This window comes from Hyperoodon ampullatus (genome assembly GCF_949752795.1).
Source record: "Hyperoodon ampullatus genome assembly, chromosome: 4".
Classification (NCBI taxonomy): Eukaryota; Metazoa; Chordata; class Mammalia; order Artiodactyla; family Ziphiidae; genus Hyperoodon; species Hyperoodon ampullatus.
In genome coordinates, this window is record NC_136917.1 from 110045729 (window position 1) to 110117817 (window position 72089).

Below are 72089 nucleotides of genomic sequence, written 5' to 3' on the forward strand. Positions count from 1 at the left end.
GGTTCAATGTCTGTTACTCTTTTATTTCCCCCACCCCTTGAAATCGTCAAGCATAGTTGGAGGAGGTGTTTGATTGCTGACTTCAAGCTCTTTGGGTGTAGCTTTTGCCATCCAGTCTGCGCTTCTCCTTCTGGTCTCTTTCTTTCCTGGCTGCTCTATGACTATTTCTGCATCATTAGATATCCTTTCCTGTTTTCCCAAAGGATGAACATATTTGCAGTCAGTGCTGGAAACCTGAGATGAATCATGTGGACAGTCTTATTTTATTAAGAAAATGTGTAATACATACTAAAAAGAGCAAGGCTTGCTTTGTCAATTTCATCAATGTTTCTTAATCTGGACCTCATAGAACATGCATTTTTTTTGCTTTTTGATTTCCTTTATTCTTCGGTCAGTGTCTAGGACCTTAAAATTCATAATCTTAATTCAGTTGTTTGCCTAGGCTAGAGGTATCAATGATGAAATATTTCTATCTTCCAAAGCTGACCAGTGTTTCTCAGAATCTGGAAGATAACCCACTCTGGCAGCTTTAATTGGGTGCCTAGGAACCACAGTCTACACATTTATATATTCATGTCTCTCTTCTAAATGGTACAGAAAAGTTCATGTGAAATTCCTCATTTTAATGAAAAGTAAGAATATAAAATAATATGAAGTACTTTGGGAATTAATCTCAGCTGTGGCTTAAGGCTCCATTCTCATAAATTTATAGTTCCATTAGGTCTCCTCATCTTCCCTTTCTTTTCTTTCCATCACGTATGATTTAGCTGTTCTTCATACTTAGAGTAAACATGTGACTTCAATAGAAGAAATTTAAAGGAGTATGGTAGGAAACGTTTTCTCCTGATGACTGTCCACTGCTAGCTTCAAGGCTGGAATTCTTATGCAGGGGATGCAGCTCCTATGGGGTCAGGAATAGAAAACTCACGTTGGAGGGAAGAGTCCCAGAGGCTACCACTAGCACCTTGAGAATGGAAGAAGGTGGGGGAAGATAATGTGGCTGAAGCTCAGCAGGGGAGAGAGTACCAGGAGGTGAGGTCAGAGAGGTAAACAGGATATGAGATAAGGGGGTAGATTTTGCAGGGCCTTGGAGGCTCTGAGAGACTTTGAAGGATCTTTACTTTGGGAGAAATGGGAGAATATTGAAAAGTTTTAAGCAGAAGAATGTGAGATTTTAGAGGATCACTCTGGCTGCTCTTTTGAGAGTAGACTATATGGAAGAAGAGTGAAGCAGGAAAGCTGAAAGAAGGATAAGGCTACGGCAATAAACAGTAGATGATGTTGCTTAGACCAGGAAGGTGATGATGAAGGACATGAGGAGTGATTGATTGGATTCTGGATCTATTGTGAAGATAGAATCAATAGAATATGCTGATCACTTGAACGTTGGGATATAAAAAAGAGAGAAGTCAGGGGTGACTTCAAGATCGTGGCCTGAACAACTGGAAGGATGGAGTCGCCATTTACTGAGCTGGACATGTATGTATTCAGGTAGATCAGGCTGGTGGAGGGAGATCAGGAGTTCCGTGTAAGAAATACCAAATTTGAGAAATCTGTCACAACTACAAATGGAAAGTTGATATGAATAATCAAGAAATAAACTTCTAACTTTTCTATATTTATTTTCAAAATTGAGTTGGCATAGACTAAATATCACAAGATAAATTTATAGCTTGATAATTTTTCATATAAAAATTCTATAGCAGATCTACTTTTTGTTGTTTTTATTGAATAACAATCATAAACATTTCTAAAAAGACCCCAATATAAAGCGTAACAGCAAAGCTTGAAGATTAAATCTTTTACCCTTGTTCCCCAAATTGACACCAATGAGCTTCAAAAGCCCGAGGGTCCTTTACTCTCAGATCATTCATTATTATAATGAAGCATATCATGTCATAATTCATCAGGCATTTTCACAAAGCATATTTTACACTTGACTTGCCCCTAAGCATTTAGATATTTATTCCTCCCTGTAGCCACCTGTAAAGTTAGATTAGGTAATTCTTAGGAGTTTGATTTTACTCAGGTGTGCTGACAAGCACAAACAATAAGTCCTTGGGAAGTTTCCAGATTTCAGTTGTTCTTTGTGCAAGTTAAATGAACCACACACACAAAGAAGGGTAGAATTTAATTTATTCATCTTTCTCTTTACTGAAAATTTTGTAGCCAGTTTATATGATTCAGAGGAGGCCATATTAGCTCTCTGATCTAGGGTAAATCCACAGTGGAGTAGATATGAGTCTACTGGGAGAGACCCAGAAGGACCTGAGGCTTGAGAATTTTCCACGGCAGTTCTCACATGTCCTGGGTCCCTGCAGCTGTTCCTCCCCACCCCTATATCCCCTTGCAAATGACTGTATCCCCTAACTCATCCTCCCCACAGCTCTTGATATCAAAACTCCAGACTGTCCAAACACCCAGACTCCAAGATCAGTCCCTCTATTCCCACTTCTGAAAGTAGCATATGCTGACTGTCATCCTACTGCTCAAGCCCCATAAAATTTTTGCCCGTTTTCCCTCCCTGAATTACAATACTTCTTCGTAGCTTTTCATGCCTGGCATTTTCAAACAAAGGTTTATATTAACTGGTCCATGAAGTCACAGTTATCCTATGCCCTGTGGAATCCCGTTACTCCCATGTTAGGGCCTCTCCTCCTGGCAGAGTTCAATTGTTGGTCACAAGGAGAGAGACATGAAGGGACGGACTGGGAGATGTGTGTTCCAGGACAAAGGAAAAGCATGCGTGACGAGGCTCTTCAATGTGGCTGTGAAGGAACAGTGAACAATGCACAGAAAAATCGAAGGCAGATAAGTATGAAAAATAGACAGGGGGTAGATCTTATAGGGCCTCAAATGTCCAGTCCAAGAGTTTAGAATTTGAGAAGTGTAGATAGCTGTTGAAAACTCCTCAGCTGAGTAGTAACATGATAACGAACATGGAAAAGAACTAACATGGTACACTTTTGTAATTTACTAAGTTCTTTCCTATATGTGATCAGAGTTAATGATTGGTTTTTCATCATGAATTTTCCTCTGACATCAAAATTTAATCTGGATCAAAGAAAGAGGAAATATTGGGAGCCAAAGACCTGTTAAACCCACTGCAATGACGTTTGGGATTTTAAGTCTGAGTGATGGGGTGGGAATAATGGGACTGAAATGATCAGAAGTGGAGGAAGGAGGACACTGAAGGCAGATGGCGATGATTCATTTTTCAGGACATATTGAATTTGAGGTGGTAACCAGAAATACAGACAAGTTTTACGTGCCATTAGATCTATGGGACTCTATTTAACACACAAAGCTATAGATTCGGAAGTTATACAACTGGAACATTACGTGTGATGATCAAAGGAGATCAAGTAAAAAGAGAAATTCAAGGACGGAACTTTGATGGCAGGAGGAAGAAGAGAAACTGCAGAATATTATGCACTTTATGAAGATTGGTCCTTATCCTGATTGTTCAGTGCTGTAACCCAGCACCTAGTACTGTCGCTGGCACCGAGTAGGCTTTCAATAAGTGTCTGTAGATTGCATGGCTGAAGTATTGCCAAACTGCCCTCTGGTGGAAAATGTCCTTCTGCCTATCATGACAGACCCTTTCTGCAAGTATGCATTCAAAGATGGATTCTGGGAAAAGGGAAGCAAGAAGTGTATTCAGAGATAACTGGTTTGTTCAATTTCCAACAGTGCATTTTGCTCTAAAGCCATCTAAATAAGAGCAAAAGGGGAAGAAAATGGGAAAAAAATCTTACTAGTGAGGCCAATGCTCAAAGCCAGGGTGGCTTTGGTTTCTTTTTGTTTGTATTTTTAATGAGTAATCATTTGTTAAATTTATCCATTGACTGTCAAAAATTCCATCCTTTCTATTAATTTACAACCAGAGGAAATTCCTGGGAGATTTCTGAAGTTTTCCTTTGTCCAATATTTGGATGAGCCATGAGCTGCACAATGCTTACATAACCTTTAAAGTCAGAAAAAAATAAAAAGTAACTCAAATGGCAGTTTTATGAGACTTCTAAAGGGTGGTTTTCTGGATGACTCTTTGATTCTGCGATTGAAATCATAGTTTATTTTCAGCACTGGCTGTGTGGAAAATTTGTTTTACTTTCGGCATATCACACACAATGGAAGGAGTCTGAATGTGTTTCCTTTAACCCACTTCAAACTCCTTTGTGGATGCAGAATCAACCAATCAGCTGACAAATTCATGAAGTAAAAAGTTGAATTTAATCGGATAACTTATCCCACAATACAAAAAAGATCTTAATTATTGTTAAGTACATACAAATAAGCCTATTTTCCCCACATACTGCAAAGGGGGAAAAACTAATCTTGGGAGTGAATGTGGGGCAGTGACAAATAAACATACGTCAGCTTACTCCAATAAGGAAAAGGAATAACCTTGTGTCCATACAGCTATACCACATTTCTCAAATGGGCATATACTGTTTCCTTTCTGTGGATACCATGCACCCTTACTCCCCTTCTTTCTGGGGGACTTGTTCCTCCTCCTTCCTTCCCTCCCCATCTAACCCGTGGTTCCCATGGAAACCACCAAATTCTTACAAAGCAGTACTGTTGATTAGTCCTTTGATTAGTCCAGGGGTGGGCACCTTCCCAGCTAAGCCATTCCGAACTCTTCCCTGAGCAATGCTAACCACCAAGAAGAGACTCAGTACCCCTCTCTGGTATATAGGAACCACACAGGGAAATGAAAAGCCATCAGTGGTTTCTTGCCCCATGGAGAAGACTTCCATGAAAGAGAATGAAGGCAACTCCCTGAGAAGAGCCAAGGAGAGTCATGGAGAGGGAAAGTGGGAGAGAGAGAATGAGAATGAGAGAGACCTTGCAAAATCCAGATGGAGGTTTCCTGTTGACTTAAGACCCAGATGCATTTGTATCCTTTCTGTTTCTTCAGTCTTTAGTCTCCATGAACCAATAAATCCCCTTTCCTATTTTGGTTGCCTGGCTTAGTTCAAGTTGATTTTCTGTTAGTTGCAACCAAAAAACAAAAACAAAAAACAGACCTTCCTAGCCCTCCAAAACAAAATAAAACAAAAATAAAAACTAATATAATTGATGTTGTATAGCTGTGCACGATTGAGTTATGTTCAATAATTGTAACTTCATGTAGACTTCTGAAAGGCAAACTGACTTTAGCTCCAAAGAGTCCATGAGACTTAAGAGTGTAGAAGTCACAAAATCAGGATGAGCTGAGAACAATCTAAGAAGTTGACCAAGGCCGGTGTTCCCCTGTCAGAGGGTGCATAGCAAATACCCATTTAAAGGAGTAGAGGTGAACAACTCAGCTCTAGATTATTCTTTCAAAGTAGGCTTATATTTGACTCATGTAAAGAATAAATGAACTGAAAACTGATATTCTCCACAGCTTTGAGCCAATCAGCCTTCCTAAGTTGCTACCTAAACTAAAAAGAGAATAGGATCTCTTCTGGGAGAGGTGAAGGGCAAGCAGAAGAACTACCCTGGTCTGGAAAAGCTACAGACATTACAAGGCCAATTCCCAGCCTGACCCAAGCTATACTCCTTTTATATGACTGGACTTGAAAATTGTGCACCTCCCAAATGGAGAGGAATTCTCCCCAATTATCAATCTGCAGAGAGTTCCTTGGGGAGTTTACATACTCTTTATCTGCTTTACAGAGGAAAACAAAAGATACCAAAAAAAAAAAAAAAAAAAACCTCCAAAATTCAAGTAAAAGCAAGAATGGAAGTGGGGAAGCAAATTTTAGCTGCAAACCACCAAACCCATAATTTTACACTCTATACAAGCATCTAAATAAACAAAATCATGCAGTATAAACACTGCTGATAAAGGACTAGCACACAGTGTTTAATAGCCCTAGGGGAAATAAAAAGACAGCATAAATACTTTTTTTCACAAAAGACACATTCTCTATAGTTTCAGAAAAATTATTATTTTTAAAGAAACTAAGTGATGTCTCTCTAATTTCCCATTTAAAATAAGTATCATATACAAGAACATGAATTTAGGGAGATAACGATGTTTATGAATCAAGAGTGCCTATAATTCGCAGTAAAGAGTTTAGTTTGAGTAACTTTCTAAAACTTTAAAGTAGGATATAGTCAGTAAGTATAGTGTACACTTACTCAATATTATACAGAAAACTAATACTGTGTCCAACACTAAACATGAGGATGGATTTCCCTGCAGAGTCCCAAATTTATTAATGCTCAAAGTGAATGTATTTAATAGTCCACAAGAATGTCTTGATGAACACAGAAGTAGAGCAAATACTTGAATAATCTTGAAGAAGTATTGATATTTTGATATTTTACTCAGGCTATGAAGAAGAAGATATTTTTATGCTAAAATAGACTATGCATTCGTAATGATTGGGATATCTTTGTCTGCCAGATTCAGTGTCTTCTTCCTCTGAAAGATGTTGAATAAGTGCAAAAATTCTGCATCTTGGTCTTCCCATTTCTGTAATGCAGGGAGACCACCTTCCTTCTCTTTCTTTCTTTAGACTGGGAAGAATACAGCTGATGAAATTCGAATTCTTGTTCACATCAATCATATATGTTAAGATATCCCCTAATCTCCTTAAACACATGCTTATAGACTATATCGTTTAGTCTGGGTGATCTCTAAATTACTTAATCACACAACAAGGTATAGATAATTCCCCTGAAGTGGCTAATTACTCTGCAGCTTGTGGGCTGCCTGAGGCCGATCGTACTCCTATACACATGAGGCACCAAGAAGTTTGTGGGAAAGAACTCATCCCAAAGCAATGAGGAGATGGAGAGGAGCCAGTGAGCTGATACTGGAAGGGAGGGATGATTCTGGACACAATTTGTCACCTAGATTATGCCCTGGCCCAGCTCCTATGGACTCATGGCCAAGTTTATGGAGGACAAAATTTGAATGTAAAAGTAAAAGTTACTTTTACTTAACAAGTAAAAGTTAAAAAGCTATTTTTTCTTACATCTCTCTGGGACATTAAGAGTGCAAGGCATCTGGCCCATAGACACCAAGAGTGGCACTGGTGGTGGTGACAACATTGCTGGCAATGAAAGCAGCAACATTAGTGGAAGTGGAGTTTGCTGCAGCTGTGGCTGTTTGTCATGTCTTTACAGTGGGCAGAGTTACACTTGGTGTGGATGTAGTGACATCTTTTTCTGCAGGCAGGAGCAGTTTCTGTTTGGAAGGCAGCGGCAGCAGCAGAAGCAGCTGCAATGGTGTTTTTGGCAGGCGGCACAGCTGCTACTCTTGGCATCAGCTGCAGTTAGGGTCTTCATCACAAGGAGTCACGACAAAAGAGGGATAGAATTCAAATACGCCACAGTAGTCCAGAGGCTTATTTCTGCTAGCACATGGGAGAAACCCTCCAGGAAATGCAAGCTCCATTGGTGAAAAAAAAACAGTTCCTTCTGAGCACAAAACGATGGACTCTGACAAATGCTATTTGGCTGCTGCTGTTGATGTCCTTTCCCCAGGCTGGTATGATTGGGGAAATCTAGATCACATACCATACTCCCCATCAGCTACGCCTTTCTGGCTGGAATCACTCACTGCTGTATTTGAGTGGTAAAGGCCAAGAAATCTTTGCTGCCAACATGTGCTACTTTGAGCTGCATTCGTGGTGCTCTATCATTTCAATGACCAATGTCAAGACCTGTATTTGTGGCCGTATAAGTGTTGACCCCTTTAGTGAGCATGAATAGAAATCTAAAATTTTCCCATACTAACCAGGCCCTTCCACTCTGAAGGCCTGTCATATGCATTATGTCTTTCAGAGAAAAGCAGCTGCAGGGGGATTCCCTGGCATGGAGACTCATGCTTTCTGCCAGGTGACCCTGCCCTGGTCACAGTTAACTGGGCCAGGGACTGATGCCTGATACAAAAGCAGTCCGTTTAGAGGCTACTACAAAAGCTTTTTAGTAAGGATTGTGACAGGCTGAACTAATCAGATTCTCCCTCCGGGTGAATTTGAACGCCAGATATCCAGAGAGACTTGGCAGAGTAGAGTAGCGTGGGTTGAGGGAGACAGAGAAAGGAGGCAATAGGGAGATGCCATGTACCAGGAGTAAGAAGGTGCTCATAAGCAAAGAGGATAAGAGTAGAGAGCGCTGGGCTTCCCTCGTGGCACAGTGGTTGAGAGTCCGCCTGCCGATGCAGGGGACACGGGTTCGTGCCCCGGTCCAGGAAGATCCCATATGCCGCGGAGCGGCTGGGCCCGTGAGCCACGGCCACTGAGCCTGCGCGTCCGGAGCCTGCGCTCCTCAACGGGAGAGGCCACAACAGTGAGAGGCCCGCGTACCACAAAAAAAAAAAAAAAAAAAAAAAAAAAGAGTAGAGAGCGCTGGTCAGAAGTGAATTCTCAGAAGAAGTGAAAGCAGAGATAACTTGAGACCTATTAGAAGGATGTATGAGAGTAGGAAGCATTATATTCTGATGCCATTTTAGAACATGTTCTAGTTCCTTGAGGCCTGAATGGGCAGCTGCTATTAGTAAACATTCAAACAATTTATTAGTTGAGTAAAAATGAATAAAACCATGGTAAAGTCAAGAGAGAAATCAAAGTATTTGAGAGGCAGATCATTTAATAAACAAATGAATTCTCAGAAAATTCATGTTTTCGTTTGTTTGCTTGCTTTGCTTATGCAGCAAAATATTCATAGGTAGGACAGCTAACACACACTTCAAAATATGTCATACATGCCAATATAAAACTCTTTTTTTTTCCCGTTATTCTTACTTCAGTGGGCATCCTTATATTTAACCGCCATCGCAAGGTTCTCTGTTCCTTGTAACCTGAAAGAGCTTAAAGAGTCCTCATTTTCCCATATATCTTTAAAATAAAATCCCATAACCTGAGTATTTTGAGTGGGTCTCTGCTCATCACAACCTACAAGAACATAAGATAAAGGAGAAGAGGAAGGGGAATGGGTGAAACGTTTGTGTTGCCACCTAGAAACTGTGTGTATAGATACATTTGAATAAATTTTCTGAAGTTACAAAGAGCAACCTGCAGGAAAAACAAAATTAGCCTTCAAGAGACCACTTCCCACTTTGTAATGTGAAGTTTCTTCCTCTTTTCCCCACCAAGTTTATACCCTACGATTCCTGTTAAGAGAGCTGCAGAGCTGCACTTAGGTGCCAATAAAGTGCTAATTGATCAGGACAACATGCTCACTTCTTTGAAACATTCCCCGGGGGAAAAACAGTGTAAAAATAGAATGAACCACCAACTGTGTTCACAAATTCTAATTTATCATGAGGACAAATGTTAAGCATTAAAGGTCAAGATAGTTTCTGGTGATGCTCACAGAAACAAAATGCCTATAGCCTATAATAGAGTTGCATTGAAAGACTAGGACTTTAGATATCGTCATGTCTCTTAGCTGCTAAAAATGCTGTTTCTGTAAGGTCAAAGTTTAATTCAATTCTTAGCCAAATGATTCTTAAGTGAACAATAAACAAGTAAGAGTCATCACTAAAATCCTGAGGGCAGGGGGATGGGGGGGGAGAGTAATTAGTGGGTCTTTGACCTGCTACAATTGAATCGTATTATAAAGCTACAGCAATGAAAACTGTGTGGTTTTGGTGTAGACCTTCAATCTGAAATATTCTTGCATAATCACACCAAGATGATCCTACAAAAGTGATCCTACTTTTTTTCTTTTATTTCCAAGAAATCTGTACCAAAGACACATTTTACCCTTATTCTATCTCTAACCCTTACACCAAAAATGAAGAACTTTTACTTTACTCAGTGCTACACTGTTGGGATTTAAAAAATTACATATGCATTAATTTTACAGTCAGATGAATTCAATAAAATATTTCAAAAGCTTGTTATAAGCCAGCCTCCCCAAATATATTAATCCTATTCTTCTAACCCCATTTATAAATTTCATATAATTCACATATATCATTGAGGCGTTGTATAAATGTTAGTGTTAGGTCTGAGTCCCCCTCCGCCCCTTCTCATACATACTCTCTTGTATCTACTTTATGTTGATTTAGATAGATTTAGAATAAGGAGGAAGTCTACAAAAAGAGGTGTATATCTTTTAGATCTTCAAATAAGTGCCATTAGTAAAGAGTTCAATAACTTATTAATTGAATGTACATGAATAAGGCCATAGTAAATAGAGAAATGAAAGTATTGAAAGGCAGACCATTTAATATACAAATAAATTCTCAGAAAATGTACAAACTTTTTGCTTACTTTGCTTATGTGACAAAGTAGTCATGAGTAGGACAGATAACCCACACTTTAAATATATAATATATACCAATGTAAAACTTGTCTGTTATTTTCCTTCTTGGTCATGAGGCAAGACCACATCCTGGTTGATAGAAGTGGGTCTTTTCCTACTCTCAGTAATCCTGGGAAATGGTTAGTCTTGGAGCAGAAGTGAGACATTGAGAGGTTTCATTAGCGAGTGAGGGAATGTGAGGGGGGAGGGTATGACAATGGGGTTGGTGAGCTGTCCCTGTCCTATGAAGACAGACAAAGAGCAATTGGGGCCCCGTAGTCCCATCTGTACATGGAGGCAGTTACTACAGCAAGAAAACTAGTGTATGAGGTGGGTAGTCCCTGGGTAGCAAGTCAGGTTCAGCCACTGTGGAGGCCTCTAGTGCTATGGGGTGTGTCCAACTTTCACATCACCACGAATGGGAGGGGAGAGCAGCCAGGAATGAATGGAGACCTTGTGAGAACTCTTTTCTTTCCCTGGGATGGAGAGAGGCACCAACAGGGGACATCAGAAAAGGACAACTGTGCCCAGGGATGGCTCAGGAATTTGGTGAGGATGTCTATTTCACACAGTACTCACTGATGAGTTATCCACGGAATGATTGCTTTTTAGGCCATAGAGAGACATCCTAACTTCAAAATCGTCACATCAATGCAGTCACACCAAAATGACTGCTACTAAAGCGTTATATCAAAGTCTACCTTGATGGGAAAATGGAGCAGAATATGTGAAGTCTGAATTTGATTTTGGTTTTGCCATGTAATTCTTTATTCTAACAAAATCTCACACACAAGCCCAAATGTCTGGGAAAAAAAAATCGGTCTGGTAAAAGGGGACTGGGAGACCCAGAACCTCCAGCTCTCAGCAGACAGATGTGCTTCCTGCCCACACCCCAAAGGCTCTGAAGAGCCCTCAGAACTCTGAGTCAGTACAAAAATATCACTGGGATAGAGTCTAGAAAACACACTGACAAATCGTTGGGAATTTGCTATGTAATATAATTAGCATTTCAAATAAGCAGGGGAAGAAAATGGATAGAGAATAAATAAATAAGGAAGGGGAGGCAGGGAAAAATCTGGAAGAAGGTACATCAAAATGTTGCTTGTGACTATTTTTTGATGATGAGATTATCAGTGATTTTTTCCACTTTTTTCTTTCTATCTTTCTATATTGGAATAGCTTATAGCACATAGATTGCCTTTGTAATGAGAATAAATAATAAAGGAATTGGAATTAAAATGTAAACAAGCAAATGCAGAACACAGCACCATCTTGTAGTGCACTTTATTTTTACTGCACACCAAGAGAAAAAAGCAGATCGAAGAAAAGCCAGAGTGTAAAATGAGTCCGATTGAGGCAAATCTGAGAGCTCCATAGTGACTCAGAAGTGAGAGAGGGACGGTTCTGAGTGAGAATGAAATCAGCAGCTAACATTTATCTCACATTTGTTCATTCTCTGCTTACAGAGCCTTTGGCATCCGGGACAGACAAAGTGTGATAACTGTTGGTGATGGGCTGTTTGTCCGCCTGGTCTCTGAGGAAAGAAGGTGAAATGGGAAAGAGCATATTTTACTATTTAGGCTGCAAACGCATCAGAAGCGAGAAGGCCTGTGTTGTGTCTAGATATTACGTTTTGTCAAGGCCTTCCTTTGGTAAGCGCTTTCTCTTGATGCCTAAAATTTTTTCAGTATTGAGTAGGTTGATTTTTTCTTTTTTTTCCCTCTGCAAACAACCCAGGGAATGAAAAGTTAAAGTACCTATTTGTTTGCTTTCTTAAGCTGAAAGTAGCATATCGCAAAGTTACCCAGGAACTGTTTGGCTAGACACCACGTTAGAGAATAAGTGGAGGTAGTTAGAGGCAGTCAGTGTGCTAATTTTCCAGTGTTTGTTGAATGTAACTGCACGCTGGTGCTTTTACGATGCTTTCCATCAAATCCCCCCAAACTATATTCTCAGAGGCAGAGGTAAGTGATGTTTCGCGTGGGTTTGTTTTCTGCAGCTTTCACGCCATCAGAAGGGAAGTGGTTGGACAGGAGAGCTGTTGAGTTGCTGCCCCTGCTGAGGAGGAAGAGGCCCAGTGCTGCTAACAGGGAAGGCTTTGGGGCAGACTCCTAGCAGGGAGTTGATCCTCCTGCCAAGGGGGGATTTAAAATCCCCAGGTCTGCCACTGAGACCCAATATTGGGCCAGAGAGAAGAGTTCCCTAGCTGGAGAGACAGAAGGCCTACAGCACAGTCAAGCAGGCTGTCTGCATTCTGCTGAATGTGAAGGAGAGAAGCAGATCTTTTTATAGACGTCTACCGGTAACTCAGTACTTAAGACTATTTTGGGTGCGAAGACTGAGAGCTCTCTGAGTGTAATCATTACGGTGTAAAGTGACAGGGGTGCGTGCAGCTTGGGATCCACAAGAGAGTCCCCAGAACCTAAGAGAAATCCCAGCTGGTCCAAACCCCATCTCCTGCAGGTTCTGGTTAAGAATCATCAACACTTCCTTGATGAGCAGGGTCTGGGGGCTGATCACAGAACTCACTGACCATCTTCTCAAGGCTGTTGACTAAGCTGCAGGTCCTCACACTGCTGCTTCAGGGATTCCCAGCCAATGTGTCCTGTGATAGCTACAAGAGTCTCTGCAGGTCTTGTAGAAATACAATCACAATGGCTACTCTTTTTAAGTACTGATTTTGTGAAGGTATTTTACAGTCTTTACTCCTAATTATGATAGTCTTTCAAAGTCCCTATTTTCAGGACCACGATGAGGCAGGTGATGTACTCACTACAGAAGCAAAATTTAAAGCGGCATCAAAAAACTCTGTACTTAACAAAATACTTTCATGTAATATTTTTTAAAAAATAAAAACTAATACAAAAACTCCATGAAGAATAAAACATAATTTGAAATAAAAATTTAAAAAATTTTTAAAATTTTTTTAAAAATAAAAATTTCAGGTTGTGTCTCACAACCCTGTACTATTATGCAATAGGAACAGTCATTCCCAGTCAGCATGTCCTCCACCAGCCACTTGATTAGAGTTAGTAATGGCGTGAGTGGACTGGGCAACACAGAGCTTTATAAAAAGGCATGTTTTTTTGCTGGAGAGCTTCTGCTAACTTATTCTACTTGATTCAAAATATGGAAGGGTATTTTGATAAGTGTATGTAGGAGGGTATATTCTTCCTTTTGTTTCAGGCCCCAACATGGTTCAACAGGGCACTACATATTATTTCCCTAAATTTAGACATTTTCCTAAATTTAGAGACGTGAGCTAACTTGCCCAAGGTCATGTAAACTAGTGAGTGTTCAGGCTGGGGTTCCATCCCAGCTCAGTTTGCCTTGCTAAGCACACTACATCCCACAGACCATAGTTAGCTCTGTAGGGACAACATTCCTTCATGTTATGCTGAAGATTCTGGCTCCCCAGTGGGCAAAGCCATGTAAGCAGCATGTCTTGAATGTGCAGGGCTTCCCATGGGTATGTCTGGCTCCAGAGGTGATTTGGAAGCAGCTGGATAAGACCTGGGTCATTGGTGCCTCATTCTCCTCCAACACAAGTCCTTTTGCCTTGATCCGTTGTAAAAATGAAATTGTGTGGGGTTTTTTTGTTTTGTTTTTTTTTAACGTAATATACCATGATGTGAAAAAGGTCAGAAGGTACAGCCTGCTGTCAGACCCAGGCTCATTTCTACTTGGGAGTTCTAATTCTCTCCCACTCCCTCTGTACTGCTCTCCTGCCCAATCCTGGGAAAGGTTAGAACAGTGATGCTATCACTTGGCTATTTGAAGCTAGGAATTTCAATTATTATGACATAAGTAAGAGCTTTCTCATTCCTCTTCCCACCACCTCTTGCTTTATCTATGCATGAGTCTATTTGTTCCATTGAAATGTACACTTCCTAGAGTGGTTGGACCTTATGCCATTACATGGTGTCTCTTCTTCCTTTTCCCGCTTCAACCCTGGAGTCCAGCACAGTGCTCTGCACACATCAATGCTTAATAAACGCTAATCAAGGTGAGAACTAGAACACAAAAATGTTTTGTTGTGTCCTCCTAAGGGGGTATGTAGGGAACATGCAAATATGTACAGATCTATTTATAATTCTTAAAATAAGCTCATGATCCAGTCAACTATTCATTGTTATCATCTGTGCATTAACTACTTTAAATGTAATAATTTTTGCCATAAGCATGTATGACTTGGATAATACACACACACACAAAAATAGAGCAACTTTAAGTCCAAAAGTAAAAACTGGCTAATTGAGTGGCTAAAACTATTATTAAGATGATGATAGTTGCTTTTCATTCAGGCACCCAATTGAGAGATGAGGCATATGATATAATTCACTATAAGAGGTTCCACTTTAAAATAAAATTTATTAGCAGTAATTTAGGACAGTGCTTGAAGTTACTTTGTAAAATTGCAGCTTGCTTTCTAACTCGATTTCTCCAGGAGGTTGTGCTATCTGGTAAAGGTACAATACCTCAAGGGTTAATTTACTTAAAGGAGAAGGGTGTGTGTGTGTATTATTAAGTCTGCTCAGCAGGGCTTTTCGGTTTTCTTTTGTTTTTAAAATCAAGACTTTCTCTCCTGGAATGTCGAAGTGGGAATGAGTTGCTTGCTAACCCCGACACTGACTGGGGGCTGTTACTCTCAAGAGCCACCACCGGAGGAAGCTGCCCGTGAATGAGATGCCTGGCGGCAACTCTGCACTCAGAGGATTTCTTGTGCAGAGAGCTGCAACTCCAGAGCCCCTGGTCTTCTGGCTCACTTGAATCTGTCCTCCAGCCTATTACATATTTTTTTCACACATATAATCATTTGTTTGCAGTCTGGAAATATAAAACTACTCAAGAAATGGAGGCCAAACTGTTGGTAAGAAACTTCTAATCCACACTGAATATCTCACGATGTGTGTGGTAGGCAACTGAGTGATTTATCTTGTTCTCCTTTGTCTGCTTCTCAAGTTCTGTGTACTTCCCTTCGGATGGAAGTCATCTGTTGTCCAGCTCACAATTTGAAATTCAATGCGAAGAGAGTGGAAACACCTTTCTCATTGTTTCTCTTTTCCTTATGTTTTTCTGCTGATTTTTGTCCAGAGATGGGTTTAAAATATCAAACATTAATAATTCAGGGAAAACAAGTTGAATGATGGAGGCAAACACTGTGGGTTTATTGTGAAAGAGGAAGAATATCTTAAATATACTGTCTCATCTGGTGGTCACAACAATCCACTGAAGTGTGTGTGTGTGTGTGTGTGTGTGCGCACGCGCACACGCGCCTGTGTGTTTTGAGAGTGGGGTCCTATTATTATCTCAGTTTTACAGATTAGTACCTGCAACTTAGAGATGTAAAGTAATCTTCAACATCACACAGCCAGGGATTTGCAGGGCTAGGAATGAAGCCAGGCAATCTTAATCACTATGCTACACTATATTGCTGAAATGGCTTTAAGTTACTCAGTTCAGGGAAAGGGAAGTTGCCTACGTTGTTAACGCATGTCATATACTGCTCAGATATTCAAATCAAAATAACTCAATTGATCTCTTGAAAAGATGCTCAGAATAAAAAAGCCTCTGCCTGGTGTTCATCTCCAAAGCAATGTGATTCAGCGAGAAGGTTAAAACATCCCCGGCTTTGCTGCTGCAATAGCACAACATGACTTTATGGCAGAATTCTGGGCCATCGGAATTTTTCCCTGTATAATTATAAAGCTCTGCTTGTCCAGACAACCTGCATTTATTGGTCCCTGGGAGGGAGAAAAGAAAAAAGAGGGGAAAGGTCTCGGACAGAGATGGTGTGAAAGAGGACCTTGGGGAAAGGGACCAATCAGGGCTTCTCTCCATGCTGGTGGAAATGAGCCCTGCTCCTCTTTTGTTCCTGCTCCAAGTTATTTGGCATCCTTTTCTTCTCTCTTCTTGATTCTATTAAACTCCCTTGGGGCAGAACGATAGTCACAACAGCCAATTAGGGGGACACTGAAGGAAGAAGGGTCTCCAGTGACAGCTCCTTCTCTGTCAGCAGGGAAACAATCACCTCCCTGGAAGTGGTTGTAATTGCCCTACTCCTTTCTTCTCCTTTCCGTCCTCCCCATCTCTGCCCTCTCAATCAACCTCCTTGGCCTAAAGCTAGCGAATTACAGGACCAGAACAGCACGAATATGCTCCCTCGCAGGTGGTTTGAATTAATGTGCAGGCAAACCCAAATCTTCTTCTGGGATCAGCTAGTGCTTGTCCCCAAGCCCTGCATATACCAGAGTGTTTCTCAAGGTGTGCGCTTGGACCACCTGCATCAGGCTCACGTGGGAGCTTGTTAAAGAGGCAGATTCCTGGGAGACTCCTAGATCCTCTGATTCAGAAGCTCTTAGGGTAATGCTGGGAAATCAGCATTTTTAACAAGCTCCCCTGGTAATTCTTGAATATGCTATAGTTTGAAAACCACTGCCCTGCCACTTATGAAGTGCTTTTCCATAGACTGCCAGGCTCAAATCCCAGATTCTTCAGAGGTTTGTTTCCTTATGTCCTTTTCCATGCTGTTGCCGTTTTCCTCTCCAGTTAGTCAAGCACCTCAAACCAGTAGGTCCTCCGTTAAGAAGACCTGAGAAACCAGAGTTAATTTCCCTGCCAAAGGTGACAATGAAAAGAAAATCACACAAGCTTAAAAAAAAAATTAAGACCAGAAGTTAGATACTCGTAGTGGAGGGTGGAGAGACTTAGTCTTCGCTGAATCTTTGTCATGATGCCTGGAGCAAGACTGGGTTCGAACCCGGCTTTGTCAATTTGGCTCAGTTTCCTCATCTGTCAAATAGGGGTAATAAATTATTTACCTTATAGGGTTGTTGTGAGGATTAAATGAGTTAATACAGGTAAAGTGCTTAGAATAACACCTGGCTCAATGATAGCAGCTAGTTAACCAAGGTGGCAGAGAATGGCATGTTGACAATCTACAATTCAATAAATCCAGCGTGTCTCCAAGTTACAGTTGGTAAAACTTAAGTACTATTGTCATCCTTTGTTGTCTTTAATAAAGATGTAAGAAAAAATATTAACAGAACCAAATGTTAAGAAATGTCACAGTGCCCCTTACATAGAGATTTCCCAACTTTAGAGCTAGTGTTATTTGGGGCCTGGTAATTATTTCTTGAGAGTCCGGGGACTGTCCTGTGAATTGTGGATTTTTTTTTTTTTTACCAGCATCAGTGACCGCTGCCAGTAACAGTTACAACAACCAGAAATATCTCCACACATTACCAAAGATCCTCTGGGGGGTGGGGCAAGATCACTCCTTGCTAGGAGTTGCCTTATTTACATTTTCAGAAATGTCCACAAAAATTATATTCTCTCATTTTCTAACACCTCCACCTAAGGTGGGGAATGCAAATAGTCTGTCATTGCTCCCAGTTTACAGATTAGATGATACTGAGATTAAGCAGCTTGCCCAAGGTCACTTAGCTGGTTCTCAGGATGGTTATGCTCCCAGTTTAGTTCTTGATTAATTGATACCCTCCACATCCATGTCCATGAAGTGCAAAACAGTTGTATGCCAGCTACAGTCCTATAGTTTCTGATGACCTTTTATCATTTACTTTGGCACAAAGCGAGTAAGCAAGTATCGTAAATTCAAACTCTTGCCCTTCACAGGTAGCCCTCAATCATCTTCTTTCTAGAAACTATCCAATAATAATGAAAGTGTCTACAGGCTCCTATACCTCAGGAACATGATGCCTTATTCTTTCATTAGACGTTCACAGAACATCAACCATGTACGTACTGGTTACTGTACTACCCACTGAGGAGTATAAGGCAATTAGGAGGGAGGACCATCCCTTACAGAGCTCACCAGCTAGATGAGGATCAGTCACACACAAACACACATGGTAATAATGTGGGTAAGATAAACGAGGCTGGTAAAGCATGCAGGTATGAAATAGCTCTGAGCAGGGGAAATTGCAAGAGTCTGGGTTTGGTGGAATATTCTATGTGAGAAGTGGCAGGACATAAAGCTAGACAGGCAAGGAGAGACTAGAACATAAAGGGAATCTGAGGGTCCCCTAGGAGGCTGGATTTTATTTTGTGGGTGATGGGGAGACTCTGAAAAGGGAGACCCAATCAGACTCTGTTTTAATATAATCAGTCTGGCCTAGATCAAAAAGGGGGAAAGACCAGAAAAGAGCAACACTTTGGTTTTGTATGAAATTAAAACCCCCAATATTTACTGCCAATTTTTTCCCCCAAAGATCCCAAGAAAAAGAACAAATCTTAAATAGAAGAAAAGATACAGCTGCTCTGGCCTAAGTGCAGAATCCTTTAATACTATCTTCTGGATGATATACATGTGTGTTTACTCAAGTCTCAGATTTAATTGGATTTAAATAAGAATCTGAGCACAATCACCCAGAAGGCCTGACATAAATAGGAGAGTAGCAAGAGGTCAGAGAAGATACATCCTGTCTGTTCCTATTGAAAGCAGATTCAAGCCTTCCCCACCTGCATCTTCCTCCCCCCTAGTAAAAAGCTGCTCCTTATATTACTAAGCAACAAATATGCATTTGGAAAGTCTACATTCAACAACTTCCATCCTCACCCCCACTCCAAAAAAGGTCAACCACATGCTATAATTTGGATTTATTTCTTTTGTTATCTACGTCAAGCATGATTAAAAAAAATGCTTTGTTCTACTTTGGCTTTAACAAAGAGCTGCTTCATTCTCAATCCAACTTTAAAGCTAAAGTATGGTTGGGACGCTGGCCATCATTTTGCAGGCTTAGGTTGGCATGCACACTTGTAGAACTTGATTCTTTTCCTTCTAATTACAGCTGTCTGCCTGCTCTATGAGGAAGTTCTTAGGTGAAGAGTGACCCAGGCATTATGGCCTCATGACCTGAGTCTACAGCATTTATATGCTCATGGTTAACTAGGTCTCTTTTAATCTTGGAAGTTAATTATGTTTTTTGAAAAAAACACGGTTGCAGGGGAGAGGCCAGGAGAGCCAGGGTGGCAAAAGGGCATCTGGGGGCTTGAGGCCATGGTTACTTACTGATTACTACACAAATACTTCAGTATTGTAGCTCATGGTATAGCCTGTGCTGTATGCTGCACCAGCTGAATGTCAGCTCTGGGTATAGTTGACTCTAAAAGAGAATATAGTTCTGCTCCATGTGCACTTCTTGAATGAAGAGAGAGGGGAAATTTTCTCAAAGGAAGTGTTTTCACTTTATGACTGAGAATCTTGACCATAACATATAATTTGTTGAGAATTCACACTGATTTTTCTTTGCCAATTTCTAAAGTTCTCCTGATTACAAATTCTTTTGAATCCTTGTTCTTAGAACAGTCGTGCAATTAGCTGTCAGAGAGACAAGGATAACCTCATAATAAGGTAAGTGTGGAAAAGAACCCTTCTACCTATGAGCGTGAGAAAGAAAACAGAAGGGGAGAAAGAGAAATAGTGCTGAGGAGAAAAGCAGGAAGCAATACCCATCAATGATTTTCCTGTCCCCACAGCATTTTAATCAATGTTATGCATTTGGTGCTGCTGTTACATATAGCTTTAATAACAATAAATACTGCATATGAACAAAATAAAATTGTTTAGGCCTAAGTAGTGAAACCGAGGAGGATCCTGTGGGGCTTCTGGGCTTGGGAGCCTTTCTTTGCCTCCCGTTTCTTTTTTTCTTTCCTTTTTTTTTTGGTATGCGGGCCTCTCACTGTTGTGGCCTCTCCCGCTGCGGAGCACAGGCTCTGGACGCACAGGCTCAGTGGCCATGGCTCACGGGCCCAGCCGCTCCGCGGCATGTGGTATCTTCCTGGACCGGGGCACAAACCCGTGTCCCCTGCATCGGCAGGCGGACTCTCAACCACTGTGCCACCAGGGTAGCCCTCCCATTTCTTGTTTGTAGGGAATAGACTCCAGCCTCCATGACCTTCCCTGAGTTCCAAAAGGCAGATTCCAACTGTTGCTAATCAGGGAAGGGAGGGGATGCAGAGACAAGGCAGGAACAGTCAAGAAACAATAGTGCAGCCTTGTGGCAGGGTCCTGGTTATGCCTCAAGGGATACACATAACAATATCTCTGAGCTCTTCTACAGAACTTAAACCCCGAAGAAATGGAAGATGTTAGCATTTTTCATTCCAGAGAAGGCCACAGTTTGATAACTTCAAGAAGTTTAGCAGGAGATCACCTGAGATCAGATTAAAGGAACCAGAGAAGCTCATCAGGAGACCACCTGAGGACAGATTAAAGGAGTGCAGGCCCTGCTCACACCCTGATCCTTATCAGAAACCCCACCCTGGAACCATCGTGATAAAACTCCTCACCAAATACCCTCTGGGTTGGGACACCCAATTTTGAGGGGCACAAGCCCGCTGTGTCCCCCATTTGCCTGGCAAAGCAATAAAGATATTCTTTGCTACTTCACCCCAAACTCTATCTCCGAGATTCAATTCAGCACTGGTGCACATAGGCCGAGTTTTCGGCATCAGTAGTCAAAGAGAACTCAAGCCTATGAGATCAATCCAGTTTTGTTCCCACATGTAAGTGGTTTTGCAGGTAAATGAGGAAGAGTATTTGAAATCTCTGCTCTCTCGGAACTCCCGGACAGGACAGTGGTTGTAGGTTTGGAATGCTTAGAGAAAACTGTCATGTCCCAAATGAAACCCACCTCTGGCTACTGATTTTCTATATCCTCTAGCCACCAATTAGCAATTAGAATAAAAACAGCGAGAGTAATTAAAGAAATAGTTCTCCAGATGTAGTAGGCCATATGTTTACTGAACACCAATTCTCTCTTTTTCTAAAAGACCCCTGAATTTTGTTTTAATGTATACCTGCCCACCTCCCCACCCCCCAGGCGGAATCCAGATTAGTTAGCACTGTCCAAAGGAAATACAGAGAGTCATATATGTAATTTAAAATATTCTAGTAGTCACATTTTTTAAAAAAGTAAAAATAAACAGGTAAAATTAACTTTAATAATGTATTTTATCTTATCTAACATTATTTTAATATAATCAATATAGAACTTATTGAGATATGTGATATAATTTTGATATTAAGTCTTTGAAATCCAGTGTATCTTTTTCACTTAAAGCACATATCATCTTAGACCAGCCACATTTCAAAGCGCCCAGTAGCCATATGTGACTAGCGGCCACCATATTGGTCACTGAAGGTCTAAGTTGACTACATTTCCTTGGAAACTATAATTCATCTGGAGCCTAAGATTGCCCAGCCAGGCTGGCAGCAGAGACCTTGCTTGTGGGCAGAGATTCTCTTTCCTCTCTCCTGCTGGACAAGAATAAGAAAGAATAAAGGCCTGATTAACACTCTCAACCTTCTTGGTACTACAAGAGGAACCAGCCTTTGGATGACATTGACACTGAATTAAGTAGAGAGGAGAGAAAGAAAGAACCTAGGGCTTTGGTGACATTGTTGGGCTGCTTATCAAACTTGGAGTTTGCCCTGACTCTGGACTTTCCATTTAATGAGACAATATTTGTCCTAATGGTTTAAGCTGTCTTGTGTTACTTGCAGCCAAGAGAGTCCTAACTATATACAATTTGAAGCTGGTATGTGGTCGTTCTTTGGCCTATTAATATATCCCTCAAGGTTATGAAATAGTAGAGGAAGAACTAACCCACATGGAGTTGGAGGAAAAAAAATATATGGAAAGCACTTGAATTTACTGCATTAAATATAATGTTTAAAATGTACAACATAATAGCCATATGTATAAGTAAAAATCATCTGCAAAGCACTCATGTTCACTTTCTGTTCCAGAGCCGGGCATCTGAATTCTGAGAGAGAACAAATCCTAAGGAAAAAACCCACCTTAGATTTATCTTTATAAAATAAAGTTATCTTTATAAAACCTATGTGAACTACAAAATTATGAAGATGAAGGGAAAGCTGTTCAATAAAACTAAAGCCAGGCTTCCTCAAAGAAATACCTTTAGAAGTGTGGTTCTATTTTAGGTTTCCCACAAAGTGCTAATTAGAACATACATTTCAATTAAGATTAGATTGCACTTCAGGAAGTGAATTATTAAATGACCTAGCACATTTTGATGTTTTCAAATGCTGAAACTCCCAGCTTTGGAGGACAATGAGTCTTTAATGATAATTTATTCCCCTCTTGTCCCCATTATTGCTAGATAGCTGGGAGCCCTAGATACTTACAGGGCTCCTGGGACCCAGAGGAGGGTACCAATTAGGCAGTTTGGTTTCACAAAGAAGCAAAGATTGCCCTGAGGTGAAAAACTCTGCCTCAGACAGCACACCCTTGAACTTTAACTGTCTTTATTGCTAATCATTAGAAGCCAGCAAAGAATTTGGCCTTTTCCTCACCATTTCATTATCTCTACTCTTCAGCCTAAAAGCGCATACTTTCTGTTATTCTGAAGGCAACACTAAAGACAGCAAATTTACCATATACATAAAAGAGAGCAACCACTCTCTACTAGTTTTAGTAGCTACTGCTTCCAAAAATTGCCTTAGGTCACCTAAAGTTGACTGCCCCTAGAGATAAACATCTGAAGATTTTACATAAGTAATGGATGTTTTCAGGACAGCATAATTACCTGGGGCTCCATGAAAGTGACAAGCAGCAGCCTCAAGGTTACTGAATAATATATGGTTGCATGTTTGACTCATACACAGATATAAAAAAGAACAGAAAGGTCAATCATCATGTAAATGACAATTTTATTCCTTTTTTTCCCCATTCATTTAATTACTTCATTCAAAACAACTTTGAGACTCTATTTTGTGCCAGGCCCCATACTAGGCACCTAGGATTTTATGAGGAAGAGAGCAGATTTCTACCTTCTCAGATGCTCCCATTCTGGAGGGGCAGGGTGGATGCAGCAGGTGCAGAGGGGCATGGAGAATGGTGAATGAGCAGATGATTAATTCCCAGAAAATGCTACCTCGGTGTACTTGGAGAGGCCAAGGAAGGTTTCTCTATTGTCTTAGAGAGTTTCATTTTTTCTAAACATCAGGGGTCTGTACATTCTACATTTCTTTTGACTCTCTTAACACTTAACCCTTCTGGCTACACAGTGAACTCAGTGACTTCAGATTGCCTGGTGAGAAGACACTTTGCCTTTGCTTGCAAGAAAGTAACCATTTTTGAGTTTGCAAAAGTCAGTACTTCATCATAAAAGCATTCAGAGAGTAGTATATCCTAGTCTTGTGGAAGTTCAGACTCCAGAGCCAGACTCCCTGGGTCTGAAACCCAAGCTCTGCTATTACCACATGTGTAACACTGGTAAGTTGCTAAACCTCTCTGTTCCTCAGTTCCTTCATAAGTAAAATGAAAACTTTATAGGATTTTTATGTATGTGTATAGGGATGCATGCATATAAGTTTATAGAGTTATTATGAGGATTAAATAAATTAACTTACTTAATAGTACCTGAAATATAGTGTTAGCAGCATTATGTCTCCATACAAATGGAATTGCATGTTACTTGATGATAAGGTTTGAAAATCAGTAAGTAAAGTGATATTTAGATATAATCAAATTTTCCATGAAAATCCTCAAGAAGTTACCTTTTTGGAGACCCACAGCCCATCTCTCAATATGTCTAGCACTGTCAATTTTTCTTTCAGTATTGGAATAGATTCCTGTTTCTCTGATTAAACACCAAGTAGTGTAGTAAGTTTGCATGTAAGAACCATGTCATTAAAAAGTCCATGTTTTTAAACATTAACCTCCTGCTGAGAAGAACTCAGGAACTGATCTAGGGAAGAGTGAACTCCTTTTTCATTCCTTCTTAGTACTGCCTCCAGTTATTCACTTGGCCAACTCTCTAGCTTTCTTATCTTTGCTCAAATGTCATCTTCTCAATGGGATCTACTCTGTCCAATTGTCCACCACCCGATACTGTCTACCCATCAATTAGTTAGCAACTCAGAGATTAAAAAGACAAAGCTCAATTGTTTTCCTTACTATGGTCAGAGAGAGCTATGCAGATCAACCACAGCTTCTCCAAGCAAAGCAGAGAGCAGACTGTTACGTTAATCTTACATAAAGTTTTGGGAAACATGAAGTTTAAGGATTGGCAGAATTTCAGAGGCATGAATTCATTGGTAGAAGAGAGATTACTCCAAGAGACTGCTGTTGATTGGTGGGTTGGCACTCAGAGGTATGATTTTTTGGAACAAGTTCCTTTCTGATTGGCTGACTTTTAGAAGAAAGGGATTGACACTGACTGCTTGGCTTGTAAAAGTGTGTTCACAGAGGTGAGTTGTCCTGATTCACTGAAGTTGTCTTGTTACTAGAGCTACAAAAATAACCAGTCTTTTCCTATCAGTGTGGAACTTGTTTTCTCACTCTACACTCTCAGTCTCCCTTATCCTGCTCTACCTTTCCCCCCTATTGTATTTATTACCTTCTAAGGTAATAGATGTTTACTTATTATGCTTACTGTTTATTGTCTGTCTTCCTTTGCTAGATCGTAAGCTCTACAAATCAGGTATTATTAGTTGTTTCATTTTCCTGATAAATCCCACTTTTCTAGGACACTGCCTGGCACAGAGTGAGCACACAACAACTATTTGTTGAATTATTGAATGTTTGAACAGTGTCCACCCCAAGCAAGAGTAAAGAAGACCAGTAAAGTTTATTTCTATACCTTTTGCTCCCTCCCTGGACAGTACTGACCCACCTGCAAATACATCTTTTATTGTGATGCCCCGTTGATATGATAGGAATACACTTTAGTCAACATTTTTTATTCTCAGGGGCATATAGTTTTTTTAGTTTGAATCTTGTTTGAGGGTGGATCCAGGTTTTGGGGACACTCTTCAAGAAAAAAGAATACACAATTACAAATACAAAAATTTGCTTGGAAGGGCCCATGCATATGGAGCCCTGACTCTTCAACGTCACTCATTCCAGCCCTGCTGATGGGATACAAGACACCACTCCTTTCTCTTATCATTTTGGAAGGAATTTCAGACAGTAGCAAATTGGAGAAACAGTGATGTCTCCTAGCATGATCTATGATGTCAACAACAGACAAGATTAAACTAAAAGGTAAAGAGAAAAATAGCAAAAAAAGTAGTTTGAGTCTGTCGGCATAATACAAGTTAAAGTGATTTCCCTGAACCATTTAGGTTAATTACAATGAAGCACAATAGGTAGTACGCATGTCATTAGTTTGATGGCTGAACTTTGGCTGCTGCGAGGGAACTTGCACTTGATTCTATGCTGAGCCAAGGAGCTTCTTCGGTTTCTGACATGCAACCTTTCAGATTTTTTTGTTAAAAGCAAAGGAAGGCTGGAACAGAGTCACAGTGTGTGAGGCAAATAGGAATCGGAGGGAAAGGGGATGCTATAGACATTAACAGTATCCATAGCCTCAAATGACCTTTCATTCATCTCCATCCAACACTCCATTGTCTGTCCAGTTAGGTGATGCTTTGTTTAATTGCTTGATTGATCTAAGTCTTCCCAACTATACTGTGAACTTCATAAGAGCAGGGGCCCCTTCCAAGTTCTTCCTGCTCTCTCCCCAGCACTGGCAACATGTATGGCACATAAAAGGGCTAATTAATAATTGTAGTGTGGATTTGTTTTATGAATGAATACAAGCTTTCAAGAAAAGTTGTCTCCCTTTAGAATCTTTCACTTGGCAGGGCATCTCCCTATTCTTTTATTTCATTTATCTCTACATCAATAACTCCCTTTCTCCTTAAGCCCAAGGCTGGAAGACTTAAGTCCCTTTATGGAAAATTCCCTAATAGCAGCTGCCTTAATCAGAACTAAATTTGACCATCAAGACATCTAGTCTGTATTTTGTCAACTTATCACCTTCATTTTCCTTGTAATATATTAACAATAAATGCACAGCAAGAGAAATGAAAAATATTATAACACACTCTCTTTACCTAACTTGAGCATATGTTTGGCCCAGTAAGTCTAAAACATTTGATATTCTTCATGGGGAAATTGGGAACTTATGTTGTCTGAAGTTGGTGTTTTTGTTTGACACGTTTTCCATAGTCATGTTACCAGTAATTTTAGAGGTCCCAGGGTAAGAAATGTATCTCCTCCCTGAGTTCAGTAATTCTGTCATCCAAAGGTCTGAGAGTTTTAACACTTGCTTTTGATTGTTTGGCTAGAGAGGAAGTTTTATGAAATGGCCTATTTTCAGAATGTATACTTAACACTAGAAAACCTGCTGGTAATTGTACCAACAGTTAAGCTATTATTTCTTTTAAAGGGCCTATTCTACTGCATGTGCCTTTTAAATGTAACTTTAAAACTTAAGTTCAAAGGACCACCTGTCCTTTCACCAGATTGCAGGGACTTTGGAATGCTGTGAATTCGTGACCCATTCTATTCCCAGTGATTCTGGCCCAGGACAATTTTCCTCTTCAACAGCCCCTGTCTTTAGTTGTCATCCATCTCTGCAGTGTCCCTCTGATGCCCAACTTTGTATTTCCTGCCGTGGACATTTCCTATGATCACCTAAGCATATGTTCCATCACTGAGAGGAAGCTGATGAGAACTAATTATCCATAAATATGATTATGGATTAACTCTTCTCAGTTAAGATGTTGCAGCTTAGCAGAAGACTTTAAAAATATTATCACTTTGCAGATATAGCATTTTAATAATCACACATATGGTTTCACTCAATACTGACAACGCCATGAAGGAGAAGACGTGGCTAGAAATATTGGGTTGGCCAAAAAGTTCGTTCGGGGTTTTCCATAACATCTTATGGGAAAACCGAGATGAACTTTTTTGCCAATCCAATAGTATCCTGATTTTTGTAGATGACCACACTATGGTTCTGAGGGGCTAAATGATTTGCTGGTGGTGACACAATAAGTAGCAAAGTCTGAACTGAAACTAAGCCGAGTCAAGATACTCTTGTCTCTTTCCACCACCAGGTTGCCATCATTTGGGATGATCAGATGATGAAATTTTAAGCAACAAGGCCAGCCAATAGGAGGCACTAGGGGGTACATCAATTTCTTAGTGCTTCCTGAATAGCCCTTCCCCACCCTTGGAATTCTCTTTTGTTTCTTTGACTCTGCATTCCCATTCTCCTCCTCCCTCTCTGACGGAGTGTTATGGAATCCTAAGCAGATTCCTCTTTCCCTGTCTGCACCTTGGAGCTGCCATGGTTTTTGACCCTCTTCTTTATTCACTCTATATTTCTTATCTGTAGCATCATAGTGCTTCCTTGGCTTTAACTATCACCTTTAGGTTGATGACTTTACAAACCGAATCTTGAACCTAGTTGAGTCTCTGCAGTGTACCTTGCTGGTATACATAGCTGCCTACTGGGCAGCTCTTCTGGATGTACAATTACTACTCTAATAAGATATGGCCAACTCATTAGCTATGTTATGGACTGAATGTTTGGAGATACATTTGTGCCCCCCACCCCCATTCATGTGTAAAGTCCTGACCCCCAGTGTGATTGTATTAGGAGGTGGGGCCTTTGGGAGATGAGATAATGAGGATGGACCCCCCCTTAATGGGATTAGTGCCCTTAGCTTCCTCTCTCTGCCATGTAGAGACACAGTGAGAAGGCGGTGGTCTGCAAGCCAGGAAGAAAGCTATTACCAAGAACCAAATCTGCTAGCACCTTGATCTTGGACTTCCTAGCCTCCAAAACTGTGAGAAATAAACACCTGTTGTTTAAGCCATCCAGCCTATAGTAATTTGCTATGGTAGCCCAAGCAGACTAAGACAAGCTATATTTCTTACCTGCTAACCTCACACATTGCCTGCAATATGAAATTCAAACTTAGGTATAAGGCCGTTTTCCAATTTCATCTTGGTAATTTCCCCTGCCCCCAAACCCAGCACCCATGCTGAAATACTTGCAGTTCTCTGAGAGCACCTTGCTGTCTGATGACTCTCTACCTTGGTATAAGCACTTCTTTCCTACAATGCCTTTCTTCCTTCTCCTGCCTGACAAATCTATTTATCTTTGAGGTTTCTCCTGAAGAATCATCTCCTCTGGGAGGTTTACCCTGACTCTCCAGGGAAAGTTTATAGTGCATCCCACATCTCTCTTTTAGAACAGAATTTCACAAAGTATCAGTGGTGAAGGACTAGTATTTTTTTAGCTCCAATCTATCATGGACTAATAATCTTGTAAAATACAATACAAATCAATTCATAGAAAAATGAAATAAAAAGATGTATAATACAATCACAATTATTAATCATTAGATTCAACAGATACAAAATTACTCTGTCAATGTACAATAAAAGTTTTAAACACTTACTTTCAATTTCTGTACTTATCTTGAAACAATAAACATCTGTGGACTAGCAGTGGTGTTCAGAGTAGCACTGTACTTGAGCACCATTAACGTTATATTTGCATTTTAAACACAGATCAGCTATTTCCTTAATAGCAGAGACCATCTTTTATTGATCTTCATGCCAAAACATGGATCAAGGCATTAAACACTTTGTAGTTGCCCAGTGAATATGGCTGGATGGGCAGGCTAGGGAGTTCTGGCTCAAACCCGGTCTTTTAGCAGGGACTTGGGTCATTCTCTGTATGTGACATGCTGCACATTGAATTCTTACAAGTCCTTACTCAAGATCAGACCAGAAATAATCACAATTGGTCCATAGGGTAAGAAACATATAAGCTTAATATTTTCAGTTTTACTCTTTGTTGACTCATAGGAGGCCCTATTACCATCTCTTCTGAGAAGAAAGCTGAGCAGAACACAGACTGGGAAATGTAGGGGTCCTTCTGATACAGTCAAGATATCCCCTCATCAGGTTTATCTCCTGCTTTTTACACATCCCTGCTCTCTCACCTCATTATATGTGCAGTTCATTTGCAACCCACACACTGCCTCACCTGTATACTGGAGTCTCTCCCTGACCCCTGGCTTTTATTCACCCCTCACACTACTACATGCACAAGGCTGTGCATTCAGCAGACTTTGAGGGAAAGCAAGTGGTATTTACTATAGCACCACTCAGAAAGTGACTTTCAATTGTATTAGAGAATCCTGTTCTTAAAAAGTCCCTCCTCATTCTCAATGGCTAATCCCTGCCACGGAGCCGGACATCTCACCATTTTATTGGGACCCTGTCTTTTAAATAGATTCTCCCACCCCTCCTTAGGCTTTTTTAATTGCTTGTCTCTCACCCATGAGTTTCCTGTTTCTTTCTTATGCAAAGCAGTTTATTTCTCTCTGGTTTATTTCTCTCCTTCCAAACTACTGGCTATGTAACTCAACAGCTACAAATGAATATTGCAGAATGTTTTATGGAAGGTATTATAACATGCTCTGCAGCCAAAATGCCTAATCTCAAGAAGGTGTTGGAGAAAACCAGCAGTAGCTTCAAAGCACGAAGCCAGAAAGCTTAGTTTTGGGGATGCACGTTGATGACTCTCTCCTCTCCCTTTCTTTTTTGATCTCTTTTCCTTCTCCCTCTGCTTGCTTCTCCTCCTTCCCCTCCTCCTCTTTTTTTCCCCCTTTCCTGGATAACATAAAGCTTGAGAGAAGCACAGGTGAGATAAGCTATGTACCTGAGAAGATGTGTGTATCTCTGATAATGTGATGCAGAAAAGGTTCATTCACACATATTAGTTCCTTGTGTCTTTTCTATTGATTATTTAGGGATGACAAATCCTTAAAAGCTTAATGTAAGGTTAGGTATAGCGATTGGGAAAAGAGAAGGGATTCTGATGGTGTACTTGTTTGAAATATTAACATTCAGTATTTCTATTTTAGTCTCATAATGAATATTCATTTTCAACACTCAGACATACACACAACACAAACACACATGAGGCAAGTTCATTCAGAAGATGATTCTTCCTCACTGCTTTTTAAAATATACTTCAAAAAATTGAAATATAATCCATATACCGTAAAGTTCACATTCTTAAAGTGTAAAATTCTGTGGCCTTTAGTATATTCACAAGATTGCACAATCATTAACACTATCTAACTCCAGGGAATTTACATGATCCTGAAAAGAAACCTCGTACCCGTTAGCAGTCAGTCCCCAATCCCCTCCTCCCTCAGCCCTGACAGTCATGCATCTCCTTTCTGTCTCTATGGATTCTTCTGGACATTCATATGAATGGAATTATGTTATATATAGCCTTATATGCCTGGCTTCTTTTACTAAGCAAAATGTCTTCATATCATCCATGTTTTAACACCTATTACTACATTTCTTTTCATGGATGACTGATATTCCATTGCATGGATATACTACCTTTTGGTTTTCCACTCATCAATTGATAGACATTTGAGTTGTTTCTGTTTTTTGGCTATTATGAATATGCTATGAACATTTGTGTGCAAATTATTTTTGTGAAGGTATCTTTTCAGTCCTCCTGGATATATATCTAGAGATGGAATTGCTGGGTAACTCTATATTTCACCTCTTGAGGAACTGCCAAACTGTTTTCAAAATAGCTGCACCATTTTACATTTTCACCATTGTCATATAAAAATTGTACTGGATGGAGTTAAATAGGCAAGGAAGACTTATTCAAAATTATTGCAACAGGAGAGAGAGATTGAACTCAACTCCAGATATAACAGGAACAGCTGAGAATTTACAGACAGCTGGCAGGGTGAGAGAGTAGGTGGATGGAAAATCATTAAGAGGATCTGAGTTGGGTATCAAGGTGGGTAATTCTTGCTAAACTGTCTTGGCAGGATTCTTGCTGAACTGGGCTCATCAATCCAAGAATGGGCAGGCCAAGGATGCTGTCTAGTGGAGATGAGGGCTCAGAGGAGCCTGACTTAAGTCTGATCAAGGAGGGGGTCTTTGTCACCCACAATATGTAAGGGTTCTGATTTCTTCATGTCCTCACCAACACTTGTTATTGTTCATCTTTTTTATTTTAATACCCTAATGAGTGTGAAGTAGTATCTCATTGAGGTTCTGATTTGCATTTTCCTAATGACTAATAATGTTGAGTATCTTCACATGCCTATGGAAAGATTCTTATATCTTCTTTGGAGAAATGTCTATTCAAATTCTCTGCCCCTTTTTTATTGGGTTATTTGTCTTCTTGAGTTGTAAGAATTTTTAGTTGTAAGAATATATTCCGGAAAATAGATCCTTATTAGGTACATTATTCATTTTGTGAATTGTCTTTTCATTTTCTTGACAGTGTCCTTTGAAACACAAACGTTTTTATTTTAATGAAATCCAATTTATTTTTTCTTTGGTATCCTCATTGCCTTTTAAAGGTTACTTTTCCACAATTAACTTACAGAATCATAGGAATCATAATGTCCCCAAATGTTAATATGCATCAGAATAACCTGGGAGCTTGTGAAAAACAAGGATTCCCTCAACCTGTTCCAAGACATTCTGATTCAGTAGGTATGGCTTTGGACCTAGTAATCTGCATTTTTAGAAAGCAGTTCAGGAGATTCTCAAGTATGAGGTCTAGGGACCATATTTCAAGCCACACTATTTTCTAAGTAAATAACTTACTCAAGAGATCATCTAGTTGACACCCCTGAAGTGGACCCACTCGTGGTGACCCACATGATTCATGCCTCTAGTAGAATTCCTTCCACTTGAGCAAATAAAGCCTATGATTTGCTTCTAATCAGCAGAATATAGCAAAGGTGCTGGATGTCACTCCTTGATTGTTTTGTTATATGAGACTCCATCTTAGTGAACTGGAGAGAGAGATTCTCCTGCTGGCCTTGAAAAAGCAAATGGCCATGGTATAAACTGCCAGTGGAGAGGGCTGGGAATTGTGGGTGGCCTCCAGCTGATGACCAGTAAGAAGCAAGAGCCCTCAGTCCTATAACCAAAGCAAAATAAATTCTCCCAGCAATGTGAATGAGCTTAGAAACAGATTCTTCCCTATTCAAGGCTCCAAATCAATCTAGCATTACAGACTGATGAGATCCTGAGCAGAAGAGCCAGCTAAGCTATACCTGGACTTCTGATCCACAGAAGCTATGACATAAAATGTGTTTCTGGAAGCTGCTAAGTTTGTGATAATTTGCTACACAGCAATAGAAAACAAATGCACTGCCTAAACCTATACTTAACCTGTTTTAATCCATGTCCCCCATTTTATAACAGTAAACTTACACATTTACCACTCTTTTAATGTCACCTAAAATACAAAGTAAAAATAAATACTTTGACCAAATAAAGTAAAAACAATGACATAGCGCTACTTTGTTTTCAAAGTATATGCAACTCCATTTCTAATTTTGATATTTGCCTTCGTGGCCAAATATAAATTTTGAAAACATGAAGTAACTTGTCCAAAATCACAAAGCTAGTTTGTGGCTGTCACCATCATATTACGTCCCCTGTCTAAACAGCGTCTTCAATTTTCTTGAAGAAAAAGACTATACTTAATATTATGTTGATCATTTTTCCAAAGGAAAAATTGAGACAAGTGGTCTGATACAGGAAATCTTCCAGTTCATAAATATATTAATAGGAAAGGTCTTATGATATGTAAATACTAAATCACATATAATTGTACATTTAAAATGTAATATTCATTGAAAAGATTAAAATGACGCCAAATCAAGGCCTTTTGAGAACTTCTGTTTCATAGCAGCATAATTAACCAGCATAGTGTCTCTGGGGACCAGATTGTCAAGAATCACTCTGTGGCATTGTTTAAATATACCCATTCCGCAGCTTCCAGAGCAGGGACCTGGGATTCTGTATGTTAAGGAAGTGCTCAAGTAAGTCCTATGATAAAGCACATTTGGGAGACTGGATAATATGAAATATTTCTTAACTGATTAATTAACAGATAGATTGACGTGTAGATATTCAGCTGTTCCATTGCTAATATGCACACTTAGCTTCTGTATTGGGTCTTAGGGAATGTTTAAGTGGAGAACATCTAGACTGAAACACACCATCAGTTAAGTATGGAAGAAACTCAAAGCACATGTGCTGAATTTATTATACAGTTGACTTCAAATAACTTTTTTCTTTTGGAAAATAAGAATCAAGGGGGATGAAAGCATTCATATTCATAATACACATTTTGGGGATTTATCATTGTTAATATTGTTAATGGACATGTCCCACCTATCCTGAGAGCAAAGCAAACAATAGGAGAATTGGGGACCTCTCAGAATGGCAAAGGAGATAAGACAGGAAAAATAAAGTGGAACTTCCCTGGTGGTCCAGTGGGTAAGACTCCACGATCCCAATGCAGGGGGTCTGGGTTCAATCCCTGGTCAGGGAAATAGACCCCACATGCATGCCGCAACTAAGAGTTCTCATGCTGCAACTAAGGAGCCAGTGAGCAGCAACTAAGAAGCCCTCAAGCCACAACTAAAAGAGCCCATGAGCCACAACTAAGGAACCTGCCTGCCACAACTAAGACCCGGCGTGGCCAAATAAATAATAAATAAATTTTTTTAAAGTTTGAAAAAAATAAAGTGAAAAGAAACATGCAATGGCTTCTCAACTTTTAATAAACTCTCATAATCAGAGCTTGAATCCGCTCTGGATTAACTGAATCCAAAAGAAAGATTTTAAAAGACTTTCTTTTTTTTTTCATGGACTCCCTAGACCTTGTGCTTAGCAAATAGGTCTTGCCAATTTTGATAAATTAGTTGCAAGTTAATCAGAAACATATGGACTATATGTATTCATATTTATAAATAGGGGAAAGGTACTTGGAAAGTACATTTGGTTAATGCCAAAGTCTAAACATTTCAGAAATAGTCTGTGGTGTTTTCAGAAAACAAAACATTTCTACTTTGTCAGCAGTCTAACGTCAATGTATTTATATAATGCTTCTTTAGCCTTAAACCCAAATTAACAGAAAGGTTCATATTGCAAAATAACTATGATTTTTACTAACTCATGAGCACTGACTTGGCTGGTCTCTACTGTTCTCAGTCAATCACATACTCTTTAATGTTCAGTCCTTTTTTCCCCACATGGCATGTACAGGAGTAACACAAAGGTAAGTGGTTCCAAGGTCAGCACGTACCCATTCTGACATATTCCCAATGGTTGGTGGATCTTTAAGAGATGCAAACAATATATAGAATTCTGCATATATTCTCCAATGTATGTTCTTGAAAGAACAATCAGTAACACACAAAGTTAATATAATACTGAAATATAATATGCAGCTCAAATCTTAATTGTAGTTGGACAGCTAAGGTAACATTATATAAAGAGGAATAGTATTTTATGTGGTGAATATCAGACTCAGTTTTTCCACTTTTAATTTGTTACATAATGTTATTTTTACATCCCACTCAGATAATCCGTTATTAACATTTGAGCATTTCCCCGAATTATCAATTATTTTACCTACATAACATATGTACTTTAAAAAATTGGTAAATTGATGCCAAAATAATCTAGTAATTCTGAATATTTAATCACATGATACAAACACTTCAGGAACTTCAGTTATTGATGTTTAAAACAATAAAGTACAGCCCCATTTTATATGGAGATTAGGTTTTAAATGACTACATAAGATAAAAATTTCAGGAAGTCAAACCCACCCTTAAATTTCCTCACTAGGCCATCGAGGCCAAGATGTATATTATTGCATAAGATTGCTGTACAGTAATTCTTCAGCACATTAGAGTTTGTGAACTGCTGAGCTAAATTCAAGAAAGGAGCAAAGGAGAGTTATTGTGCAGAAATTGCAGTAGCCAGATCCTTCTGCCTTTAAGATACCTGTGAAATCCCCTTGGACCAAAGGGGGAATGAGTAGAGCATTCTGAAGCACTCCTCCTTCCTGCAGGCATTCTTTCCTTGACCCACTTTTACTGTTTGGTTTTTATAACTTTAACATCTGTTAACAGACATGTTTGAGGTGAGCTTTGAGTTGCTAGTGAGGCCACATCTTAGAGAAGGGCAGTTCCTAAAGACAGAACTTCAGGTAAAGGGCATTTAAATGGGACTCTGCTGATTTAATTAACTTGGGGGAGAAAGTCAATGTGTTTGTTTTTGTGTTACTGCTTACAGTGAAAAAGAAGTCCACAGAAATAAACAGTATTGCTGGTGGGGTTATAATCATTTTCATTAAGCAACAAACAAGTAATTCATCCCAGAAACTGAAGTCATGTTAGGAACATGCATGAATGCAAGAAGAAGCCAGTTAGAAGGTCAAAGCTGTCAAGTGCACGCAAAGCATCTGGAGAGTCTATTCAAGTGCATATTGGGGCCTGAGTCTGCACAACCAAAAAACAATAGCAGATGCTGATGTTGCTGGCCCCCAGACCACACTGAGTAGCAGGGACATAAATGAGCCACATGGAACCAACACCCAGTGACTCCTAAATTACACTGCACTGCAGGTGGAGATTAAAGGATGACAGCAATTACAAACCCAAAATCTACAAAACAAACCAATGACAATAAACTGATCTATTATTTTAATACACCATAAGCAGCCCTTATGTTCTGTTTTCAGGCAATTGTTATTTTTCTATTCACATTATCAAATCCAATGACCCACAGAAACCATAGAGAGGATTTTCTTTAGGAATGGAGGCCAATATCATGTCGATAGATTAAAGAGCTTGTGCAGTGTGATATTTTTATGTCAGTGATGCTAATGGCCAAAGAAGACAATGAAAACAACTTCTGAACATGGGAGATTTGTAAACTGTTTACATGAAGAAGGAACTTTCATTTATCAAGTTACAATTATTGTTTAATTTTAATCTTTACTTTTATGTTCGATATAGTTAGTTTTTGATTATGGACTAGAATGAGGCAAAAACATAACAAACAAAACTTCTGTTTTGGTAAACTCATGAAGGCAGCCACTCAATATATGAAAAGAACAACAAAACAATCCCATAATCATCAAACTTCTTATCAGAATTCTTTGGTTATGTGACTGAATTTGCCAACTAGTTCAATCAAAACAGTTCATACTCCTCAAAGTTCTAACACCCCTCTTTTTAGAAACTTTTCAAATGAAGTGAGTCACAAACCCCAAGGAACATGATAGAAAATTGTGAAAAAGATTTTACAGATTCAGTTTTTCTGAAAATAGAATTCTAGAGCTACTTTATTTAATAAAGCTTTTAAAATTGGAGATAACTCAATAGATCTTTAAAAAATGACTCTCAAGAAACAAAGGAAACAATACAAAGAAAAAACAATAGAAGGATTTATGTATAAAAGATATTAAATGTATAGTGTCATAGAAATTTTAGGGAAGAAAATCTGTTCTGACAACTTACAAAGTTAGATTGATTAGAAAAGTATTGGAACATTACCAAGGTCCATGAAAGGCATGGGAAATCATTTCAAACAAAAGTGGAAAATTTTTTTTAAAAAGTTTTCCTCTGTATTGAAGAATATTACAATATAATAACAGACCAAGAGTTTCTGGAGAGTTGCCACGTGTTCCATGGAATAAGAAATAACATACATCAGCATGCATAATTATAATAGATACCAGCTCAGCTAATGTTTTATTGCCAATGTCAAGTGATTTGAAGAAATACTAAACAAACTAATTTCTTGGATTTGCTTTTTATTCTTTTTTTTTTTTTTTTTTTTTTTTGCGGTACGCGGGCCTCTCACTGCTGTGGCCTCCCCTGCTGCGGAGCGCAGGCTCCGGACGCGCAGGCTCAGCGGCCATGGCTCACGGGCCCAGCCGCTCTGCGGCATGTGGGATCTTCCCGGACCGGGGCACGAACTGGTGTCCCCTGCATCAGTGGGCGGACTCTCAACCACTGCGCCACCAGGGAAGCCCCTGCTTTTTATTCTTGTGTGAAAAGGAATGGTATATTGTTTTTGTAACATCTGATTAATAAAACTGATTTTTCCCCTTTTACACCTTGCCTGCCATGAAAGTAAGTAAAAAAAAAAAAAGAAAGAAAGAAAGAAAGAAAGGCAATGGCTTTTATTGTGAATCTTTCGTTTGCATGCTTTCCTGGCAAAATGACTATTGCTGTTTTGTGTGCCTGTGTGTAAATTGCTTTGTGTTTTACTTTTGTCCTTAAGCACCATTGTTTTAAGATACATCCATGTTGCCATGTGTATACTGAATCCATTTCTTTTGACAGTTACACTCCCAGTGATAGACACCCATGTCGCCCCAACTCTCTGCCACCACATGTAATGCTGCAGTGGACAGCCTTGCACAAGTGCTCTTGGATCTGTGTGAGCACCTCCTTGGGATATATACCAAGAATGGAATAGCCAGAGGTTTCCAATTAAGAGAATGTCTTCTCCAGATCACCCAAGACCATTCCAGCTGTACTTGCCACTTAACGTTTTATTTCTATGGCTTTAAAGAAGATCATGGTCTAGTTTGGCTGGGATAGGGATGTTTAGGAATTTATTTACTTATTCTTTCATACACTCAACAGTTTACTGAATTCTTCCTATATGTATTTGATGGTGTAAAGATGAATATCCTATCTTTCACCATAAGCCATTTTTACTGATGGGTAAAATACAGCTTGAGGTCATGCGATTAGTAAATACAGAGTTAGGATTTGGAAAAAGTCTATCTAATTTCAAATCCCCTAGAGAGAATGAAATAGAGGAAATTCTGTCTCTATAGGAAAAATATTACATTGCTCTCTTGAGAATGGGAAATGAGGGAAAATAGATGTTCTTCCTCAGAAAATTCACACATGTGGTTCTTGATTTGTCAGTGGAAAATAGTTCCTTGGCAAGATGGGTCTTCAACCCAAGAGTTCTGACAGAGCACTTTTGTGTCCAGAAAGAAGAGTGGATGCTCTGAAGCCCAGGCCAAAGTGAGTGGGATCTGGTAGCAGAAGCTTATAAAAGGGTCAGGTTCTCCTCCCAGGCACATCTCTCCCTTTCCTCAGTACTTTCTTTAATACAAACTCCAGCTGAAAGTTCACGGGGCACAGAACAGCATGACAAGAATGAAGTAGCCCGTGTGATTCCCATAGGAAGACAAGGAACGTGTGCTGGGAGGAGGAGGGTAAAACAACTAAGGGTAAAAGCAACTAAGAACTCCTAAATCAGGGGTCTCAACTTTTTCCAGTTTGATATCTCATAAGCATGAAAAGCATTTCAGGGATGTGTTACGACAATGGTTGTTCATTTAATATTAGTTTTGAGTGAAATACATAATAGCAAAAAGCTACCATGAATATAATAATACTTTAATTTGTATCTAACATTTCACAAATACTAGCAGATAATATTTTTATTTTATTATTTTACTTCTGCTGGTTGCATAAGGAAAGCCTTGGGTAGTAACAGTGGTGTACTCTTGACTTCATTTTTGGTGTTTTTTTTTTTTTGCTATAAATGGGCATCTCACTGTTGTGGCCTCTCCCGTTGTGGAGCACAGGTTCCGGACACGCAGGCTCAGTGGCCATGGCTCACGGGCCTAGCCGCTCCGCGGCATGTGGGATCCTCCCGGACCAGGGCACGAACCCGTGTCCCCTGCATCGGCAGGCGGACTCTCAACCACTGCGCCACCAGGGAAGCCCCGTTTTTGGTGTTTTGATGCAAAAAGAAACCCAACTGCTTCTGTGCTCACTGCAGCCTGCCTAGCTAGGGCTCTGTTGCCTCTGACACGAAGGCTGGTGACTGCAGTTGTGCCTTGCCAGCCACCCAATTGCTTCCTCTTGGCTTCCCCAGCCAATTCACAGAGGATCATGCCACTAGAGCCTTGGGGAGAGTCTGAGAGCTCTGGGGATTCCAACACCATGGCCAGGAGGGGAGAGTGGACTTTCCAAAGACAAGCTGGCTCACCAGGGCCTGCCTTGGGGGGAACTGGCTGGTGAGGGATGGCTCCCCAGGGTACTTGTCACTTCTGCAGGAACTTTTACTGGAAGGGGGATCCAGGCAGCACCAACACTCGTCTAAGGAGTAGCCAGGAGCCAGCTGCTGGAGAGCATGGCTGCCATGCTCCGCTTGTGGCTAACAAAAGCCCAGGTGTGTAAGGGACTGGTGGTGCTAGACCACCCAACCCATTTGCAGGGGAGACTGCTGAAGGCTGCTCCACCACCAAGAAATGTGAGTGCACTCGGGGTGTCTATTTATTCTATTAACACATACAGCCTGAAACCTAGGGTTAATGCTTGATGAGCACTTGGATTCCCAAACTCTTGTAATGCTTTACTCTTTCCACCCGTCTACAAGAGACCATGTCATGGAAACCACTATTCTAAATGCCCCAAATCAGTGCCCCTAGTAATATACCACTTTGCACTGATATTCTTCGGTTATATATTTTTTATGTTCATATTCCTCATCTCCTTCATGTGGATCGCAAATCCTCTAAAAAGAGAAATTATGTGTCACATTCTAATGCCCAGAATGTTTAGGAGCAAGAAAAGTGCTTGGGGACTTCCCTGGTGGTCCAGTGATAAAGAATCTGCTTTACAATGCAGGGGACGTGGGTTCGATCCCTGGTCGGGGAACTAAGATCCCACATGCCGCGGGGCAAGCCCACATGCCACAGCTACTGAGCTCGTGCACCTCAACTAAAGAGCCTTTGAGCCACAAGTGCAGAGCCCACATGCCCTGGAGCCCACGCACCACAACTAAAGAAGAGAAAATCCACCACCACAACCAGAGAGAAGCCTGCACGCCACAGTGAAGACACAGCGTGCCGCAACTAAGACCTGACACAGCCAAAAATAAATAAAGAAATAGAATAAATAAATAATAAATCTTAAAAAAGAAAGAAAGAAAAGTGCTTGGCAGAGGGCCTTGCCCAGCAGGAAGAAAAAAAAATGATTAAGCATCCACTCAGTGCCAGGAATTGTAGGGGTGCTTTACATCTATAGTAGACACTGAGATTAACTCTCTGACCTCCATTCCAACCCCTTCCTTTGTGCAGCAACAAAGGAATGGTTTCTAAACAGGCTAATCCCATCATAGTAATTCCATTCTCTCTCCTGTAGGGGCTTCTGAAAACCCAGGTTTAAGCCCATCAGAGCATTGCACTCACCTAATGGGTCATTGGATTTAGGCTGGGCATGAGACCTAATCTGGGAAATCTGACTGAAAGTAATGAGTTTTTCCATTTTGGGGGGGAAGAAGCCAAAGTTCGGGGTGGCAGACCCTGAAGGATCTAGAAGGATCTAATGGAAGGATCTAGGTCCTTGATGCCACAGTCATTAAATCAATCAACCAAACCTAAACTGCGCTGGGCAGATATCCTCCTTTCACCCTGCATAGCCATCATCTACTTTTCTCACCCTTCTCTTTGCTGTGAAAGACAGACTTGTCTGCACCTGTATGGATGGGCTGTCTTGTCCTCTGGCTTCCGGTTGGTTCTAACCAATGGGAACACGGGCAGGACATGAAAAGAGGGAGTAGAGTAAGTTCAGCATATTTATTCTGAGACAATATCCTGATCTGGAACACCTTCTTCTGTGAGATAATAAGTTCCCTTACTATTTAAACTAGTTTGAGTTATGTTTTTAGTTACAGTAAAACATGTACACCAATACATATGTTATCTCATGTAAACCTTAGGAGAAGTCGAGGTAGCATTTTTTTCCATGTTACTCTAAGGAAACCATGGCCCAGAAAGGTTGAGTATCTTGGACAAGAAGCTGAAGAGGCTGCTTTTTTTCTTTAAGTTTAGAAACTGATTTATGTTTACTAAATGCTCTATTATAGTATTATTGATTTGTTTTAAAAAATTATTAAATGTCTTTCAAATACTTTCTTAACCAAATATTATAATCAGAAAATAGACTCACTTAACCTTTCATATAGGTTTTAGCTAATGCCTGGATGCCATGTATATTTTCCTTCATCATTTAATCACCCTTAATCTGAGAAGATTCTGAAATAAACTAGAACACATAAATAGAGGAACCAATTTGCCTTCTCTTAAAGGACACCCTGGTATACATCCTAAAAGCTTTTTTAAAAAGCTATTTATTTAGAATTAATTTCAATTTATAGAAAAGTGGCATGAATGGTACGAAGAACATCGCTATATGATTTACCAAGATTCTCCTATTGTTCATATTCTGCTCCAGTTACTTTTTCCCTTCTTCCTGTCCTCCTATCCTTCCTTCCTCTCTTCTTCCTTCCTTCCTTAATTCCTTCCTTCCGCCCTCCCTCTCTTCCTTCCTTTCTCGTTCTCTCTTTCTCCTCCATTCTGTCCCATCTTCTCTCTCTCTCATATATATGTATATTTTTTTCTGAACTGTTTGAGAATATGTTGCATATATTATGCCCCTTTACTTCTAAATACTTCAGTGTGTATCTCCTAAGAACAAGGACATTCTCTTACATAACCAGAATAGGGCATTTAACATTGGATACTTTAATCTCTAATTAATATTTCCATGTTTCAATTAGCCCAACGGTGTTCTTTATAGCGTTTCCCCCTCCATCCAGGAGCCAGTCTAAGATCACATGTTATCCTTTCATTGCCTTTTATCACATTGTCATTTGTGAAGACTCCAGCCTCACTCCTCCCTTTTAAATAAAGTGCTCCAAAATTATTTTTCTGATGTTTCCTTATGATTAGAGTCAACTTTATGTATGTCCTGTTCAGACGACTACCGAGATGAGGTCGTGTGCTTCTCAGGATATGACACCCAGAGGCACCAAAGTCTGTCTGCCCTTCCTTGATATTTTAATTGTGACCACCTGGTCAATATGCTGTCTGATTTCTCCACTACGTAGGAGAGGCCTGATTTTTAAAACCAGGATTTGTCAGACTGCAGAGCACTGCTATCGGCTGCCTCCTGTTGACTTTGATTCATCTGCCCTTACTGAGAACCTTCGTGGAGCCATTATTTGCTGAGTCTAATTGTGGAGCGTTTTCTTTCTCATGAGACCAAAGTCTGGGCAAGGGAGGTTACAATCAAAGGATTTCTACAGCTTCTGAATTGTTTTCAAATCCTAACAATTGGCCTCTCACTATTCAATCAAATAACTCTTAAGGGAAAACAATTCAATCAATTTTCCAAACCTCTCCCCTTGCTGGCTCACATTGCTTTCAGGGTATCTCACCTTCTCCGTAAAAGAAATGTGTGTTCTGTCTGTTCAGACCTGGGGTGGTTTGTTTCCAAATAGCAGACAAATTGCTTTGCTCCCAGAAGCAGCTTCGGGAGGAGGAAGCCGGGGGGGTGGGACGGCAATCAGAGGGGTTTATACAATGGTCGGCTCCTCTTCCACATCACTGGGATCCCAGGGGCCTTAACTGCTTGGTTCTGGTCCACCCTGACAGTGCTAAAGGTCACATCTCAAGTATCGTTCATTTCATCTTTCCCGAAGGATTTTCCCTGCCCCAGAAGGTAGTTGGAAGACAGTACACTCTGGGCAGGCTCTGCGGGTGGGTCTCTTGGCTTGTGTAAAATCTGGATGTTACAGATTTAAGTAAACAACTGATCCTAAAACCAGCTGAATTGGTGTTGAGTCAAAATTTATCCCAGGCCTCAAAGACCTTTCAAGGGAGTAAAGCCCAACTCTTCACCTGTAATTACATGCTGTTGATTTGTCCAAAGTCACTCCCTTTTGTCACTTCAGGTCTGGACAAGGCTCCCAGAAGACAGTGATGGGCATTGTTTGTGTGCCTAGTGCTGGTGGAACTGTGTGTGCAGAGGAAAGAACCCGTGGTCTGTGTGTTTCACTGCAGGATACAAATCCTGCAGCAGAATCTGGCAACTATTATAAGGCTGAAATAAGCACATATAGTCACAGAACTAAGCCACCAAATTATGTGTTTAACATAATAATAATTATAAAAGCTTTATAGGCATCATTTTGAACTATCTGCTGCCATGAGTCCCGAGGGCTTCCTTCAACTATGGGGAACACTGAAAAATGAACAGTGACAGGAAGCTGGGGTGGAGAGCGGGCTCAGACATTAGTTTTCTTTTGTGTGTGAGTGATTGTTTCAAAGTTCAAATGCAATACTCGGTGTATCATTTGTTCCCACAAATTACCCCTTGGATGGTTTACTCCGAGTGCCAGTTTCTCTGGTGTACCTTCTGGATTTTACAAGTGGTCCCATCAAACAGTGATTATTATTCTTCAAGAAATTATCCAGAGTGGCTTGTTACATGACAGACATGTGGTTTGAGTTTTATTGTACATGCAGAACAAAGGGTCTGAGAGTGTTTCTTTTCATTATCTGAGCTACGTGGCTCTGAGGAAACATGAGATAGTTCGTTATTCAAATGAGAATTTTTCTTGCCTTTCATTTTCGGTTTTATTTCTGTATATCCATGACATTTCAGCAAGCAAGCTGCCTCGTCCAGAAGCACCATCTGCTTTTCTTTTCAACTGTGACACCATCTGAGAGAATACCTTCTTACTTGTAAAAATACATGTGGGGTGAGGGGAATGGTGTTGTTAATTATATTGATATATATGATTAGGTATGAATATATACATATATAGGCATACATCTCAGTGTGTGTGTGTGCTTTATTATTTGTTTTAACACTAGAGCATAGATGTACAATTAAGAAATTTGGTCTCAGTAAGAACAGTAAGCAAACATTTCCAACCAAACTTTCTCTTATGTCTCAAATTCCTTCTCAGTACAACAGGATGTCAGTTCCACGAGTATGGGGATTTTTGTCTATTTGTTTATTGGAACATTCCCAGCATCTAGAAGAGTGCCTTGTATTGGTATATAGTAGGTGCTAAATTAATAGATATTGAATGAAATGGTGTGAATAACAGCATTCCTCCTGAGTAATTTTTGTGTACTTGGCATATAACAGTCAGAAATTTCTCTTCCTGGCTGTGGATGCTCCATGTCATCCAAACCTGGTGTGGTTGTGATCCTCTTTTGTCCTGCACTGTGTTAGGTGATGGTCTTGAGTGAGGATATCTTCTTTGACTTGCTACATTTTCTTACCAGATAAAGCAAAGATGCTTTGAGGGCCTCTCCTGTGAGTTGTCTGGCTGCCCTGCTAACTCTCTAGAGTAGCTTAAATTATTACCAGTGAGCAACCAGTTTGGGCCCTGGCCTTTGGTCTTTTGCTGCATGAATATATGGATAGTAAAGAAATCAGAATCTACTATCTATTGAGATATCTAATATTAAACTGTTATCATAACTCAGGAAATCTGAAAAATACCCTCCTAGGTACAAGTTAAAATAGTGCAGTCTAAAAGGCCATGAAACAACAACTATCAGAGTGGCCTGATGTCCTGCAACTGCAACTGGATAATCTCATTTCAGCAGAGATTTCAGAAAAAGGCAGGGAGCCCGAGCAGCTGGTCTTCAGGTTTCCATGGTGGAAAGGATTCGTGTTCACATATTAAACATTTTCAGCTCACTCAGAGAAAATCTGACAGCAGGAAGCTCTTTACAGAGGTACATAGAAGACAGAGAAAGAGACTGAGGTCATCCATGATATCATTAGAGTCTAATAGCTGACACGGGAGCTAGAAACATGCGATCACATTTTTAGGTGCTGCTCTAATCGGAAATTTTCAATGATCCCCCATTCCCTATGGAATGGGATTCAGAATTATAAGCAAGGTTTATAAAAATCTGAGCCAAATCTACCTTCTTGGATTGAAGTCTCTTTGCCCACCCTGTGCTGGAACTGAGCCGGAGAACGGTCAACATTCAACACACACCCCCCAAGCCCCTGCCCCGTCCCATGTTGCCCATTTTGTTTTGAATAGAACAGCCTCATCTCTGGTGGTTAAAGTTCTGTAAAGGGGCTGATGAGTTCCTCTGTGGACATATTAAATCTGAGGTACTGATAGCATTGGGTTGGCCAAAAAGTTCGTTTGGGATTTCCGCAATACAAACAAGGGGAATTGTACAGTAAAGACTTGGAGATATGCTTGGAGCTTCAGAGGCCTGGCTGGAGACTGAGATTGAAGGGGCTTTCACCTCTTGATTGTAAGTGAAAGTTTGGGGTGAATGAGATCATGTAAGCTGAGTGTGTGGAGCAAGAATGACAAGGATGCTGATTTTATGGGATTAGGCGAAGGAATTAGTTCCCCTGAAGGAGACCGTGAGACAATGATCAGAACAGGAAGAATGCTAAGAAAAACAGTGTTATCAATAATGAAGCTAATATTTATTGAATCTACTATGTGGGAGAGCTCTTTTTAAGCATTGTGCTTCAGTTAATTCAACCAACACAATAACCTTATAAAGTAAGTTCTATTATTTCCATTTTTAAGATGGGAACACCGAGGCACAGAGAGGCCCGGTAACATGCTTAAGAGTACCAGCTAGTAGTGGGGTTGGCATGTGATTCCAGACTTGGTACCCTTGTCTCTTCTATAATATCTCTCCAAAGTAAAAAGAAGAAAAGAGTCAAGATAAAGAGAGTGGTCCACATTTTCACAGTGCCACATGCTCCAGAGAGGTCACTTAAGATAATGAATGGGAATAGCTTGGCTTTCCATTGGATTTGATAATTAGGAAGATACTGGTCTTAGCACAAGTCATTTTAGTGAACTTGGGGTGAAGTGTGAAGTGAAGTGAAGTTTGAAGCAAATGGGCTGTAAAGTAGTATTACTTATATCATGGTATAGGTATATTACCTATACCATCTACTTCTCTCTTTACCACAGGGCCTAGTTTCAGGGCACTTAAACAGCTATTCAAAAGATAGTCATTCTCCGAGTGTTGCAAGAGTGATACTGGGCCTGAGACTTCAATTCTTCATACTACTTTCAATTCTCTGTTACACTTTAGTTGTGTAGAAATAGCCTACATTGAAGATACAAAGCTGTACAGCTTGAGTAACAAGCAGGACTGATATTTTTGTTTGGGTATGTGAGAGATGGTGGAGGAGGTAAGCTATACAGCTTTCAAAGATGAGGAAACTGAGACAGAGATTAAGTAACTTGCTTTGGTGGGGAGGGAGCAACTGCCTAGTGATTATTTCTAGGAGTTTTGAAGGGCTTTCACTCTAACCGAAACTAAAAATTCAATTCAGATTTAATGTTAGACTTTTTAAATTCCCTCTTATTGATTCTGGTGGGAAAGAGAGGGCTTGTAGGATGAGAAAGAAAGATCTCATCCCTGCCTTCAGGAACCTTCTCTCTGGTTTGTCTTAGGTTCCAGAAATTAACGAGACTCTGTTTCTTGCAATTATCACTGCCCTCATCCCACATCATGAAGGATCTTCCTGACCCCTTTGGCAGCCACAGAAACTAGTGTGATACATGACTACCCCTTTTCTGATGTTCAGACCAATGGAAGAAGATTTCCTTATTTGAGATTGCTTCAGTAATTCATGATGGACAATAGCATGAAATTCTTCTCATTATAGTGCAAATTTAAGTCACCAACTAATGAACAAGTAATTCTGATTTGATTTTATATGTTTAAAAAATATGTAACACACTGAATAATAGTTGATATCTTTTTAGTCATGCAGTTCAAATGCCCTCTACTAATGATAAACAACATCCAGGTTTTAGAAAAGCATTGAAAAGAGCAAAAAAATTTTTTAAACATCTTTATTGGAGTATAATTGCTTTACAATGGTGTGTTACTTGCTGTATGACAAAGTCAATCAGCTATACGTGTACATATATCCCCATATCCCCTCCCTTTTGCGTCTCCCTCCCACCCTCCATATCCTACCACTCTAGGTGGTCACAAAGCACCGAGCTGATCTCCCTGTGCTATGCAGTTGCTTCCCACTAGCTATCTATTTTACGTTTGGTAGTGTATATATGTCCATGCCACTCTCTCGCTTTGTCACAGCTTACCCTTCCCCCTCCCCGTGTCCTCAAGTCCATTCTCTACATCTGCGTCTTTATTCCTGTCCTGCCCCTAGGTTCTTCAGAACCATTTTTTTTGATTCCATATATACATGTTAGCATATGGTATTTGTTTTTCTCTTTCTGACTTACTTCACTCTGTATGACAGACTCTAGGTCTATCCACCTCACTACAAATAACTCAATTTTGTTTCTTTTTATGGATGAGTAATATTCCATTGTATATATGTGCCACATCTTCTTTATCCATTCATTTGTTGATGGACACTTAGGTTGCTTCCAGGTCCTGGCTATTGTAAATAGAGCTGCAATGAACATTGTGGTACATGACTGAAAAGAGCAAAATTTAAAAGCAAAAACCATTAAAGCTCTTCACTCGAAAAACCCATTTGTTTAAAACTTTAGTCCAAAGTTCAATTCTCACCTGGTTCAAAATCAATTGAGTTCACCTTATCATGTGAGGGGTTTAGAACGGAGTAGGCAGAGAAACAAAGGGAAAACGGCAACATGCGTAAGTGATCACCAAAAACCCTACCTCATTTCCAACTAAAAAGACATGCCTTGTACACAGGTCACAGAACAAATGAGATGAAACCAAAGTGCCAGGAAAAGTCACAACTTAAAGAAAAAAAAAGTACAAGAGAGGTCTTTTGCCAGTAGATGGAAAGAAAGGGTATGCTTCACTCTTATGGACTGGAGAGTATGCTGTCTGAAATAGCATGTTAATAACATTAATAATAATCACAAGATAACTCTGGAAACTAAAATAAGGGGATTAGGCTGAATGGGGAGGTAAGGGACTAAATAAGAGAAGGGACTTTCCAAAAAGTTCATGAAAAAACAATCTGGTAGCTTGGGGGTTGATTCTTCCCACTGGAGTGAAATTCCTCTACAAGGGTTTTCTTTTGTGGTTGAATTTTTTAGCACTGGAAGCAGTTCCTCTGGAGAGAATGAAGTCAATTCACTATCGAATTTGTATTCAAAGGTGCAATGAATAGGTGAGAATAAAGGTATTTTGTACTTGGACCACATAAGAATGTGTGGAAAGGAGTCTATCCCAGTGAATTTGAATTTTTCATCCATTATTTCATTCACATGGTGGAGCATTTCTCATAAACACACCTTTATGGACTGTCTCCCCCACTGTTGTAGCCAAAGTTGCTACAATCAAAATCAATGTTTCTCATATTGGCTTCAATTGATTTTTTGGTGAAAATTTTGTATTGCCTTCCAATGTTATCAGCATGCCTGCCCATAAGTAACCCACCAGTAGCCCACAAATAACATGACCCAGGACACAAATCTGTCCAAAAAATCTCTGCCCCTTCTTCCATCTAAAGAGCAAAAGTTCTGGCAAGGATCACATGTTTGGTTACTGATGTGTTAAGTTCCCCATTGCTTTATGTTTCACAGGCTCTGTAACCCCTCACAGATCAAAACACACATGGTGCGGAAGAGAATGAAGAGTGGAACGCTGCCATAATCAGCCTTGGACAACGGGAGAGGAAGAAACAGAAAAAAATATCAACAAAAAATAAATACAGAGCTCTTACTCTGTGTGACATACTGTGTTAGACATGGTGGGTAATACAAAGAAATTTAGGATAGAGTTTGTGTCCTTAGGAATCTCTCAATCTAAGTTATAATCTGGAGGTCGTAGAAATAGAGTCATTACTTGAAGCCTGTCATTTGAACAAGTATATGATAAAAGGTCAAGGACTCAGCACTAAGAATCCCAAATTAAGAGGCATCTCCCTACTACTCTCAGCTGATATGGGACAAGATTTACTAGGACACATCAGAACATCCCTAAATCTGGAAGAAAAAAAAAACTATTAATTGATGAGTACACATCAAGTGTTAGGCAGTAAGTGCTTTACATGTATTAACTCATTTAATCTCCCCAACAGCCTTTTGAACTGGTACTATCGCTGTTTCCATTTTACAGATTTGGAAACTTGAGATATCAAAGCTAAGTAATGTGACCAAAATACAGCTGGAATTATCCTATGTTATGTCTGAGTGCACAGAGACCCCAAATGAGTCATCAGCAGTTCTACAGTGAAGAGGAACTGGGGGTTAGCACTAGAACTCATTGTAGAGCCTGCCCATTTTATACAAACAAATGCATCCATAATACTCAAATACATAAAGAAAGGTTCTTTGTGCTTCCTGAATAAGGAGGCCAGATAATCTGTACAGATACTCCTCTAGAGATGATCAACTAGAGTTCTGGAAGATCTTTTCCCTTGTATTCTTATAATGCAAAATACTATTAGATAAATGGATACTGTGCTTTTGCTCTGATGCATAGTTACTTTGAAAACCTATATACTGAAAACTTTTTAAGTAGCAAATTTTGGACCCAGGAGACTTTAGAGTAGGGAACCATTAGATGGAAAGGGCTGAGGGAAAAGCTTAGATCAAAAGAAAGCGAAGGCAGTGTTTACGTAAGTGACTGGGGTATTCCCATTTCCAAATAAAAATTTTGTTTAGGTGAGGAGCCACAAATAGACCAATCGAGACATATTTTTCAAGAACCAATTATCCATCTAAGCACCCTTTTAGATGCTGTGGGGGACATGTCATCATCCTGCCTTTGTGTAGTCTACATTATTATTGAGGAAAGAAAACTAAAGCACTCAAAATGATAAGCAAGAAGCTCTGACCACAAGTCTGAAAGTTCAAGAAGAGTGTAAGAGAATAAACACCTTCCTGCCCTGAGTTTTCTGAGAAAGCAGAGCTGACATTCTGAGCTTGGAAACACCCCCTCAAGAGCCTGAAGATGGACTTTTGGGACTTGGCCTGAGGAGCCCTGTGGAGAAAATCAGGCCCTGGGCTAGATGGCTTCCTCTCAACCAGCTTCACTGCCTACCTCCCCTGCACGTGCAGAAGGCAAACAGCTCTGTGACCTACTTGATTAAATGCTTCATCAGGCAGGCCTTCCCCTGGGAACTGTATGCAACATTTTATTGCCTTTCTAGGCAGTTGTTTCTCATTGTATAGATGTGCCTGAGTGGATAAATAATCTAGAGCTCCAATGCCAAAGGCTAATTTGCTCTTGGGAAATATCTGTTTTTTTGAACCCCTAAGCAGCATGAATTATATTGATAGGTTTGCATATTTCTGGCTGACTACCAAGGGCCCCCCTTCCAAGAGGATGGGAAAGTCACCGGATGAAGTTTTCTCACAGAATTTACCACTGACTGTAAAGTGAAATGGCTACAATGAATACTCATCTCTCCCCATGCAATCTTAATTGGGTTGGCAACATGTGTAATTACCATGATGGCAGAAGAACGCTGTGATGTTGAATGAAGGGCCAGCTCTTTTGGCAGACAGCTTCAAAAAAAGTCATTTTCTGAAAGCCCTGACCACCACTGAACTCATTTGTGTAGAGGTACATTTTGCTTTGCTTGGACTTACATGGCTTTCAAAATGCAGTGCTTTCATGCCTTGGAAATAGGAACTTTTAGAAAGTGAATGCTTGCTGGTTAAGGGGATTTTAATCTCTCTTTCAAATGCTGTTACTAAAGCTCAAAGCATATGGGCCTCTATCAATGGGTTGCAAACCACTGTAATGCCACACTTATCCAATTTGCAAGGATGTTAGATTAAAAAAATTTTTTCTCTCAAGGGAAAAAAAAAGAAGCTTCACAGAGAGAACCTACCCAGTAGTAAATTATAAAGATCTCCCATGAACAGTCAGAGCTACATAAACTTAAGGATAATTAGCACCTTGGTAGGAAAAAGGAGTCTTTATTTTTTACCTTTTCACCAAAAGAATATCCACTCCTAGAGGTTCATGAATGGTCATTGGCAGAGCCTAACCTCTACTTTAAGCAAACTACCAAAGCTAAATTATACATATTTTTAAGAGCTTCTTCACAAATGCCAATTTCCAGTCCAATCATCAGTGAAACCTCAAGTCAGTGTCAAATGCTTGTAAATAATATCGAGGTTCTTTAATTAGATGCCTTTTACCAGAGATAGATTTCATTACTTTCCCCTCCGATTCTTCATAACTAGAGGGGAGCTAAAGGAAGAGAAACTGATGTTGCAAAAATAAGCCTTGAAAAGTGCTTTGGCTTGTCCAAAAATTAATGAGCTAGATTTTTTCTAGTACAATCCCTCATGAAAGTATGTTTCATGTTTGAAATCTCTATCAACTTATTCAGAATCCTGTTATATCATTTATTTAGTAGTTATGGGCTTTCAGGGACTCTTGGTCTACATTTTATTTTATCTGGATTATTAGGAAATAGTGATATTACTCAGGGTAGTGGGAGAGAGCTGAATGTTCTTGAACAGCAAATGTCAAAGCTGTGAAACAGATGAATTTGTTTGTAAGACCCTTTCTGATACTGCCCTTTTTTCAGCAAGCTCTCTTGATAACATGTAATTCAGTTTGTATGCTAAAGAAGCATGTTTGTATGTATTTATCTTTGTACTCCCATTTGCTTAGCGTGACTTTTGCTTGTTAGTTGAAAGTAGTCAGGGAGACTAGGATTATTATTCCATCTGTTCAGAACTCAAGGCTAGACCTCTAGGTAGAGACTTTGGGTCTAGGGGACCTTTCTGATATGCTTCAGGTTACACTTAAGGCAACTTCTATTTCTCTTATGATGAGTCTGATGTGATCTGAGATATTGTTGTGTTGATTCGCATAGCGAGGTCTCTTCCCTGAGGAGATAGTTTCTGTGAAGCAGGATAAGGAGACAATTTGTGTAAAAAGAGAATCAGCCTCATTCTTCATGGTAGGAAATGAAAGCATATTTCAAACCTTACGTTATATGCCCGATAAATGTAAACTACCCAGAATTGCCTGTCCTCCACATTTTGGATAAATGGTGGATCTGGGTCAACAGGGAATGGTTTTGTTTGTTTTTTCTCTTCTTTTTTATAACATAGCACTTGGAAGTGTTGATGTGATTTAAAATTTTTTTTCTATTTTAATGCCAAGAAACAATGTCCTTGAAAGCATGTAGCTCAATATTTCTTAAAAGCCAAAAGAACAGAATGTGAAAAGGCTTTTTCAAAGAGGTTTCTGTCTTAGCTAAGGCAACAATGATCATAGTAATAATCATGATCATTATCTATTTCATTTGTATAGAGCTTTATAGTTTATAAAGCATTTTCATGTATATTATCTCATTTTTTAATATTACCAAAACCTTGCATAATATGAAATTAGCTGTTGCTTATGTCAAGCCATCCTGTGGGTTATTAAAAGCTGTAGGCCAGATGTTATGAATGGTGTAGAGACTGTTTCTTGGCAGAGAACTGAAAGGCCCAAACTTTTGTGTAGACTCAAATGGTAAAACAATGAGAAGAAAATGTGCCATAGCTTGCTTTGCTGAATAAAGGTTCCAGGCAGGGTCAGGACCAACAGAGGCATGAAAACCTGATTTGGGCTTGTAATCGCTTATTCCAGGAATGGCAGGGATGCACTGGGAGTGGCGGCCTAGGAATCTAGACTCCTACGCTCTACTTAGGATCTTCCCATTTAAATTGTTGAAGAAACCTGTTTGCAAAATAAAAGCACCTGTATTCTGTTCTATCACCATCAGCTTCATTCATTCATTCATCATCCTTTTCACACATAATTATTGTGCCAGACACTCTGCTTGGTATTGGAGATGCAGTGAACACGACAGACAAGTCCCTGCCCTCATGTAGTGTATGGGGTAGACAAAGAACAGGGAAACAGATAACAAAATAATTACAGATTGAGATAAGTGCTACAGAGGAAATAAATAGCTCAATAAAGAAAATCTTTAAACTTATTTTTGAAAGCATGGATCCCAAGATCAAGCTCTATTAGGAAAGTCTCAAAGATTTTCTTATGGAAAAGGATATATAACACCCCTTTGACAAAGTCTGGACTTACTTCTTCAAAAGTGTCATTCATAGATAGCAAGATCAAACTGTCATGGAAAATAAATGGTTAGAGAAAAAGAGATAAACATGGAAGTAAGTGTATTTTAGGAGTACATTAAATCAAATAAGATATCCTTTCGCAGAAGAAACCAAGCACATCAGTATTAGAAACTTGCACTGGTAGATAGCCCTTCTTTTTAAACAGCTTCTTTAATTTTTCAGAAAAAAATTTGCTGCTGCAGATTATCTCATATATCATATATATATATATACACACACACATATATTGTTTTGTTATGTAATTCTGTACCACTTTTAAAATCTCTTGAACTACCCTGTACTGGCTTGAAATATATTTTGATCTCCTTCCTTCCTCCTTCCTTCCTTCCTTCCTCTCTCTCTTCCTTTCTTCCTTTCTTTCCTTCTTTCCTCCTTTCCTCCTTTCTTTCCTTCTCTCTTCCTCTCTTTCTTTCTCTCTTTCTTTCTTTCTGTCTCAGCAAAATGCTCTGTTAACTGCTGAATGTTTTCACAAAGTGTATGATTCAATGCAAAATTTTCATCTTCAATGCATTTATTATAGGACTGAAGTTAGAGCAAATGTCCCTTCTCTGCACCAACCAAATAGCTTGCCTACGTGGTTGACAGGAGGGAACACCTATGATTATTGACACATTTCTTGTTTAATCAAACTGATCTGAATTTTAATGTGTTAAAAAACAGAGATACAAATATTTTAGAATGCAAATGGATATGTTAGGGAAGAAGTGAATCTTCAAAGGAAAATCAAGATAATGGTGGCAGAAACAACAGGGTCAGGAAATACTCAGCTTACATGTTACAGATTTCTTATTCTGTGTTCATAGCAGACATCGCTAATCAAAAACAGAATTATTTTCTGCTGAGTTTGGAGGTGGTCAGCACACTACAGACAGCCTCTGCCACTTGATCAGAGAAATCAAATGGGGTCAAACCTATTTGCCAAAGTGCTGCAAACCCAAATATTTTCATTTTAACAGTCTTCAAGGTCTTGGCATGAAGCAGTAATATAGGAATTGAGGACACCCATTTGGGAAATGTGGAAGGATGATATTTTAGGACCAGGAGCATCTTCTCTCTTGCTCCTCAAATGTAGCTCATCACCTTTTTCCAGTCACCCAGTATGGCAGTCCTGTCCTAGCACATAGTAGGGACATGTAGGCAAGGGTATGAAGAGCACAGACTCATCTTGCTCTGTCCCAAAATACAGAAAATGTCCATGATTTCCCCTCTGGGAAGAATTTGCTGGCATTTAATAGCAGGTAGAAGACTCACTGGACAGTAAAATGTTCCCTGTGGCTGGGACACATTCTGTCTGTTTTCCTGCTGCAATAGGAAGAAAGCCCAGTTCCTATTTTGTTCTAAAGCTTTTTGAAACTTTTCAGCCCATAGTTTAGTTTTGGCAACATTTGAGTGTTGGGATTAGTAGGTATTGTGTAACAAATTATTACTTATTAGCTGATATTCTTTCAATTCAATAAGCATTTAAAATCTCTTACTATGTACCTTGAATGTATTGCTGGAAACTTTCAAGTAACATTTTCAGTCTTTTTTCTTTGCAGAACAGGAACAAGACATATATAACTGGCAGTTATTTTATTTTTGAAGAAGTTCAAATATATCATTATTTTTAAAAATTAATTTCTTCCATTTATTTGTTTGCTTATTGATTGATTGATTGAATGATTTACATACAAAAAGCTGTAAATGACTAATGTATACAGTTTGATGAGTTTGGAGGTAAGTATATACCTGTGAAACCATACCGTAATCTATGCGATAAACCTATCCATCCGTCACCTCCAAAAGTTTCCTCCTGTCCTTTTATTACTTACTATTATTATTGTGATAAGAACACTTGACATAAGATCTATCTTTTTATCAAATTTATAAGTATACAATACAGTATTGTTAACTGTAGGCATTATGCTATAGAGTAGATCTCTTGGACTTACCCATCTTGTATAACCAAAATCAAATATATTACTTTTTAAGGTCTTTTGTAAATATCTGGACTGAAGGAAATTACAACAACAACAAAAAAATCTAAAGGCCCATACATTTTTATTATCCCATGAGATTTTTTACTATTGACATTTAGGTCAAGAATTGATGTCTCTGTCTTAGAAGCTAATGGTATTAATTCTCTAGATCTGATTCTTTGTTAGCAATATCAAACTAAGTATAGAAATATTACAATTATGAAAGCAGTTTTCACCCAAGTGGTCTGAGGAGCATCTGGGACCAGGCAGACTATGGAAAGGTTAAAGGTTATAGTTTAGGGACTGAAGGTGAGACTATAATTCACTAATTCAAAGTTGAGTTATATCAACTTAAGGTATTTACAGAGGTTTATTAGTGACCCCATCGGTACTTCTGATTCCCTTACAGGATGATTGGAGTATAGTAGCATAAGTATAGTCAGTAGTAGAAGGAAGCATCCTACTGTTAAAAATTAGTTATTTACTAGCTGATAGATAAACACTGCTCTAATATACAGGAGAAAACAATAATATCTGCTTGTGTTTTCCTCCTTTCTTCTTAAGCTTAAATGAAACATAAGTATCTCTAATATTGTGAAGGAGAAGACACCTAAATTGGTTTATTTTCTCAAGTAAAGGACCAGTGAGGTCACTCTTGAAATTTTGCCTTGGAGGGGCCACAAACTTCTGTTATCCTTCTGTTTCCAATTGTGTATACCATAATTTTATTTTCTGCAACTCTGACTGAGGACTTCATATTTTCCTCATTGCATTTGTTCAACTTTTTTCCAAGAAAATGGTGCCATTAATTTAATTGCAAGGTTTTTATTTGGATTTAACTTATAAGAAATATATGTTGGGAATTGCTTAATTCTGTATTATTTCTGGTAACATAAGAAAAGCAACCACTGTTGCTAATAAATAAAATTAGGAAAGAGAGAAGACTGCTGGTGTTCATCATATACAGCATATAGTCAAACTATTGTAAAAGTAGTCATTTATTATATGGGACCTATTTACATTTTCTATATTTGTGCTGTCCAGAAGGATTTTGTTGCAAAAGAATGGTAAAGGAGGCCAATAACCATTAATAACTAGATAAGTTCCTCATAGAAAGGCAGAGAGGCCACAGGAACATTATATGCTAAGTTTTCTAGCAATTGTGGATAGCTGTGAATAACTGGGTTTCAGCCAATTTTTGACAGCATATAAATAATTTGATATATACCAAACGAACTTTGGGAAAGTTAAGATGAGCTTTTTCTTAGAAGCACTACTGCATAAAGCTGGGCTGCTGATCAGAGTGTGGAAAAACAGTCTACTGCTTATCTAGTTCATTCAGTTCAAAAAGATCCTCCCATTTCCAGATTTGCACCCCAACAATAAGTATAGGGGCTCCCAGAATAGGGCTAAAAATGAGATCTCTTTTGTACTGTGACTTGGCTCTTACAATTGTTGGAAAGGAAAGAGAAAATAGTTGATTCAAGTTTGTAACAGAGTTCAAACATTTTTTAGGCCTACCATTGTTTATATTTTCCAATAGACTTTGGTTTGACTCTGCCCATACTTGTACTGTTATCTCTTATTTCTGCTAGCCTCAGCCTGCTTTCTACATAGAAATCACTCAAAAGATGCTGGGGCAAACCTGAAATGTATTTATATGATGAATACATTGAACATGTCTGTGTCTACACATGCAACATGAAGTGTGGTCCTGACTATTCATTCCCTGTGACAAATCACTGTATTATAATAAGCAACTAATAACTTCATTTTGCTTGCTTCATTATATTTGAACTTAAGTGTTACAGTAAAATTATTGCCTGAGAAAATTATCAGAACAATTGTCAAGAAGATAATAGGGTTTAGTAAGTGTCTCCCAAAGTTTATACACTAGATGCTGGAGGCTGGGGTGGAGAGGATAAAGGGTATGATGATTAAATACATTTAGGGAATCTTGTACACATTTTGTATATAGGCAAAAAGCATGAGACGTCCAGCACCAAATAAACCTATTTGATTTTGTTTGATGTAACCCTTCTTAAATTTATTTGACAAAGGAATCCCACCCATCCCGCCTTTTTTTTTTACACAAAACTCCAAACATTCTGAAGAACTAGCATTTTGCCAAATGCTACTTTGAGAAATGCTAATCTGGATAAGCCCTTCATCTTACAGATGATAAACTGAGTTTTTAGAGGTTAAATTGCACATCAAGGCCCCACAGTTAATTAGTGGCATAGCTAGGCCTAAAATCTAGGGCTCATGATGTTCTAAGCTTCAGTATACTATACCCAACTTGTTTTGTTTATCTATTGCACTCTAATTTAGCAGATACTTCTGCAACATTTACTTCTCTTTGTTTAAAGCTTTTTAAAATTTGAAGTATAATTGATATTAAGTAAATTTCACCCTTTTATTGTCCAGTTTCAAAAAACCACCACCACAGTTCAATTTATTTCTTATAAAATTAAATTCAAAAGTAAAAAAAAAAGTGTACTAGAATGCACTGAAATAATTTCAATTGGAAATATGTTCAAATGAGTTTAAAATCTGCTTAAGATGAAAATCCTAGTCAGTCTCAATCAATGCAGCTGACTGTATAGACATCAAGAATGACAGTATGTACAAGAACTATATTGGGAAAAAGAAATGATAAGCCAAACAGTCAAAGATGAAACTATTGTGAGAGGAACATGCAACCTAGGAAGTTGCCAGCTGACTGCCTATGGGAAGCATCGAACAAGGAGGAATCTTGAGACTTCAGAGAACTTCAGAGTTCAGAGAACTCTTAACTCAGAGCACGACCATTTCTCATTAAACATATAGCTCCTTCAATACACTCCATAACATTGTCCTTCAGTTTTTCTTTTCTCCACTCTACCCTTGTTCTTTATGGTTTCCATTCCTGAACTGAACCTGAAAGTCCCCCTCTCCTTTGCTTTTTATCTTCTGCCTCCCTGTGGTGTGTATTATTCAGTGGTGAGCTAAAATTGTCATGTTTTAGTTAACTACCAGTCATTGGAAGCCCCTTGGAATCATTCAGTTTTCAGAATGGAACTCCTCACTTCAGTTCCATATTGTAAGTACATTTGTGCTACTTGATTACAGTTTCCAAATGACTTGTCTTTAAAACACCATGCTCAGTTTTGTTTCTGAGACAGAATGGGCTGTGATCAAAACCAGCAAATCTCACTTGCATGAACTTTATTCCTTTTGTCCAGATTTGCTTTGCTTTTCTTGACCATTTCAAACAGAGTCATTGGGTAAGAGAGAGTACCGAACGTGGGACTTTCCTTTATAGATGCCACCCACTGAGTGGGAACACAGCCTGTTTGCCCTCACTCTAGCCTAGCCTGTTTGTTTCACAAAACAACCAGCTTTGACCATGTGGGATGAAAACAAGAAGTAGATACTCATCAGGAGGGGAGAGCACGCCTGCTGTGGAGGTGCATCTTGACTAACTTCAACATGAAAAGGACTTGGTAAGAAAGAAAACACGAAGCCCTAGAAAGGAACAACGATCACCATGTGGAAGCAGAATGAAATTGGGTTGTGTATATGGACTCTCCATAGGGGTCACACTGCTGGAGAGGAGGCTGCAGGGACCCTTCCGGCCCCTCAGATGGCTGAGTAGAGAAAGCGCAACCCTAGTGCAAACCTGCTGTTCCCCAGGTGCTGCTGAGCACTGACGCCTGTCCTTCTGCTCCAGCTGGGGGGCCACATGGAAACCAAATGCAAAATGATGTCTAAGAGTGTGGCCACTGGCACTTCATCTGCAGGAAAGCACTATCCTAGAATGGCAAGTGTGACAGAACTCTTTAAATGAGCAGGATGATCTCATCACCCAACAGGACACGCTATTATAAGAAGCTCTTGCTATATGTCAGGCACTGTCAGCTGGTCTATCTGCTTTACCTCATAGAGCAACTCTATGAAATAAAGACCATTTAAAATATCCCCATTTGATGATGTTGGAAACTGAGGTTCAAAGAGCTTATGTAATTTTCTTAAGCTCCAAATTTAATCAGTGGCAAAGATGAGCCTTGACCCTAAGTCTAGTTGACTCCAAATCAAGTGCCCTCAACTTCCTTGCTGTGCTGTAGGCTAATGAGGCAAAAGGAAACAACTTTTGCACTGCATTTTTTCTTAAGTCATATAAACTCAAAGGGGAGCAGTTCTTTTGGCTACTTAAAAGGACAACTTAAAAAAAAAAAAAAGGACAACTTGTTCTTATCTGTAGGATGGTAACTGTTTTAGTCTCAGCACAAGTCAATTCTCACTATTTTTACAGAATACACTGCTTCTCATATATGCATGTATTGGCTAATTTTTTTTTTTTTTTGTGGTTAGGCAGTTAATTAATCCACAAACAAGAACAAACTTGAAAAGTTTATGTGGAAAATTTACCTCTCACCCCTTTCCCAATAGTCAGGGAAGGGTGCTTTGAATTGCCCTGTTAGTTTCTTCAATTCATTAATGAATCCCCCTATAAAAACATAACTTTAGTCAAAACTCATGAAGAAAGCATCAGTGTTGTGTCAAATATACCACATTAGACAGGGAGATATCAGTTAGTCCAATGTCGTGGAGGAAACCACCAGAGGATTTAGCACCCTTTCAATTTAGTTGACAGAAGTTTTCTGCATTCTTAATCTTCTCACAGGTATCATGGGCCATTGGCATATTTGTTTTGAACATTTCATGTAGGAGGCAAAATTCTAATTTCTCCGCTGACCTGGTGCTATTTTGTAAGGTAGATATTAGCACATCACTGAGTAATAAGTAACACAAAAGCCATGACAACCACAGGAACGTCAGGTCTTTTCCTGCCTCACGTGCTTGCCAGGCAGCTGCAAGAATGTCTGTAAAAGATATTTGGAAGGTAATAGAAGACAGAATCTTTGCTCAGATATATTATTTTGGAATTTACATATGTTATTATTTACCATATCCTATTGGATATAGTGAACTAGACATGACAGTCATATTTGGAATGAACACAAACCTTTATTTATGTGCCATACATATGGAGATCAGATGAAATTCCAAGAAGTCCTAAGAAGAGGGCGTTGACTCATTTTACGTTTTTTTCTCGCAGTATTATGTGGGAACACCCACACCACATGGAAAGCAAATTCACAATTGCAAGCATTCAAACATATTCATTGATACGAAGGCTTGTAGTGTTGCCGTTTGTGTTAAGTCTTAGCACCCAAATTGACCTGTGGGTCTTGATGCATACAGTGGCTGGGCTAAAAATCTGGGTTTGTTAGTGGCTGCCAGAGTAGTCCTTGATACTATTGTTATAAAAGGAATAGGAAAAATTAGACCAACCTATCTATTTTCAATAGATTTTTATGTGAATCAAATGAGATAATTTACATAAAGTGCATTGAAAACTATAGGACATTTTATAAAGAAGAGTTAACGTATATGAATCTTAGAAGTAGAATGTGAAGGGAAAAAAGCAAATGATAGAGGATTTTATGCAGTATCATACCATTTTAATATGGCTCAAAACCAGGCAAAACTAAACAATCTATTGCTCAGCCTCCCTATATAGGTGATAAAACTATACAAAAAAAGGAAGGGAATCATGAGCACAAAATTCACTTAGTTGTTACTTCTTCCTAGGGGAATGAGATGAGGTAGGTTAGTAACACATAGGTAGACTTACATTCTAGTTTCTGAATGAGTATTAGCTTTGTGGACATTCATTGTATTATGCTTTAAATTTTAAATAATTTTTTTTAATTAAAAAATTTTAAATAAATATTATCTATATCTTTTAGCTATCAAAATATATTAAAAAGATAAATTTATTCCAGCTGGTGCTACATAATAACAAGGGAATTCAGATCCAAATTTTATCCCTGAATCATTAATAATATTTTTAGATTCACATATATATATATATATATATTTTTTTTTTTTTTTTTGCGGTACGCGGGCCTCTCACTGTTGTGGCCTCTCCCGTTGTGGAGCACAGGTTCCGGACGCGCAGGCTCAGCGGCCACGGCTCACGGACCTAGCCGCTCCACGGCATGTGGGATCCTCCCGGACCAGGGCACGAACTCGTTTTCCCCTGCATCGGCAGGCAAACTCTCAACCACTGCGCCACCAGGGAAGCCCGAGATTCATATATTTTTAAAATTGCTTCCTCCTCACCTTCCCTTCTTTCTTCCTTTTCTCTTTTCTACTTGTTCTCTCATCCATAGACTTATACTGAATATGTAGAAGCACCAAAAGCAGTAGAGCAGAGACATATAAACTAGCATCATAATTGTGGAGACTTGGAGCCAATTTCTACTACTTGCTGTGGTGACCTTAAGTAAGGTCACTGAACATCTTTGTGCCTTAGCTTCCTCAGCCTTAAAAGGGGGATAAATTAAAAGAAATAGCCTTATTTCCCAGGGCTACTGTGGAGATGAAATGAGTTAATGTCTGTGAAGTGCTACATTGTGTTGTTAAATTAGCTAAACCCTGGAGGTATAACAATGAGAAAGATGTGGTTCCAGTCTGGTCAGCTTACTTGGTCAGTCCTTCAGAAACAAAAATTGGATGCTAAATGCTCCATACCATTACATAAATAACTGAGCTTGAGCAGACAAACAAAAATTCTTCTGTAAACACATTTTGAGAAAGAATAAATGACTTGGGCCTGTTACCATGATTGGATTAGACTCCTGAGGATGAAAGGACTATGCTCCTCCACCCAGCCCCGAAAACAATCCTATGCATTCACTCTTCTGTGGAGAGACAACTGGAAGACCTCACAGATGGAAATGGTGCTCCCGGGAGATAGAACTGTCAGACTGCTCATTCACTACCTTGATGAACTGTTGACAAAATATTAGACCAATGAAAGTTCATTGACAGAGACAAAGAGGAGCTGAACATATGCAGTGATTTTCTTGTTATTCCAAGAACTGTTACAAACTGTGACCCCTAGGACTAGATGGTAGACTCTGTAGACTCAAGAAAAACTCAGAAATAAATCTTAAGATTTCAGTCAAAATAATCGCAACCATGGGAGGAGAATTTTGTTCACAGGAATTAATTATTCATATATTTTTCAGAGTCTCATAGGGAACATTTGTATTTTCTGTTCACTTTGGTAAAAATACTTTTTGGGTTTTTTGTGGGGTTTTTTTGGAGACAACCTATGATTATTTACTGACCCATTAACTCTGGGGATTTTATGAAATACTATGATTTTTTTGGATTAATTTCAAAAATTGTGGTTTAGCATGAGAGTGAGTTTATGTATTTTGTTGAAGACATCCAAATTATGATGAAGCTGTTACAAGATGAGAAAACAGCTAGCAAAGAACTATGACAACTGCAATAACCAGAAGTTATAAGAACAAATATGCAAATGTGGTTTGGGGTAAAAACCAAATGAAAAGGTTATTATGAATGTCAAGCTAGAAGCAGGAGAAAGAAAATTAGGAAAGGGATGAGAACAGAGCAAGGAAGATAAAATGGAAGGCAAAAGTACAGATTAACAAAAAGAAACTAAAGAGTTCATGTATCTATTCCATTTCAGTCCCTGTTTAGGTAGGAAGGAAATCTGATGAAAGGGCAACAGAGGAGAGTGGGAAAATATGATAGTCTTTGCATTGACTTAAGCATAGCTTTAGTCTTTCACATTCTCCCTCCCTGTATAATTGAGGCCATTTTCCTGGCGTGCTCCCATAAGAAAAGGAAGGAGGGTAGAATCTGATGATTCATTCCAAACCTGAGTGATTTTCTGTTACATTTTTGTTCTGCATCATTGTCTGAACAGGAGAGCACTGGGTTAATGTCCCCCATATGTCACACACACACATCTACATCGGGTCTTGCTTCTGAAGACCATGTACAATTTTCCAACATTATAAAAGTGATGTCTACTCCAAGCCTGTCACCCTTGGGTAATTGTGCCATCTCATCACTCACCTGAGCAGAGAGCTAGGTCTTTCTTGTTTTACCAGCCTGAAATTAAGGAGGCAGGGATCCTAGAGATTTTTGACTAAGCTTTCTTTCAGGGATTCTACGAAGTGTTTTGGAATCTCTCTATTGCTTTCTTAACAAGGAACAAATAATAGCCCCCCTCGGACGCTGAGGGTTCGTAGTGCTCGGAGGCTAGCCTTCTGTCTCCATTTACCACTACTTGTTACTGCTGCACCCCAAAGATACTGCTGACAGGCTTCAGATGTGCAGCAGAAGGCATCTTTGGGGAGTCATGCATATGGGACAGCTCTATAGTACATTTCACACCTTGCTTCCTGTGAGAGTGAACATGCTAAGTGCCAACTGAGAACAGTAAAATACGGCTATAGTATTAAATGAAACTTTCTCAGAATTGAAGAGATGTCATAGGTCCTCCTTTCTAGGACAATACTAATGACAAAAAAGAAAGACAGAAAATAAGATTGAAAGGGAGGAAAAAAAAAACCCAAGCTCTGAGTATTTAAAATATCTTTTTCATTTGGAAAGAAACCATTGTAACTAACAAGGAGCGGATTGTTCTGCAGCTCCTTATTGCCTTCAGTATTTGGAGACAGTCATCACTAAGTTGTCTGTTTTCTACAGCCTAATTTCAAATGCAGTGTAAAAAGAAAAAGTGAATGTCTCATTTGGGCTCTTTAAAATGTATTAGGAGAGAGCATTTTGTATATGAGGCATCTAATAATGCAGTCACCCTACAAAGCCAAGCTAGTACTAAAAAAAGTTTTACATTACAAGTGGAAACAATGATTTTCAAAAGTCAAGGGAAGGAATACAGCTAATCTTCATTGTGTGCACTAAAAATAGAAGCTAGTATAATGATATATGTTTATCCCCTTTCAATAGCAGTTAAAGCTAAACCTTTGTTATGAGGCCAGTTGGGTAGCACAACACTCACTTAATACCCTAGAGGTTCAAACTTTCAATTCCCTCGACCGATTACTGTGTTCACCTTGGCTTAAATTATTAATTTATTTAAAGGCAATTTTGAAACAGCTGCAACATTCCATTCTTGCATTATTAACACAGAACATACCACCTTTTTTTTTTTTTTTTTTTAAATTTGGCCCTACCGTGTGGTGTGTGGGATCCTAGTTCCTGACCAGGGATCCAATCTCAGCCCCAGCAGTAAAGCACCAGGTCCTAACCACTGGACCACCAGGGAATTCCCCATACCACCATTTTTATTTTAGGATGATAAACTACTTAAAACATGTTGGCAACTATGGAAAATAATATAGAAAAACACTAAGTAGCCACCATCCAGAGTTAGTGAATTTTAACAATTTGCTATATTTGCTTTAGTTTTATTTTTGTTTCAGAGATAAAGTATCACTTATTTATTTGTTTCCTAGAGGTTTCTCCAAGATCCTGTATTGATTCCTTCCTTCCCAGCAGTAACTACTGTCCTGAATTTGGAGTTTATCAGACCAACATATATTTCATATATTATTACTATTTAGTTATCTGTTCATAAATATGATACCATTTAATTTTGCCTGTTTTTAAGCTTTATATAAGCTATGTGTAAATTATATTTCACCTATTATTCTGCAACTTGCTTTCTTTCAACTCAAAAGAGTTGAAAGATGCATGAAGCTCTCATTCATGTCTTTTAAATTTGTGGTGTATCTTTTGTTTACATGGATTCATTTATCTTTTCCTAAATGTTAATGAACATTTAGGTTATTTCCTTTTTTTTCTTTTTTTGGCAACAAGTAACAGCAATCTTGTGTGTATATTCCCATGTATAGGTGAAAAATTTCTCTGGAGTAAGTAGATGCGGAACTGTTGTGTCATGGAGTACCCCTGTCTTCACAATTACCAGATACGTTGTGTCATGGAGTACCCCTGTCCTCACAATTACCAGATACGTTGTGTCATGGAGTACCCCTGTCCTCACAATTACCAGATACGTTGTGTCATGGAGTACCCCTGTCCTCACAATTACCAGATATGTTGTGTCATGGAGTACCCCTGTCCTCACAATTACCAGATATGTTGTGTCATGGAGTACCCCTGTCCTCACAATTACCAGATATGTTGTGTCATGGAGTACCCCTGTCCTCACAATTACCAATTGATCCAGTCAATGGATCAATTTATACTCCTAGTGTTCTACACCCCTGCAAAACTGGATATTGTCAGATTTCAATTTCTCAGCTTTTTATTTTTTAAGCTTTTTACTTTAAACTTTTATGCAAAAATGTAAACATAGGGCTTCCCTGGTGGCACAGTGGTTAAGAACCTGCCTGCTAATGCAGAGGACATGGGTTCAAACCCTGGTCTGGGAAGATCCCACATGCTGCAGAGCAACTAAGCCCGTGAGCCACAACTACTGAGCCTGCATGCCTAGAGTCCGTGCTCTGCAACGAGAAGCCACCGCAATGAGAAGCGCACACACCACAACGGAGAGTAGCCCCCACTGACTGCAACTAGAGAGCCCGCACGCAGCAAGGAAGACCAAACACAGCCAATAAATAATAAATTTAAAAAAATGTAAACATATTTAAAAAGTAGAAAGATAATATAATGAACTTTGATGTTCATTTCATACAGCTTCAACAATGGTCAACTGATGGTTAGTCTTGTTTCAGGCATGCACCCACTCCCTATACACCTACCCCATTTCCACCATTGGGTATTTTGGAGCAAATCACTGACAGAATATTATTTCATATGTAACTATTTCAGCCTGTGTCTCTAAAATAGGAGGATTCTTTAAAAATAACTACAAAATCATTATCATACCTAAAAAATTAATGAAAACTTTTAATATTATATATCCAATTCCTGTTCAAGTTTTCCCAATTGTATTGTATATCTTTAGTTTGTCTATTTGAATCAGGATCCAAATAAGATCTAAATATTACAATTGATTGATGTGTGAGCTCTTAATTTACATGTCCCCCTCTCCTATTTATTTATTTACTTTCACAATTTGTTTTTTTTTAAGAAACAGTGTTATCTGTCTTACAGAGTCTCCTATAGTTTGGATTTTGCTGAATGTATCCTTGGGTGTCCTTTAACAATTTCTTCTTTGCAATCTATATCCTTTAAATTGGCAGTCAGGTCTCAAATCTTGATCAGCTTAATTGTTTTTGGTAATAATACTTCGTGTGTGCTGGTTTATACCTTTCAGGTTCGATTTGGAGGCAATAATATTTCATATGCGGCAGTGTGTACTGTATAAACTATCTTTTCCTATTTTCTGTATTCCTGATGCTCTGTTATTTGTGGCCTTGCTGACTGGGGAGAGGCTGCCCCTCCCAGCGTTAGCCAATCCTTAGAGATAGCAAAGGACTTTCATATATACACCAGCCAGTTCAGAGCCCAGACTCCAAACCACTTCCTCTATCTGGCCCTTACATTCCAGGAGGCAAGATCCCTGCTTACCAGGGCCAGGTACTGGACAACTAAAGATGACCCCTAGAGACCAGAGCCTGCCAACGTTATTCAAACTAGCCAATCCTAAACTGTTTCTCTTGCTTTCCCACCAGAAAACACAATGATGTCCGTGGGCCATGCTTTCCCTTGTCCCTTCTGCCTCCTGACCAAATCTGGTACTCCCCAACATGACCCCGAGTGCATGGCATGCCCCCTCCTCTTGGGACATGTAAGTATCAATGATAAAATTCTTCTTTCAATGCCTTAAGCCTCTCCATGTCCTCACTCAGTCACCTCTCCATGTCCTCACTCAGTCATCTCTATGTATAAAACTCCCACAGGTACTTTTGAGACATGTACTTCTATTAGAAAGCAAGCCATGTCATTTATTGATTGATTGATTCATTGCTTGCTTTCGGTGATGTTAGTAATCATTGCCTAGATTAATTATTTCCACAAGGGTTACAAAGTAGTGATATTCTAATTCTGTCATTCCTTCTTCATTTATTAGCTGAAAACTTTTTATAAAAATAAATTCTCATCACCTATTTGGATCACTTGAGTTACTGTTTTTAAAGTCAGGATAAATGCTTGATTCTTTACCTTTATATACTACTTGGCAAAATGACTTGGTTCTGTAGCGTCCCCTAAAAATGATGAGTGAGGTGTGTTATGGTGGTTATTGTTGTGTAGTATCACTGTGATCTCAAGGATATATACATATTTACTTCAATCATTTTTACTGTCATTCTTATTGATACTCAGATTATCTTTGGTCTGTGGGAACCTCTTTAAGTTGGCTCCTAAATCCTTCTGTCATGATTTTAGTAGTTTTGAGAGCTTCCTTGCTTTGGAGATGACAAGATATTTTAGACCATCTTATAAATGTATTACCTCAAACCTAGAATCAGCTATTTCTCTAAGGAGCCGTGGTTCATTTTAGTAGGAAATGATATTTGGAGACCATAATATAGAAACTAGGAACGCAGATGTATCAATTTATGTATTGTTTTTTCATTCTTGTTTCAATACTTTATCATATTAACTTCCATAGCTTAAAGTCCTGAAATTTTTAGGACAAGTCCTTCTACATTTTTCTTTTTTGAAAATTTTCTTCAATAGATTTGGCCTTTATAAACTTATATGTAAATTTTAGAATCATCTTATTAAGTTTCACCAAAAAATATTAAATTTTGGGAGGAATTTTATTGACTTTATAAATGAATTTTGGGATAAATGATGTTTTTATATTATTGCATCTTATTTATGAATATGGCATATTGTTCCTTATAATTAGATATTTTATATCTTTCATAGATACTTTGTCATCTTCTATATGAAGTTCTTGCTTATATTTTCTTATATTTACCTTATAGTATTTGTGTCCATTGTGAATTTTGTTCTATTACATACATATGATATGTGTGCTTTTCTGTACAAATAATATACTTTGTTAAATGGGATTTAAAGGAAAGAAAAATATGGCAATCAACTTGAGAGTGTATGAATATAAGTAAAAAATGGTCAAATAAGTATTTCTCAAAAGGACAAAGCTGAAAAAAAATTGATATTGGACTGGCCAGTCCATGGGAAACAAACTGAGGGGTTGTAGTACAGGGTCAAATAAGATGACACACTGATGATAAATGAATGAAACAGGGTGGTTGTAAAAAGCATGGTCTATCTTTACTCGGCCTACCTTCGATAGAGCTAGGGTATAGAGAAATGTTTCTCCACTAGAAGAGAAAAAGAACAATGCAGAGTGATAAACATTATGCAGGTCATGGGAGGTGGCAGGGCTGTGGACAGTGGGAGGGCAGGGAGATTCAGTTACCTCTCTGCTGCAGTCAATTATTGCTCTGCAGGAACATGAGCCTAGTGTAGCCTGATCGTCTGAATTTCCAAAGGAAACCAGAAATTCAGATTTTTGTGAATTCTCCTGAATTGTAAGTTTTGACAACTAATTCAAATGTCTTAAGAACACTGACTGTATAAAGTACAAATACAGGCTCTTAATGGTTGAGAGCCACCCCATTCTGACCCCTGGATTAGAGATTTTCTAAATAATATAAGCTTTAAAATTTAATATTTGGATGGTTGGGGTAAGTCAGTTAGTGGAGAAGAGGGAAGTAAAGTCCGCTTGTAGGGCATTGAAAGATTACCTTGGGGTGGAGGGATTTCTTCAAACCACAAATTCCCCTTTCCTACCCCACTAGCAATTCTGATACTCTCCAGTAGGCGGCATCTATCCTCCTATTTTTAGGATTTCTCCCACTGCCTATGATGGGAATGTGCTGCTCTCCTTAAATTATGTTGGGATATGAAAAAGGTGGAGCAGGTGAACATATAAGCACAGACTTTGAAATCTGGAAGAAATCTTGGAAGGAACTGGTCCTACCCCAGGCTATGTAGGTGAGAAAGTTAAGTCTTAACAGAAACTGAGTGACTTGTTCAAGGGCACAAGTGAGTTAGTGGCATCTGCTGTTTTTTTTTTTTTCCTTTTTCTTTGGCCATGCCAAACGGCTTGTGGGATCTTAGTTCCCCGATCAGGGATTGAACCCGGGCCCTTGGCAGTGAGAGTGCGGAGTCCTAACCACTGGACCACCAGGGAATTCCTGGCATCTGCTGATTTTTTAAGTTTCTTATCAAGTCAGGTTTTGTGCTGCTGTGTACAGCCAGCCGAGCTAGTCATGAGACTGCATGAACATCTCAAGACCCAAGGAAATGCTAGGCTTTTCTCTATGCATAATGAGGGTTTAATTAGATTTAATTATTTATAATTACTCAACTAGAGATTGAACATACTATATTCTCTTCACCATGCTTGAATAAGAATCTGAAAGTTCAGTGAAGTCAGTAATTGAATAGAAGAATGCAGGGCCTTGAATGTGTAGTAATTACACTAGTTTCTTGCCATAGTTTCCAACACTGCTGATGGAGTTTGCATGGAGATAATTCCCTCATCATTGTAACTCTAGGTAAAATTATCATTTTTTAACTATAATCTTACAAAAACTGCTATATGTGTGTCTGTGTGTGTATATATATAAGTATATATATACATATACATACACACACACACACATATATATATATAATACAAATGTTGAAGTTTTTAAACAATCAGCATAAGGAATAGTAGAATGTAAGCTTCTTTATGACCCAAAAATAATTAAATGTCATCTGATTTCTTGCTTTAATTTCAGACAAATACTAATAGTAGTATATGTTATCATTTATTAAGTCCTACTATGTGTCAGAATTGACACTAAATCCTTTGCAAATTCTCTCACTTGATCTTTTTAACAAGCCTATGAGGCAGCTAGTTTTACAGATGAAGAACCTGAGTCTTAAGTGATTAAGTATGAGCTTAGACTTGACCCAAGCCCTCTGACTTCAGAGCCTGTATTATTAATCTCCTCACTTCACTGCCTACCTAAGCAGATGCTTCAAATGACACTAGCATCATCTAAAATTCTAACAGAGTTCACTCATCATAGTCTTCTCTGGGGTTAACGAGCTCGTAACGAGAGTTTATGAGCACTGTTTGTTCTTCACATTTCCTTTGGAAGTTCTAAGATTTGATTTCCTCAGAGCAACATCTGACTGGTGGCATTGCTAACTTCTGGCTTGTATTTCTCTTAGCACGTACTCCATCAAATGTAGTTTGAAGCGAGACCCCTAACAAAGAAAGTGAAAACACCCAAGAAAGTAATGTTGTCAAAATGAATAAATCCTATAACAGACTTGTTGTGAGCATTAGTGAGGAGATTATCTGACAACGGGCCACAAATTTAGATCCCAATTAGACACACGATGTGCAATGGTTGCCTATAAAATGTGAACATGTTGTTGATATTTTAAAATTTTGAATTTAAGCCTGTTGCTTAATGAGAAAGAGCTGTTGTATGATGTCAAGCAGAGTCATATAGCACTTATGGGGAATCATATCTTCACTTGATTTTCTCTATGGAAGTAAAATTAATCTGTGCGCAATTAGGTATTGGGATGAAAATTGTTTCCTGTTTTCTCAGATAATAGAAATTTAAGTAAGGGCAATTAGCAGTGGTTTACTCCCCTAGGCAGTAGAACATATTGCTAGACAGGGAACCAGGAAACTCCTTGACATGCAAACTCCTCTAAACCTCGGCCAGTCACTAGTATTTACCCTCCTCCACCTTGAAGAGTCCACATCCACTTTAGTGGCTTATCCATGGAAAGAACAGTGTCATAAGTTTTTGGCCCCATAGTTTTTGGGGGGTTTTGTTTTATTTCTTTTAGAAAGTTCATTTGCATTCTCTAGGTTGTGGTACACACTTTCCAGTTTTCTGCACTCCCCATCATTCCCTATTATATTAATCCTAGCTGTTTCACTCATTCACTCTTCCCCTGTCCATTGAGACATTTAAATTTGCAACCTTATTTTATGACCTAATGGAGAGTGACACATATGTAAAGAAATGGAATAATGGGATTGTGTTTCATCATTCTACAATTTATTTAGGGTTGGAGACACAACATTGTATTTTCGGAACACTAGCGTTATTATGAGTTTTCTGACTTCACGGTCAGTCCAATCCCAGAGAGAAACCCAAAAGGATGGATACTTTTACAAAAGAACGATTAGATATCCTTTTGTATGTTTTACATACATATCAATTCTGGGCAAAATGCAGTGGAATGATAGCCACTGAGCAAAGTCTTTAGCACTAAAGGGCACACATGGCAGGATTCTTGTTAAAAGACCAAAAAGCTGTTATAAAGCGACACAAACACTATTACTAATTCCATGTTCTCCTCATATCCCCAGTGCACTGTGCTGTATAATCCATCTCTCTCACCATAATGCAGAAAACTTGTACTAGCATGGTTATCTGTGGCTCTTGGCACTTAGTATTACAATGGATTAGTATCACATTTAATATTTATGGAGTAAAGGTATCATTCTTAAGTGGTTAAAATTGTCCACATGGCATAAAACAATGCCAGATAATGACTAAAAGAGGAATTTTGTAAATGTTTCTTTATTCTTTAGTTTCTGCCTGAATAGGAAACTTTGAACTTGATAAAGTTTCAAAGTATTATCGGTGCAAAATGTACTGAATAGGCAACATATTGGGGAAATTCAGAAGAATGTTCATCTATACACTTGGAATCCAGAATTCTAAGTTATTGTGGCTGTGACTGGCAAGCCTTACAGGTTTTCTCAGCCAATCCCACTGTTTTATAGGTGTGAAGACAGGCTTCTAGAGAGGCTGCACTACTTAGTCTGTGTCAAATAATTCTTAGAGGCAAAAGCTTGATGAGAATGCCAGTGTCCAGTTCTTTCCACAACATTAAATTTTTTTTCTTTCTAAACTTTATGGACTTGTTGAAGTCAAAGGAATCACTATATTCACATCACCTTTTAATCCCATATCCAGACTATAATCTATGAACATGTTTACTTAAATAAGATCACAGTTTGCTATTAAACTCCAGGTCTCTCTTCTGCACCACTCTTCCTTGCCAGCAAGTCTGTCATAAATAGGATTTCTCTCAAGGGTTCCCCAAAGAGGTGATTTGGGGAGCCAACTGACAGAGGGCCAGAGCCCTGAGGTCAACTCCCATTCATATATAGTTACATATATGTTTTTATTAAAATGACGGTTTGAGGCCCAGCCCAAGTATCGGCTTTTCACTGACCTCATTTAGAGTGAGGAGAAAATGAATTATTGCTAAGATTCAGAAGTTGTCACATTTCATGTCCTGTAATGGTGCTCTGGTGACAACAATTGATTGCCTCATGGGTCTATACCCTAGGAAGCCCTCTTTAAAATGTGTCCCATAGAGATATTCTAGACCGGATGGTAATTGATCAGACTTGATAAGATTGTTTTTGTTTTAGGAATTTGAGAGAGCTATGCTTAACAGGTCTGGA